The sequence below is a fragment of the Heterodontus francisci genome, chromosome 8, assembly GCF_036365525.1.
Source record: "Heterodontus francisci isolate sHetFra1 chromosome 8, sHetFra1.hap1, whole genome shotgun sequence".
Taxonomy (NCBI): domain Eukaryota; kingdom Metazoa; phylum Chordata; class Chondrichthyes; order Heterodontiformes; family Heterodontidae; genus Heterodontus; species Heterodontus francisci.
The window spans coordinates 117,552,188-117,624,276 of NC_090378.1; the positions used below are offsets into that span (position 1 = coordinate 117,552,188).

At 46.1% G+C, this 72,089-nt stretch overlaps 2 protein-coding genes across 3 annotated transcripts; one reads left to right on the forward strand and one right to left on the reverse strand.

Moving 5' to 3' along the window:
* Window positions 1-19,295: 19,295 nt before the first annotated feature.
* Window positions 19,296-43,637, reverse strand: LOC137373247 (immunoglobulin kappa light chain-like). Its single transcript, XM_068038098.1, has 7 exons — window positions 43,537-43,637; window positions 42,232-42,322; window positions 40,700-40,860; window positions 40,166-40,281; window positions 39,701-40,002; window positions 24,266-24,311; window positions 19,296-20,241 (listed from the first exon to the last, which is right to left on the reverse strand). Exons 1-7 carry the CDS (start codon window positions 43,635-43,637, stop codon window positions 19,913-19,915), a joined length of 1,146 nt encoding a protein of 381 aa, XP_067894199.1. The 3' UTR covers window positions 19,296-19,912.
* LOC137373096 (uncharacterized) lies at window positions 23,889-52,833 on the forward strand. 2 transcript variants are annotated; one of them, XM_068037968.1, is made up of 2 exons: window positions 23,889-24,059; window positions 49,232-52,833. In XM_068037968.1, exon 2 carries the CDS (start codon window positions 50,418-50,420, stop codon window positions 52,734-52,736), a length of 2,319 nt encoding a protein of 772 aa, XP_067894069.1. In that variant the 5' UTR covers window positions 23,889-24,059; window positions 49,232-50,417; the 3' UTR covers window positions 52,737-52,833. The 2 variants fall into 2 exon arrangements, with proteins under 2 accessions (XP_067894069.1, XP_067894070.1); XM_068037969.1 differs by lacking the exon at window positions 23,889-24,059 and adding an exon at window positions 47,234-47,338.
* Window positions 52,834-72,089: the final 19,256 nt, after the last annotated feature.

A 72,089-nucleotide genomic window follows, 5' to 3' on the forward strand; every position in this document is an offset into this window, starting at 1 on the left:
ATTGGCTGAAGACTGGCATCTATGGTGTTCAGGACCTCAGGAAGAGGCCAAGATGAATCATTGACTTCTAGCTGAAGATGGATGCAAATGTTTCAGCCTTGTCTTGCACACAGAGATGCTGGGCTCCCCCATAGTTGAGGATGGGGATATTTGTGGAGCCTGTCACAGACCTTTAATTATTTTTCTTCTCAGATTAAAAACAGTGTGCGTGCCTTTAAGACGCTGTTAACAACAGTGCACCTCCAAGGGAGAGAATGTTTTAGAATTCCTGGAGACACAGTGCACCAGCTGCATTTTTGTTAAAATGGGCAACAGCAGGAGAGAGAAAGGTCACATGGTAATGTTTCCATTTTAACTGTGTGTGAAACTGGCAGAAACCGGCTGAGACCAGTTAGTTTTTGAGAGACTTTCCAGTGAGGCGATCTGAAGAAAAGGAGCTGTATTATTTTCTCTCAGAAAAATTCTACAAGGTGCTACAAGCCACGTTCATTCCTGAGTAAAGAAGAAAAGCTTTTCTTCCTCAATAAATTATTTGTATTGCTGTGCTCATCGTTCAAAGAACTGTTTAATGCGTGCTACAGCCGAAGAGTTGAATGCCTATCTTCTGAAGGACTGTTTTCACCAGATCCATGTGAAGACCGCAAATGACCTTTGACTATTTTCACTTTGGAAGACCTCATCCACCAGGAACATAATCCACAAACACTTTCTTATTTTATTTATACTTAAGAGACAGCTAATTTTTAAAAATTCCACTTTAATAAAAAAAACAGTTAACTATTGTTACTTCTGAGTACATGTGTGTGAATGTGGGAGTTAGATTAATATAAGTTATAAGGTCTTTAGAATAGGTTTATCTTAATAGTGTTTAAGATTGCATTTTAATAAATAGTTAATTTATTGTTGTCTAAACATGTCTGGTTTGGTCTGTTTCATTCTGGGGTTACTGTTTAATTTGGCAGTTTTCCGATTGGGTGTGAAAGCTTAATAATATGCTGCAACCTGCAGAGTGACGGGACTGAATTAACAGTGTGTTGCTCCCACTACAGTTGTAACAAGCCTCCTCGCCCAGTTAGTTGTTTAATTGTCCACCGTCATTCACGAGTAGATATGGCAGCACTGCAGAGCTTAGATCTGATCCTTTGCTTGTGGGATCATTTATCTCTATCACATGCTGCTTCTGCTGTTCGACACGCCTGAACTCCTGGCTCCATAGCATTGGACGGGCTGCAGTCTCAGCAGTGGCCACCACTCCCAGTGGAGCTGCTGGGACTAAGAGCTGCCGGCCCACTGATTGGTCGGCAAGTTACTGAGGCAGGATCTCCTCCCTCAAGTGGGTGGAAGTCCTGCCTCGGAACAATTAAATCCCAGGGACCCGTAAAATGCAGGTCGGTTCCCCGGGCTATGCGTAAAAGTCAGTGGTGAAGTCTCGTCCGCCTACGGTAAAATCCAGCCCATTGAGTGAATCTCGCACACTACTGCTTTGTTGAGCCACGTTAAATCCACACATATTCGCAGAGTTTCATTTGGCTTCAGGACAGGAACCATGGCTAATCACCAGTTCATTGGTTGCCTTACCAGAGAGATAATGCCCATTCTTGTCACCTCCTCCAATTGTTTTTGGGCTTTGTTTAATAAGGGATGAGGTATTCCTCTTTGTGTGAAGATACACACTGATTTGTCCCCTTCCTTCAGAGTGATCCTGTACTCCGTCTTTAGTTTTCTGAGCCCTTTGAACAGCTTCAGGAATTCTGTTTGAAAGGAATTGTTCGCCTTTGTTTGCTTGACTTTGGCTACATTTTTAATCAACTGCAGTTGTAAGCAGACATTCCTGCTTAGTAAAGAAAATGCTTGATTGTGCAAGAAATGCAAGTTCTCTACCAGTTGTCTGCCGCTGTGCTGAAGAGTTTCTTGGAGTTTGCCTTTTACTCACAGTTATGTCCTGCCAGGACCGTGCAATTGTATATCTGTCAGTTGCAGGTAATGTCTCTTCACCCAAGGATCTTGGTCAGACAATACCATGACACTCGCCCCTGTGTCAAGCTTAAAATTCATGAGGCGTCCATTCACAGAGATGTCTGCTGTCCAGAAATTTTGGTCTGTATTATTGATTTCTCCCAAGAGCTCTCCTGGTACTTGCCCTTGTGGATATTGCTGTACTTGATTCACTGCTGTTTGAGTGAAGGTTTTCTGCTTTGTACTTTTAAGTGCAGAGATTTTGCTGTGGCACATCTTCCCATAATTAAAACACTCAGCTTTACTTGCTGGGCACTGCTCTCGTCTGTGGGTCTTCTTGGCTCCACAATATTGACAAGGTTTTCCTGTGTCATGCATCTTCTCACCTGGATGTTTTTTTCTGTTCCTCAAAGTTTTTCCCTGGCTTTGGCTTCACCAGTTGGTTGGGAATTGGACTCCTTCTCATCCACAGCTTGTCTTCAGCTCGTAGAATGTCCCTATTCTGTTTGTGAACCTCAGCTTGTCTTATAATTTGAATGGCCTTTTCCAGTGTAAGGTCTTCCTTGGATTGCAACAGGTCTGACAAGGATTCATCCGCTGTGCCGATGACTATCCTGTCTCTGATTAGTTCTGCTTTTCATTCACTGTGTTCACAACCTTCTGACAATTTATACAGGTCATTAATATAAGAATCTACAGACTCTCCAATCATCTGCACCCACTTATTAAATTTGGCTCTTTTCAAAATTTCATTGGTAGGCAGATTAAAATATTTATCAAAAGCTTGGAGTACTTTTTGAATTTATCAGAAGCCTCATTGATCCCTTGTCGGACAGTTACATTGTCTGCTATTGCACCTACTGAATACAGGAGGGTGTTCACTTGCTCCATTTCAGATTTGGTCTGGAGTTGAGAAGCAATTCTGAATATTAAGAACCTTATTCTCCATATTAGCCAATTTTGGACCTGATTGAGACCTTCTTGGTTCTGGAAACTCTCAGGCATTCCCAATTTTGGATCCATATTGCTTCCTTTCGTTTTTTAGACTTTGCTAAGGTGGTCCTTGGCTCGAGGTGTTTGCGTTCTGTTTGGGGCTTTCCCACGCTCTCCGACCTTTCACGCACTTTCTGACAAATACCAAGCTTTTTCCCTCGGTGAGGCTGAGCAATGGCTGCCACTGTACTCACCTCTCGTCGCCGATTCGACTGAGATCTCTTTCTGCACCTGATTTTTTTCCCAGTGCACCGTTTAAACAAATGGCCAATTTCACTGTCCCACCGATCCTGGATCGTCGTCTGGCATGAAGACTCAGACCCAACCGCTGGATGTGCTGGATGTACTGACGCAGAGCCTCCCATTGCTGTGGTGTGGTCTCCAGAGCCTCTTCACAGCCTCTTCTGCCAGTAAGTCATTTTCTTACTGTACTGGACCAGTATTTATCTTTACATTTCTCTGCTTTACCCCTGGTGTTCCTTCCAAAGGTAAGGAGATCTTCAAATTCTCCTATAATAATAGCAAAATACTGCAGATGCTGGAAATCTGAAATAAAAACAAGAAATGCTGCAACCACTCAGCAGGTCTGGCAGCATCTGTGGAAAGAGAAGCAGAGGTAACGTTTCGGGTCACTGACCCTTCTTCAAATTCTCCTGATCCCTTTCACAGCAGCCACCATATTGCGTTGTCGTGTTTGTATTAGTAGTGTTTAAGGGCGTTCTACAGAAAGTCTTCAATTCCGGTAAAGGTTAACAATAACTCTTTATTATTCACAGTTACTATATACACTCTCCACAAGCCACTTAAACTAGTATCCTTCGTGCTGCTATACCTTCTCCTTCTCAAGTCTATCTCATGTGACTGTTACATCATCACTTGCACAGTGGGAGGGGTCTCATTGTCTTTGGTATTAACTCTTTACATCCTTATACTACACCTCGGTTGATGCTGGAGGTCTGTCCAGTTTCATTCCTTTTAGACTTTTTTCTTGTGATTTGGTACAACTGAATGGCTTGCCAGGCCATTTCAGAGGGCATTTAAGAGTCAACCACATTGCTGTGGGTCTGGAGTCATACATAGGCCAGACCAGATAAGGACAGCAGATTTCCTTCCCTAAAGGACATTAGTGAACCAGATGGGTTTTTATGACAATCTACAATGGTTTCATAGTCACCATTACCGAGAACATACGGACATACAAATTCAGAGCAGGAGTAGACCACTCGACCCCTCGAACCTGCTCCGCCATTCAATAAGTTCATGGCTGAACTGATTACTCCACATTTCCACCTACCCCCGATAACCTTCCACCCCCTTGCTTATCAAGAATCTATCTACCTCTTCCGTAAAAATATTCAAAGACTCTGCTTCCACTGCCTTTTGAGGAAGAGAATTCCAAAGACTCACGATCCTCTGAGAGAAAAGATTTCTCCTCATCTCTGTCTTAAATGGGCGATACCTTATTTTTAAACAGTGACCCCTAGTTCGAGATTCTTCCACAAGGGGAAACATCCTTTCCACATCCACCCTGTCAAGACCCCCCAGGATCTTATATGTTTCAATCAAGACGCCTCTTACTTTTCTAAATTCCAGCGGATACAACCTAGCCTGTCCAATCTTTCCTCGGAAGACAGGCCACCCATTCCAGGTATCAGTCTAGTAAACCTTCTCTGTACTGCCTCCAAAGCATTTACATCCTTCCTTAAATAAGGAGACCAGTACTGTACACAGTACTCCAGATGTGGTTTCACCAATGCCCTGTATAGCTGAAGCATAACCTCCCTACTTTTGTATTCAATTCCCCTTGTGATAAATGATAACATTCTATTAGCTTTCCTAATTACGTGCTGTATCTGCATACTAACTTTTGCGATTCATTGACTCATGCACTAGGACACCCAGATTCCTCTGCATCTCAGAGCTCTGCAATCTCTCACAATTTAGATAATATGCTTCTGTTTTATTCTTCCTGCCAAAGTGGACAATTTCCCACTTTCCCACTTTCCCACATTATCCTCCATTTCCCAGGTCTTTGCCCACTCACTTAACCGATCTGTATTCCTTTGTAGCCTCCTTATGTCCTTTTCACAAGTTACTTTCCTACCTATCTTTCTGTCCTCAGCAAATTTAGCGACCATACCTTCATCTAAGTCATTTATATAAATTGTAAAAAGTTGAGGCCCCCAGCACAGATCCCTGTGGCACACCACCTGTTACGTCTTGCCAACCAGAAAATGACCCATTTATGCCGACTGTCTGTTTGCTGTTAGCTAACCAATCTTCGATCCATGCCAATATGTTACCCTCTACACTATGAGCTTTTATTTTCTGCAATAACCTTTGATGTAGCACCTTATCAAATGCCTTCTGGGAATCCAAGTACAATACATCCACTGGTTCCCCTTTATCCACAGCACATGTAACTCCCTCAAAGAACTCCAATAACTTGGTTAAACATGATTTCCCTTTCACAAAACCATGTTGAGTCTTCCTGATTACCTTGAATTTTTCTAAATACCCTGCTCAAACATTTTCCCTGAGACAGATGTTAAGCTAACTGGCCTGTAGTTTCCTGCTTTCTGTCTCCCTCCCTTTTTGAATAAAGGAGTTACATTTGCTATTTTCCAATCTAAAGGAACCTTCCCTGGATCTTGGGAATTTTGGAAAATTAAAACTAACGCATCAACTATCTCACTAGCCACTTCTTCTAACACCCGAAGATGAAGTCCATCAGGACCTGGGGACGTGTCATCCCGCAGCTCCAACAATTTGTTCAGTACCACGTCCCTGATGATTGTAATTTTCTTGAGTTCCTCCCTCCCTTCCATTTCCTGACTTACAGCTAATACTAGGATGTTACGTGTTTACTCAGTAGTGAAGACTGATACAAAATATCTTTTCAATTCATCAGCCATCTCCTTTTTATCCATCAATAATTCCCTAGACTCACTTTTTATAGGAGCAATGCTCACTTTGTTAACTTTTTTCTTTTTAATATATTTATAGATGCTCTTGCTATCTATCTTTATATTTCTAGCTAGCTTTCTCTTGTACTCTAACTTTACCTTCCTTCTCAATCTTTTAGTCCTTCTTTGCTGTTTTTTATGTTCCGTCCAATCTTCTGGCCTGCCTCCCACCTTTGCACAATTATAGGCTTTTCCTTTAAGTTTTATATATCTTTAACTGTTTTACTTAACCACGAATGGCGGGTCCCACCCTTGGAAATTTTCTTTCTCGTTGAAATGTACCTATTCTGTATATTCTGAAATATCCCCTTAAAAGTCTGCCACTGCATCTCTATTGACCTATCCCTAAACCTGCTTTGCCAGTTCACTTCAGCTCGCTCTGCTTTCATTCCCTCATAATTGCTCTTATTTAAGTTTAAAATACTAGTCTCGAACCCACTCTTCTCTCCTTCAAACTGAATGTAAAATTCAATCATATTCTGATCGCTGCTACCTAGGGACACTTTAACTATGAGGTCATTAATTATTCCTATCTCATTCCACAATACCAGGTCTAGTATAGCCTGCTCTCTGGTTGGATCCAGAACGTATTGTTCCAAGAAATTATCCCAAAATCATTCCATGTACTCATCTAGGCTACCTCTGCCCATCTGATTTTTCCAGTCTATATGTAGGTTAAAATCCCCCACAATTATCACTATACCTTTCTGACAAGCTGCCATTATTTCTTCCTTTATACCCCTTCCCACAGTGTAGTTAATGTTAGGTAGCCTGTGCACCACTCCCACATGTGACTTCTTGTCTTTATGATTTCTCATCTCTACCCAAACTGCTTCATCATCCTGGTCTCCTGAACTTAGGTCATCCCTCTCTATTGCGCTAATGCCATCATTAATTAACAGAGCTACCCCTCCACCGTTTCCTAGCTTCCTGTCCTTCCTAAATGCCAGATATCCTTCAATATTCAGGTCCCAATCAATGTCGTCCTGTAACCTGTAATGGCTATCTTCTTTGGCCTCCTTGTCTCGGGAGATAATGGGTAAGCACTTGGAGGTGGTCAGTGGTTTGTAAAGCAGCGCCTGGAGTAGCTATAAAGACCAATTCTCGAGTGACAGACTCTTCCACAGGTGCTGCAGAAAAAATTGGTTGCCGAGGCTGTTACACAATTGGCTCTCCCCTTGCGCTTCTGTCTTTTTTCCTGCCAACTGCTAAGTCTCTTTGACTCGCCACACTTCAGCCCCGCCTTTATGGCTGCCCATCAGCTCTGGCGATCGCTGGCAACTGACTCCCATGACTTGTGATCAATGTCACAGGACTTCATGTCGCGTTTGCAGACGTCTTTAAAGCGGAGACATGGACGGCTGGTAGGTCTGATACCAGTGGCGAGCTCGCTGCACAATGAGTCCTTGGGGATCCTGCCATCTTCCATGCGGCTCACATGGCCAAGCCATCTCAAGCGCCGCTGATTCAGTCGTGTGTATAAGCTGGGGATGTTGGCTGCCTCGAGGACTTCTGTGTTGGAGATGCGGTCCTGTCACCTGATGGCAAGGATTCTCTGGAGGCAGCGAAGATGGAATGAATTGAGACGTCGCTCTTGGCTGACATACGTTGTCCAGGCCTCGCTGCCGTCGAGCAAGGTACTGAGGACACAGGCTTGATACACTCGGATTTTTGTGTTCCGTGTCAGTGCGCCATTTTCCCACACTCTCTTGGCCAGTCTGGACATCTCAGTGGAAGCCTTTCCCATGCGCTTGTTGATTTCTGCATCGAGAGACAGCTTACTGGTGATAGTTGAGCCTAGGTAGGTGAACTCTTGAACCACTTCCAGAGTGTGGTCACCGATATTGATGGATGGAGCATTTCTGACGTCCAGTCCCATGATGTTCATTTTCTTGAGGCTGATGGTTAGGACAAATTCATTGCAGGCAGCCGCAAACCTGTCGAGGAGACTCTGCAGACACTCTTCAGTGTGAGATCTTAATGCAGCATCGTCAGCAAAGAGGAGTTCCCTGTTGTGGACTTTCCATACTTTGGTCTTCGCTCTTAGACGGGCAAGGTTGAACAACCTGCCACCTGATCTTGTGTGCAGCAAAATTCCTTCTTCTGAAGACTTGAACGCGTGTGAGAGCAGCAGAGAGAAGAAAATCCCAAACAGTGTAGGTGCGAGAACACAGCCCTGTTTCATGCCACACAGGATAGGAAATGGGTCTGATGAGGTGCCGCTATGCTCAATTGTGCCTTTCATATTGTCATGGAATGAGGTGATGATACTTAGTAGTTTTGGTGGACATCCGATCTTTGTTAGTAGTCTGAAGAGACCACGTCTGCTGCCGAGGTCAAAGGCTTTGGTGAGATCAATGAAAGCAATGTCGAGGGGCATCTGTTGTTTGCGGTATTTCTCCTGTAGCTGACGAAGGGAGAACAGCATGTCAACGGTCGATCTCTCTGCTCGAAAGCCACACTGTGCCTCAGGGTAGATGCGCTCAGCCAGCTTCTGGAGCCTGTTTAAAGCGACTCGAGCAAAGACTTTTCCCACTATGCTGAGCAGGGAGATTCCACGGTAGTTGTTGCAGTCACCACGGTCACCTTTGTTCTTATAGAGGGTGTTGATATTGGCATTGCGCATGTCCTGTGGTACTGCTCCCTCATCCCAGCACAGGCAAAGCAGTTCGTAGAGTGCTGAAAGTATAGCAGGCTTGGCACTCTTGATTATTTCAGGGGTAATGCTGTCCTTTCCAGGGGCTTTTCCGCTGGCTAGAGAATCAGTGGCATCACTGAGTTCTGATTTTGTTGGCTGTATGTCCAGCTCATCCATGACTGGCAGAGACTGGGCTGCATTGAGGGCGGTGTCAGTGACAACATTTTCCCTGGAGTACAGTTCTAGGTAGTGCTCAACCCAGCGGTCCATTTGCTTGCTTTGGTCAGTGATTGTGTCCCCTGATTTAGATTTGAGGGGGGCGATCTTCTTGATGGTTGGCCCAAAAGCTCTCTTAATGCCATCATACATTCCAATGATGTTTCCGGTGTCAGAGGCCAGCTGAATATGACTGCATAGGTGTTGCCAGTAGTCATTTGCGCAGCGCCTGGCTGTTCTTTGTGCAGCGCTTCTGGCTGTTTTAAGTGCTACGGATGTTAACTCGCTGGGGGCTTTTTTGTAGTTCAGCAGTGCAATGCGCTTAGTGGCTATGACAGCTTCCAGATCTTCAAAGTGAGATTGAAACCAGTCTGCAGTCCGCTTCACACGTTTGCCATAGGTGGTCATAGGCTGACTCATAGATGGCGTCTCTGATGTGGGCCCACTTGGTCTCTGCATCCCCTGCGGGAGTGTTTTGAAGAGCTTTTCCAAGTCAATTTAGAAATTTTTGTAACAGCTGTGGAAAAGAAATTCTGCTCGTGTTGATGCACGGGTGGCCCTTCTGCTTGGAGTGATGCAGCTTCTTTGGTTTGAGGCTAACGTTGCTGCACACCAGGGAGTGGTCGGTGTCGCAGTCCGCACTGTGGAAGCTGCGTGTGATTTGAACACAGTTTAAGGAGGCTCGCCTTGTGATGATGAGGTCCAGCTGGTGCCAACGACGTGATCTTGGGTGCCTCCAAGAAACCTGGTGACAGGGTTTAGTGTGAAAGAATGAGTTGGTGATGCAGAGGTTATGATAGGTACACAACTCAAGCGGTCTCTGTCCATTCTCATTCATCCTTCCAATGCCATAGCGCCCAAGGCAGGAGGGCAATGAGTCATGGTCGGCCCCAACCCTGGCATTAAATTGCCCCCAGCAGGAACAGATGTTCGGTATTTGGGATGCTACCAATGATATTATGGAGTTCCTCGTAGAACTGGTCTTTATCTTCAGGTGGGGAGCAGAGTGTTGGAGCATAGGTGCTGAGTAGGTGTACTGGACCAGAGGTGGTGAGCAGTCGGATGGACAGTATGCGTTCCGAGCCATTTGAAGGTGGCTCTATCATGCTGAGCAAAGAGTTTCTGATGGCGAAGCCCACTCCATGCTGTCTTAGTTCTTCAGGAACCCTTCCCTGCCAGAAGAAGGTGTAGTCTTGCTCTGTTAGAGATCTGCTCGCTGGGAGGCGTGCCTCCTGAAGTGCTGCAATGTCCACATTGAGTCTACTGAGCTCGTTGTTAATGATGGCGGTCTTCCGAGAATCGTTGATTTGTGTAAGGTCTTCCGACAGGCCAGGACACATAGTTCTGACGTTCCAGCTTGCAAAACGAAGGGCTGGTACCTTCTTTCCTTTTTTCGTGCTGTTTGGTGTGGTGTTGCAGTCCACTTTTCGGGCAATAACCCTGAGCTCCAAGCACCCATTGAAGCAGGTGGACTGTGGGGGGACAGAACCTTATTGACTGGGGGTTTCCCGGTTTGAGGCGGGCGGTAGATGTCCAGTGAGACGCAATGACCTCTCCCACCGACAAAGGCAGCCCGTGGCGCCCAATCTCTACGCCAATTGAGCTGGACTTATAACCTGTAACTGCTGCCTTCCGTGTTGTTTCGGTTGCTGTGAGGCGACTTTGGAGTGACCTCTCCAGGGCCCTTGCCAGGGCCCTTGCCTGGGTGAATGTATGGAGGTTGTGAGTTGCCCAAGCGTCAACACCCCCCTCTCGGCCTTCTGGTGGGGTCCAAAGGAGTGCAGAGCACGATATTTGGCACCGGTATGGCTGAAGGAACTGCCGGAAACATGCCTAAAGTGACACATGACCGCCTACGGGGTTCCGCTCCGGATTGTCTGTTAGGGTTTACTGCCTTAGCCTTGGACTCCCCCAAGACGCCAACAAGGCAGTGGGGTTGTTAGGGCCCCTGCTCAGGGCTAGGTGGATGCCGGTGGGAGGAGGGGGTGCGAGGGGGAGGGGTGGAGGGAAGGGGGTGCGAGGGGGAGCTGGGAAGGGGGCTGTAGAGGGGTGGGGGGGTTCAGGGGAAGGGGGTGCAGGAGGAAGATGGTGTAAGGGGGGAGCTGGGAAGGGGTTGCGAGGGGGGAGGGGGTGGGGTAAGAGGGTGCGGGGGGGGTTGAGCTGGGAGGGGGGAGCTGGGAAGGGGAAGCGGGGGGGGGGTGAAGGGGATGCAGGGAATAAAACATTTCATCAGTTCCCACCATCCATGCCGGGAAAGCTCAACCGCGTCCTCCGGGAGGTGGGTGACAGCCTCGGGCGCCAGTACCAGCAGGAATTCGTAGACATTGAGCTGACAGTATTGGAGGCTGCAGGGAGCTGGCAGTATTGGAGGGTACAGGGAGTGGCAGTATTGGAGGGTACAGGGAGTGGCAGTATTGGGGGGGGGAGCAGGGCGCTGGCAGTATTGGAGGGTACAGGGAGTGGCAGTATTGGGGGGGGGAGCAGGGAGCTGGCAGTATTGGGGGAACAGGGTCTAACAGTCCTGTGAGTCCAGGTATTTTGGATTTAAATATCCTGTTTCATCCACTTTCAAACCTCCTGTTTCCAATTTCTACTGTCTTCCCACCATCAGCGTTTGTCTGTCTCTGTTCAGGAGGTGATTGACTGCAAAACAATGAATTTCCAGTATACAATGTTTTCTATCCAATGAAACAGAATAAAATCTATTATTTTACACCATTGCTGTCTCTCGGTGTTGTTTGCCAGAATGAGTTCCACATTCTAACCTCTCTCTGGTTAAAAAAGTTGCTCCTGAATTCCCTATTGGATTTAATGTTGATTATTGTATGTTCTGATCTCACCCACAATTGGAAGAATCTTCTCAACGTCTACTCTCTCAAACCTCTTCATATCCTTAAAGACATTCATGAGGTCACCAAAGAGCCCCAGCCTGTTTAGCCTTTCCTGATAAGTTTATCCTCTCAGTTCTGGTAAATCTATTTTGCACCTTCTCCACTGGCTCGAGATCCTTTTCTGAATATGGAGGCTCGAACCGTTCAGTGTACGTCGAGTGTGGCCTCAACAAGATTGTACAGCAGTTCAACAGAAATTCACTGCTTTTCAATTCTAACCCTCTGGAAATAAATCCAGCTGCTTGATTTGCTTTGTTTAAGTCTTTATTCACCTGTGTCACTACTTTTAGTGATTTTTCATATTTTTGCCTCATTGTTCCTATTATCCACAAATCTTCATTGAATTTCTCCAATCAGGTTATCAGCCCTGTCACATCACCATAACGGCTGGAACCAGTGACACATGGACTCATCTGTGACTTCAACCCTGGAGCATTATCCGTCTTCAACACACCCAGACAGTACTGGGTAACGCACCCACATTCAGAGACACACACCTCCAGACAGTACTGGGTGACACATCCACACTCAAAGACACACACCTACAGACAGTACTGGGTGACACACCCACACTCAGAGACACACACCTACAGACAATACTGGGGAACGCACCCACTCTCAGAGACACACACCTACAGACAGTACTGGGTAACACATCCACACTCAGACACACACCTACAGACAGTACTGGGTAACACACCCACACTCAGAGACACACACCTACAGACAGTACTGGGTAATACACCCACACTCAGAGACACACACCTACAGACAGTACTGGGTAACGCACCCACATTCAGAGACACTCACCTACAGACAGTACTGGGGAACGCACCCACACTCAGAGACACACACCTACAGACAGTACTGGGTAATGCACCCACATTCAGACACACACCTACAGACAGTACTGGGTGACACACCCACACTCAGAGACACACGCCTACAGACAATACTGGGGAACGCACCCACTCTCAGAGACACACACCTACAGACAGTACTGGGTAACACACCCACACTCAGAGACACACACCTACAGACAGTACTGGGGAACGCACCCACTCTCAGAGACACACACCTACAGACAGTACTGGGTAACACACCCACACTCAGAGACACACACCTACAGACAGTACTGGGTAACACACCCACACTCAGAGACACACACCTACAGACAGTACTGGGTAACGCACCCACATTCAGAGACACTCACCTACAGACAGTACTGGGTAATACACCCACACTCAGAGACACACACCGACAGACAGTACTGGGTAACACACCCACACTCAGATACACACACCTACAGACAGTACTGGGTAACACACCCACACTCAGAGACACACACCGACAGACAGTACTGGGTAACACACCCACACTCAGAGACACACACCTACAGACAGTACTGGGTAACGCACCCACATTCAGAGACACTCACCTACAGACAGTACTGGGTAATACACCCACACTCAGAGACACACACCGACAGACAGTACTGGGTAACACACCCACACTCAGAGACACACACCTACAGACAGTACTGGGGAACGCACCCACTCTCAGAGACACACACCTACAGACAGTACTGGGTAACACACCCACACTCAGAGACACACACCTACAGACAGTACTGGGTAATACACCCACACTCAGAGACACACACCTACAGACAGTACTGGGTAACGCACCCACATTCAGAGACACTCACCTACAGACAGTACTGGGTAATACAACCACACTCAGAGACACACACCGACAGACAGTACTGGGTGACACACCTACACTCAGAGACACGCACCTACAGACAGTACTGGGGAACGCACCCACACTCAGAGACACACACCTACAGACAGCACTGGGGAACGCACCCACTCTCAGAGACACACACCTACAGACAGTACTGGGTAACACACCCACACTCAGAGACACACACCTACAGACAGTACTGGGTAACACACCCACACTCAGAGACACACACCTACAGACAGTACTGGGTAACGCACCCACATTCAGAGACACTCACCTACAGACAGTACTGGGTAATACACCCACACTCAGAGACACACACCGACAGACAGTACTGGGTAACACACCCACACTCAGATACACACACCTACAGACAGTACTGGGTAACACACCCACACTCAGAGACACACACCGACAGACAGTACTGGGTAACACACCCACACTCAGAGACACACACCTACAGAAAGTACTGGGTAACGCACCCACATTCAGAGACACTCACCTACAGACAGTACTGGGTAATACACCCACACTCAGAGACACACACCGACAGACAGTACTGGGTAACACACCCACACTCAGAGACACACACCTACAGACAGTACTGGGTAATACACCCACACTCAGAGACACACACCTACAGACAGTACTGGGTAACGCACCCACATTCAGAGACACTCACCTACAGACAGTACTGGGTAATACAACCACACTCAGAGACACACACCGACAGACAGTACTGGGTGACACACCTACACTCAGAGACACGCACCTACAGACAGTACTGGGGAACGCACCCACTCTCAGAGACACTCACCTACAGACAGTACTGGGTAACACATCCACACTCAGAGTCACACACCTACAGACAGTACTGGGGAACGCACCCACTCTCAGAGACACACACCTGCAGACAGTCCTGGGTAACACACCCACACTCAGAGACACTCACCTACAGACAGTACTGGGTAATACACCCACATTCAGAGACACACACCTACAGACAGCACTGGGGAACGCACCCACTCTCAGAGACACACACCTACAGACAGTACTGGGTAACACACCCACACTCAGAGACACACACCTACAGACAGTACTGGGTAACACACCCACACTCAGAGACACACACCTACAGACAGTACTGGGTAACGCACCCACATTCAGAGACACTCACCTACAGACAGTACTGGGTAATACACCCACACTCAGAGACACACACCGACAGACAGTACTGGGTAACACACCCACACTCAGATACACACACCTACAGACAGTACTGGGTAACACACCCACACTCAGAGACACACACCGACAGACAGTACTGGGTAACACACCCACACTCAGAGACACACACCTACAGAAAGTACTGGGTAACGCACCCACATTCAGAGACACTCACCTACAGACAGTACTGGGTAATACACCCACACTCAGAGACACACACCGACAGACAGTACTGGGTAACACACCCACACTCAGAGACACACACCTACAGACAGTACTGGGTAACACACCCACACTCAGAGACACACACCTACAGACAGTACTGGGTAATACACCCACACTCAGAGACACACACCTACAGACAGTACTGGGGAACGCACCCACTCTCAGAGACACACACCTACAGACAGTACTGGGTAACACACCCACACTCAGAGACACACACCTACAGACAGTACTGGGTAATACACCCACACTCAGAGACACACACCTACAGACAGTACTGGGTAACGCACCCACATTCAGAGACACTCACCTACAGACAGTACTGGGTAATACAACCACACTCAGAGACACACACCGACAGACAGTACTGGGTGACACACCTACACTCAGAGACACGCACCTACAGACAGTACTGGGGAACGCACCCACTCTCAGAGACACTCACCTACAGACAGTACTGGGTAACACATCCACACTCAGAGTCACACACCTACAGACAGTACTGGGGAACGCACCCACTCTCAGAGACACACACCTGCAGACAGTCCTGGGTAACACACCCACACTCAGAGACACTCACCTACAGACAGTACTGGGTAATACACCCACATTCAGAGACACACACCTACAGACAGTACTGGGTAACACACCCACACTCAGAGACACACACCTACAGACAGCACTGGGGAACGCACCCACTCTCAGAGACACACACCTACAGACAGTACTGGGTAACACACCCACACTCAGAGACACACACCTACAGACAGTACTGGGTAACACACCCACACTCAGAGACACACACCTGCAGACAGTACTGGGTAACACACCCACACTCAGAGACACACACCTACAGACAGTACTGGGTAACACACCCACACTCAGAGACACACACCTACAGACAGTACTGGGTAACAGACCCACACTCAGAGACACACACCTACAGACAGTACTGGGTAATGCACCCACACTCAGAGACACACACCTACAGACAGTACTGGGGAACGCACCCACTCTCAGAGACACACACCTACAGACAGTCCTGGGTAATACACCCACATTCAGAGACACTCACCTACAGACAGTACTGGGTAACACACCCACACTCAGAGACACACACTGACAGACAGTACTGGGTAACACACCCACATTCAGAGACACTCACTGACAGACAGTACTGGGTAACACACCCACACTCAGAGACACACACCTACAGACAGTACTGGGTAACACATCCACACTCAGAGACACTCACTGACAGACAGTACTGGGTAACACATCCACACTCAGAGACACGCACCTACAGACAGTACTGGGTAACACACCCACACTCAGAGACACACACCTACAGACAGTACTGGGTAATACACTCACACTCAGAGACACACACCTACAGACAGTACTGGGGAACGCACCCACTCTCAGAGACACACACCTGCAGACAGTCCTGGGTAACACACCCACACTCAGAGACACTCACCTACAGACAGTACTGGGTAATACACCCACATTCAGAGACACACACCTACAGACAGTACTGGGTAACACACCCACACTCAGAGACACACACCTACAGACAGCACTGGGGAACGCACCCACTCTCAGAGACACACACCTACAGACAGTACTGGGTAACACACCCACACTCAGAGACACACACCTACAGACAGTACTGGGTAACACACCCACACTCAGAGACACACACCTGCAGACAGTACTGGGTAACACACCCACACTCAGAGACACACACCTACAGACAGTACTGGGTAACACACCCACACTCAGAGACACACACCTACAGACAGTACTGGGTAACAGACCCACACTCAGAGACACACACCTACAGACAGTACTGGGTAATACACCCACACTCAGAGACACACACCTACAGACAGTACTGGGTAATGCACCCACACTCAGAGACACACACCTACAGACAGTACTGGGGAACGCACCCACTCTCAGAGACACACACCTACAGACAGTCCTGGGTAATACACCCACATTCAGAGACACTCACCTACAGACAGTACTGGGTAACACACCCACACTCAGAGACACACACTGACAGACAGTACTGGGTAACACACCCACATTCAGAGACACTCACTGACAGACAGTACTGGGTAACACACCCACACTCAGAGACACACACCTACAGACAGTACTGGGTAACACATCCACACTCAGAGACACTCACTGACAGACAGTACTGGGTAACACATCCACACTCAGAGACACGCACCTACAGACAGTACTGGGTAACACACCCACACTCAGAGACACACACCTACAGACAGTACTGGGTAATACACTCACACTCAGAGACACACACCTACAGACAGTACTGGGGAACGCACCCACTCTCAGAGACACACACCTGCAGACAGTCCTGGGTAACACACCCACACTCAGAGACACACACTGACAGACAGTACTGGGTAACACATCCACACTCAGAGACACGCACCTACAGACAGTACTGGGTAACACACCCACATTCAGAGACACTCACTGACAGACAGTACTGGGTAACACATCCACACTCAGAGACATGCACCTACAGACAGTACTGGGTAACACACCCACATTCAGAGACACTCACTGACAGACAGTACTGGGTAACACATCCACACTCAGAGACACGCACCTACAGACAGTACTGGGTAACACACCCACACTCAGAGACACACACCTACAGACAGTACTGGGTAACACACCCACACTCAGAGACACGCACCTACAGACAGTACTGGGTGACATACCCACACTCAGAGACACACACCTACAGACAGTACTGGGTGACACACCCACTCTCAGAGACACACACCTACAGACAGTCCTGGGTAATACACCCACATTCAGAGACACTCACCTACAGACAGTACTGGGTAACACACCCACACTCAGAGACACACACTGACAGACAGTACTGGGTAACACACCCACATTCAGAGACACTCACTGACAGACAGTACTGGGTAACACACCCACACTCAGAGACACACACCTACAGACAGTACTGGGTAACACACCCACATTCAGAGACACTCACTGACAGACAGTACTGGGTAACACATCCACACTCAGAGACACGCACCTACAGACAGTACTGGGTAACACACCCACACTCAGAGACACACACCTACAGACAGTACTGGGTAATACACCCACACTCAGAGACACACACCTACAGACAGTACTGGGGAACGCACCCACTCTCAGAGACACACACCTGCAGACAGTCCTGGGTAACACACCCACACTCAGAGACACACACTGACAGACAGTACTGGGTAACACATCCACACTCAGAGACACGCACCTACAGACAGTACTGGGTAACACACCCACATTCAGAGACACTCACTGACAGACAGTACTGGGTAACACATCCACACTCAGAGACACGCACCTACAGACAGTACTGGGTAACACACCCACATTCAGAGACACTCACTGACAGACAGTACTGGGTAACACACCCACACTCAGAGACACACACCTACAGACAGTACTGGGTGACACACCCACACTCAGAGACACACACCTACAGACAGTACTGGGTGACACACCCATACTCAGAGACACACACCTACAGACAGCACTGGGTGACACACCCACACTCAGAGACACACACCTACAGACAGTACTGGGTGACACACCCACACTCAGAGACACACACCTACAGACAGTACTGGGTGACACACCCACACTCAGAGACACTCACCTACAGACAGTACTGGGTAACACACCCACACTCAGAGACACACACCTACAGACAGTACTGGGTAACACACCCACACTCAGAGACACACACCTACAGACAGTACTGGGTAACACACCCACACTCAGAGACACACACCTACAGACAGTACTGGGTAACACCCCCACACTCAGAGACACTCACCTACAGACAGTACTGGGTAACAGTCACACCCACACTCAGGGTCATGTACACAATGATACCCTGACTGCTCCTCTCTCTAAACTGAGACCTCACTTGGTTCAGTTTTGTACTGTTACCATGAGGCATTGGTTAAGGTGGGAGAAATGAACATTGTGAGTGTGGCCTCCAGCCCTGAGATTGTCCCAGGCTCATTTCAGGTATTACTCAGCAGTCAGCACAGAGTGCACAGTGCGATCCCACCAGCTGGGGCTACACCAACACCTCCAGTGTGAAGAGTGAAGTGTGAATGCTGGGATTGTGATGATTTAATTCCAGCTGCTTTCAGTTTCTGTTTTTAATCTTGTAATCTCAAGGGATTTGAGATAAAACTGATCATTTTAATATGATTTACAATTGGCTATGAATCAATTCTGCTTCTGACATGTTATTGATTGACAGGTCAACCAGCCAATCATCAGATTCACTTGCTGAAATGCAGCCAATCAGCTGACAGGAAGGTGGGACATTTCCAAAGCACTCCCAAGACATTTACTGAATATTCTTAATGTTTATTACCTTTTACTGATTTACATTTACAGAAAAAAGACTTGAATAAACAGCCCAGCGAGAGGTAGCTGGAGAAATTCACAGGGAGAATGGAGGTTTATTAAAACAGTTGTGGAGATTTTCTCAATAACATGAGAATCCTGTCGCTTTAAACAGAGACTAAACTTTAAATTGTAACTGCAGAGTGAGCAGGAAGGAGGTCTGGTTTACTGAGCGGCGAATTCTGAGGTTCACATTATTTTAGCTCAGCTGACAGTCTTCAGCATCTTAGAGAGGTTTTACTTGGCATCACGAGTCTACATTGTCCAATCAAACACTCCCAGGGCAGGTACAGTACGGGTTAGATACAGAGTAAAGCTCCGTCTACATTGTCCAATCAAATACTCCCAGGGCAGGTACAGTACGGGTTAGATACAGAGTAAAGCTCCCTCTACACTGTCCCAATTTCGAGCCTTAACCCCTGATCCTCAGAAGTGTCTCAGACCCAGTCACGAGAAGGAAGAGAGTTGAAATTCCGTGTTGAAAATGACCTTTATCCTCCCAGCTCACCCCTGTTATATTTAAAGTTGTGTCTCCTCTGCGGACTGTCTCTAACACTCTACACACATTCTGATCTGCTCACACTCTTACTGAGGGGAGAGGAGAGGGTCTCATGGATCAGGGCACAGGAGAAGCGGGCGTTGGACTCCCAGTCAGAGCCAGAGAGGGTCAGCAGGCTGCTGACACTGTAGGTGCTATCCGAAGCTCGCAGGTAGTTGCTGGTCTGAACCCCGGCCGAAATGACTGCACCGTCCTTCTTCCACTCTACCCCCACTTCATCGGGATAGAAGTGATCGGCAAGGCACACCAGGGTGGCAGTGCCCTTGGCCTTGACCTCCTCCTCCGAGGGGGGCAGCAGGGTCAGTGTGGGTTGAGACTTCTCTCGGCCTGAAAGAGAAGAGAAAAACTGTTAATCACTGCATGTTTGTGTGCTCGGTGTATATATTTGTGTGTTGTGGGTATATGTGTTCTTTGTGCATTTTTGCATATTCTGTGTATATCTGTGTTTCCTGTGTGTATATTTGTGTGTTCTGTGTGTGTATTTATGTGTTCTATATATATTTGTGTGTTCTATAAATATTTATGTATTCTGAGTATATATTTATTTGTTCTGTGTATATGTGTGTGTTCTGTATATTGTTACAAGAGATTTATTTTTGTACTAAAATCTTAGAATTCTATGTGTTTTTAAAAATTGAAAACAGGATTTCCAGTGGACATGGACACCTGCAACTAGCTGAAATTTTTGGATGTTGACTTTGTATACAAGAATAGGAAAAGCAAACCGTTTCAAGGAAGCCTGCCAAGGGGTTTTTGACCTCCTCAGAGCATCACTTTGAATGACAGTGGATACTCTATGTCTGGTCATGTGATTGGCTCAGGAAGGTTTACTGTCACTTCAGACCCTTTTAAAATCCAATGAGTTAGACAAAAAGCAGGCATTTGAAATTTGGTTGCTGATCTGCCTTGAGATCAAAGTTGAAGACCAAAAAAGACCTCTCTCTGTAAAGGAAACTTGCATCTCTTGAAAAGAAACCCTGCATTTGAAAGGTGGCAGATTCCGATTGCCTCCTGTCTCTGAAGAATTCCTGCATCCAGCATGGTTCCTGTTGCCTGCTGTGTTTTGGGAAATCCTGGAACCTGAAGAAAGCTTCTACTGCAATACTGCTGCTGTGAGCCCTCAGCAGACCTGTTGCTACACCCCTGCCAAAAGTCCTGTGTGACGCCTACTGTAGCCGAATTGCCCTGAACGCCGACCCATCACAGACTGTTCATCAACTTCTCCTGGAGAGACTTTGAGTGGCATCCGACTATTCAACTCTGGGACACCTCATTCAACTGAAGAACTTCATATCAAGAACGTGACAAACTGATTTATTTTATTATTCCTTCTATTCCTAAGAAACAGCTGTGACCCGTGAAGAAGTGGGACTGAATTAATATTTATTTCTTCCACCTTGGTCGGAACAATATATATTATTTTGTTCTTCGTGTATTTGTGTGCTCTTTGTGTATTTATGTGTTTCAGTGTATATTTGCATTATCTGTGCATTTTTGTGTTCTATGTCTATGCTTCTGTGTTCTCTATATATTTTTGTAAATTCTGTGTTCATATTTGTGTGTTCTGTGTGTTTATATTTCTGTGCTGTGTGTTTGTGTATTCTGTGTTTATTTGTATGTTTTGAGTCGCTTTGAGTGGTCTATGTGTATATTCGTCTGTGTCTCTCTGTGGGTGTTTCTACATTGGAATTCACATTGGATAACAGACAGCTGGGTTGATGAACTCCTGTTTGTGTTTAACCATTAGAGGTGAGAACCATTAATTCTTGATTTCCTTCTGTTTTGCCTAGCTTGCTAAGGTTAGCCTAAATATAAATACATTGAATCGTTTGATGTTCAGATGGTTAAATGGTGTTGGACAGTTTTTTAAATCTGTAATGAAGGGTTACCACCAATTCAGCACTGAAATGGTTATAGTAAGAGTGTTTGAAGACTCAATGTCCCTTTAAGACACTGTTAACCTGACAGGAAGCTCGAACTATAGATCAGTCTATCTGGAGGAAACAGGCTCAGTGTTAACAAATCTCAGATCACACATACACATCGGGAGAACTTTCTCCGGAACACTGGAACAGACTTGTCTCAACACACTTCAGAAATAACAACAACCAAAACAGTAACTTGTATTTATATGTTCAGTAATTGCTTTTAAGAATAATGTACCTTTAAGATCTTCGTATGCTAATGAGGTGAGCACCACTATTTTGAGATCTTCAACAGCCAGATCTCCACATACCTCAATAATGTTGCATCAGACAACATAAAAAGCTTCTCATTACATGGTGGCAGCTGTGGTGTATAGCGCCTTTAATCTCATTAAGCCCTTAAAACCTCTCAATGTGCTTCACAGGAGCATTATAAAACAGAAATATGACACTGAGCCACAAATGGAGATAAAGGAGGAAAGTGAGGTAGATGATGAGCAGATGAGCTGAGCAGGGACACAGTCGTGTGATGTTACTGCGGTGGAAATAGGGGGTCTTAGTGATGGCCGGAACATGAGGTCAGAAATATGACACCAAGGCTGTGAACAGTCTGGTTTAGTCTCAGACGGGGGGAAGGATGGAGGGATGGAGAAGGGTTGGATGACGTGGGGGAGGATGGAGGGATGGAGAAGGGTTGGGTGTCAGTGTAGAAGGTTCTAGATGTCATTTAAAACCTTCCTGCCCAGCACTGGGGTGAGGTCAAGGGTGAGGCTATAATTAGTCTCAGTGCACTGGGGTCAGGCAGGGTCACTGCTCCGAATGATCCCATGACCCCTGGAAGGTGAGAGTGTGCGGACAATGGGCGAGGGTCAGGATCAGGAGCCTCCAACCTCAAAGAAAGACTTGCATTTCTATAGCGCCTGTCACCACCTCAGCATATCTTCAAGTATTTTACAGCCAACTGTTCACAGTAAGATCCCAGACAGCTGAGTGATACTGAGCAGATAATCTGATTTTCAATGATGTTGGTTGAATGATAAACATTGTCCAGGACACCGAGGAGAATTCCCCTGCTCTTCTAATAGTGCAGTGGGATCCTTTACATCCACCTGAGAGGGCAGACGTCAGTTTGTCTCATCTGAAAGACAGCACCTCTGACAATGCAGCACTCCCTCAATACTGCACTGCAGTGTCAGCCTGGATTATGTGCTCCAGTCTCTGGAGTGGGACCTGAAGCCACAACATTCTGACTCAGAAGTGAGAGTGTTACCCACTGAGACAACACTAACACCTCACAGTCGAATAGCCTGCCATTCTCAACCTCCCGGCTCACACTTGGAGGAATGAGGTCACTTGGGGAGGGTGGAGCTGTGCCCCAGCCAGAGATAGTGCCTTCAGGAGAGAGATGGAGAGCAGATTGTGGGAGACCTGTAGTCTAGAGGGGTGACATTTAACCAGTCGATGGCAGATGCTGAGCCCTTTCCCTGTAAGTATTATGTAAGTCGATGGGGAAAGTGGGAGGGGCACTAGAGTGACACCTTTGTTGCTGCTGAAACTCTTGCTATCTGCTCAGTCATGTCTAATAAACACACAGACAAATCAGACAAACATTAGTCAGTTTTCTGTGGATTTTCTGCTGGGTTCAGCTTTAATCAACAGGGTATTGTGGGAGCTCCCGGTTAATAAAAAGAAAAGAAAGACTTGTATTTATATCGAGTATTTCACACCTCAGGACCTCCCAAAGTCATTTACAGACAATGAAGGACTTGTTTAAAGAGCAGTCACTGTTGGAATGTAGGAAATGTGGCAGACAATTTGTGCACAGCAAGATCCCACAAACAGCAATGAGGTAAATGAGCATTTTTAGCAATGTCGGTTCAGAGATAAATTTTGGCCTGAACTTCACCCAAAGAGAAAGCAACTGAGAGTCTCCCCAAAACCCTGGAACACTGAAGCCACTGGATTGGGAGCCCTGCTGTCACTGTTTGTCATCAGAACTTTGACAAGAGATAAGCAGGGAGTGGACAGAACAGAGTTAAAGCTGGGGGAGGTGGGACCTCGGTGTCTCACTGTGCTGGTGCTGAGATCAGTTATATCAGAGACTGTGACAGAGACCCAGAGCTCACACTGAGACTGGCAGGAGTCTAGTGAGGGATTTCAGTCCATGGAGCAGGAATGTGACCACAGTCTGCAAACGTCCAGATCTCCTCTACACACTCGGTAAAAGTTGGTTACTTATATCTTGTTGGTTAAAGGGGGAATGTAACTAAAGAAATACAGCTGGGCACCCTGTTATACACAGTGCTCTTCAATGAACCATTTCATTGACTGCAGCTCCTTACTAACACCTTCCACTATTCAGCATTTGTGTTTTAGAATGTTTCAGTATTTAAAGGATTAGTAACGGAGGATTGAGGTTTACTTACTCAGTCTGAGCTTGGTTCCTTTACCAAACGTTAACCACACTGACAGCTTCCAGTGCAGGGGCTGTACAATATCCTCTGCTCTGTGTTTCACTCACTCACTCTCACACTCTCTCTGTCTTTCACTGTCACTGTGTCTCTCTCTCTCTGTCTGTATTTGTGTGTGTGTGTGTGTCTCTCTTTCTCTCTCTCTGTGTTTCCTTCCCTGTGTGTGCCTCTGTGTGTGTGTCTGTCTCTCTGTCTGTATTTGTGTGTGTGTCTCTCTCTGTGTTTCCTTCTCGGTGTGTGCCTCTGTGTGTGTGTCTCTCTCTGTCTGTATTTGTGTGTGTGTCTCTCTCTGTGTTTCCTTCTCGGTGTGTGCCTCTGTGTGTGTGTCTCTCTCTGTCTGTATTTGTGTGTGTGTCTCTCTCTGTGTTTCTTTCTCGGTGTGTGCCTCTGTGTGTGTGTCTGTCTCTCCGTCTGTATTTGTGTGTGTGTCTCTCTCTGTGTTTACTTCCCGGTGTGTGCCTCTGTGTGTGTGTCTGTCTCTCCGTCTGTATTTGTGTGTGTGTCTCTCTCTGTGTTTCCTTCCCTGTGTGTGCCTCTGTGTGTGTGTCTCTCTCTGTCTGTATTTGTGTGTGTATGTGTGTGTGTGTGTCTCTCTTTCTCTCTCTCTGTGTTTCCTTCCCTGTGTGTGCCTCTGTGTGTGTGTCTCTCTCTGTCTGTATTTGTGTGTGTGTCTCTCTCTGTGTTTCCTTCCCTGTGTGTGCCTCTCTCTGTCTGTATTTGTGTGTGTGTCTCTCTCTGTGTTTCCTTCTCGGTGTGTGCCTCTGTGTGTGTGTCTGTCTCTCCGTCTGTATTTGTGTGTGTCTCTCTCTGTGTTTACTTCCCGGTGTGTGCCCCTGTGTCTCTCTCTCTCTTCGGGTAAGAATGGATCTGACCCAGATAAATTGGAGAACTGTAACTGAACAATGGGCTGCTTTTAAAGAAGAGATAGTTCGGGCAAAACCAAGGTGTATTTCCACGAAGGGGAAACGTGGGGCAAACAAATCCAGAGCTCCCTGGATGACAAAAGAGACAGAGGTTAAGATAAAGAAGAAAAAGTCTGCTTATGATAAATGTCAGGTGGATTTTCTTTTGTTATTTGATCATGGGATATGGGCGTCACTGGCTAGGCCAGCATTTATTGCCCATCCCTAATTGCCCACTGAAGGCATTTAAGAGTCAACCACATTGCTGTGGGTCTGGAGTCACATGAAGACCAGACCAGGTAAGGCCTGCAGATTTCCTTCCCTGAAGGACATTAGTGAACCAGATGGGTTTTTACAACAATCGACAATGGTTTCATGGTCACCATTCCACCAGCTTTTAATTCCAGATTTATTAATTGAATTCAAATTTCACTATCTGCCATGGTGGGATTCAAACACATGTCCCCAGAACGGCACAGTGGCGCAGTGGTTAGCACCGCAGCCTCACAGCTCCAGCGACCCGGGTTCAATTCTGGGTACTGCCTGTGTGGAGTTTGCAAGTTCTCTCTGTGTCTGCGTGGGTTTCCTCCGGGTGCTCCGGTTTCCTCAAACATGCCAAAGACTTGCAGATTGATAGGTAAATTGGCCATTAGCAATTGCCCCTAGTATAGGTAGGTGGTAGGGAAATTTGGGTACAGGTGAGGATGTGGTAGGAATATGGAATTAGTGTAGGATTAGTATAAATGGGTGGTTGATGGTCGGCACAGACTCGGTGGGCCGAAGGGCCTGTTTCAATGCTGTATCTCTAAAAAAAAAATTAGCCTGGGCCTCTGGATTACTGGTCAAGTGACATTACCACTACACCATCACCTCCCCCTACAATCGAGAACTAGGCTGAATGTAGAAGGCTCAGAGGGGAATTTAAAAGGCAAAGGGAAGAAAAGAGAGAGTATGAAAAGAGACTGGCAGCTAATACAATAGTGGATCTAATAGTCTTGTATCGGCATGTATATAGTAAAAGAGTGGTAAAAGGAGTAGTGGGGCGATTAGGGACCAAAAAGGGGATTTACACATGGAGGTAGGAGCATGGCTGAGGTATGAAATGAATACTTTCCATCTGTCTTTATCAAGGGAGAAGATGCTGCACAGGTCATAGTGAAAGAGAAGGTAATTCAGACACCAGATGGGTTTAAAATTGATAAAGAGGAGTTATTGGATAGGCTGTCTGTACTTAAAGTGGATTAAACACCAGGACTGGATGAGATGCACCCAAGGATACTGAGGGAGTGAGAGTGGAAATTGCAGAGCCACTGCCATAATTTTACAGTCTTCGTTAAACTCAGGGATGGTGGCAGAGAATTGGAGAATTGTAAATGTGACACCCTTGTTCAAAAAAAGGGTGTAAAGATAAGCCCAGCAATGTCAAGCCAGTCAGTTTAACCTCAGTGGTGGGGAAACTTCTAGAAAGAATAATTCAGGACAAGATTAATAGTCACATGGACAAGTGCAAGTTAGTTAAGGAAAGCCAGCAATGATTTGTTCAGGGCAAATCATGTTTAACTAACTTGTTGGAGTTTTTGATCAGGTAACAGAGAGAGTTGATGAGGGCAATGTTGTTGCTGTTGATGTTGTGTACATGGACTTTCAAAAGGTGTTTGACACAGTGCCACACAACAGACTGGTGAGCAAAGTTATAGCTCATGGAATAAAAGGGACAGAAGCAACATGGATACAAAATTGGCTGAGTGACAGGAAAAAGAGAGTAGTTAATGGATATTTTTCAGGCTGGAGGAAGATTTGTAGTGGAGTTCCTCAGGGATCAGTGTTGGGATCCTTGCTTTTCCTAATATATATTAATGACCTAAACCTTGGTGTGCAGGGCACAATTTCAAAATTTGCAGAAGATACAAAACTTGGAAGTATTGTGAACTGTGAGGAAGACAGTGTAGAACTTCAAAAGGATACAGACAGGTTGGTGGAATGGGCTGACAAGTGGCAGATGAAATTTAAATGCAGAGAAGTGTGATGTGGTAGAGAGAATGCGGAGAGACAATATAAAATAAAGGGTATAATTCTAAAGGAGGTACAGGAGCAGAGGGACCTAAGTGTATATGTGCGGAAGTCATTGAAGGTGGCAGGACAGGTTGAGAGAGAGGTTAATAAAGCATACAGTATCCTGGGCTTTATTAATAGGGGCACAGAGTACAAGAGCAAGGAGGTTATGTTAAACTTGTATAAAACACTAGTTCAGCCTCAACTGGAGGACTGTGTCCAGTTCTGGGTGCCACAATTTAGGAAGGAAGTGAAGGCATTAGAGAGGGTGCAGAAAGGATTCACAAGAATCGGTCCAGGGATAGTTATGTGGATAAATTGGAGAAGCTGGGACTGTTTCCTTGGAGATGAGAAGGTTGAGAGGGGATTTGATAGGGGTATTCAAAATCATTAGGGCTCTGGACAGAGTAGATAGGGAGAAACTATTACCATTGGTGGAAGGATCGAGAACCAGAGGGCACAGATGTAAGGTAATTGGCAAAAGATGCAATGGTGACATGAGGAGAAACTTTTTCACACAGCGAGTAGTTCGGATCTGGAAGACACTGCCTGAGAGTGTGGTGGAGGCAGGTTCAATTGATGCATTCAAAAGGGAATTGGATTATTCTCCTAAAAGGAAGGATATGCAGGATGACGGGGAGAAGGTGCCGGAGTGTCACGAGGTGAATTGCTCTTTCAGAGATCCAGCACAGAAATGATGGCCTGAATGGCCTTCTTCTGTGCTGTAACCATTCTATAATTCTATCATTGTTTTTCAAAGTCTGTATTTGTCTCTCATTGCCTGCGTGTCTCCCGTTGTGTGTGTGTGGATGTGTCTCTTTCCTTCTGTCTCTCAATGTCTGCGTGCATGTCTCTGTGCCTCTACGCATATCTCCCTGTCCCTCTCCCACCTTCTCTCACTCATTCTGTCTCTCCCTTGGTCTGTATCTCTCTCACACTCTGCCTCTCACTGTTTCTGTGTCTCGCTGTGTCTAAGCTGCATGCAGCAGTGCTCGGGAGAGTTGGAATCCCAATTCGATGAAAACATTTTCAGCATCTCTTCATAAGTGCACATGGAGTGTTCGAGGAACAACTTAAGCCTTCAATGAGCAGTGGGCACCACAGGGGCAGGGGGGTGTAGTGGACAGTGAACATAATGTCATGGTTTAATTTGATCAGTTTACGTTCTTCATTAATTATATTACATATATAACTGTGAGATGTGTCAGTACAGGAGGTGGGACTGTGTGTCCATTATTATATATTATATATAACTGTGGGATGTGTCAGTGCCGGAGGTGGGACTGTGTGTCCATTATTATATATTATATATAACTGTGGGATGTGTCAGTGCCGGAGGTGGGACTGTGTGTCCATTATTATATATTATATATAACTGTGGGATGTGTCAGTGCAGGAGGTGGGACTGTGTGTCCATTATTATATATTATATATAACTGTGGGATGTGTCAGTGCCGGAGGTGGGACTGTGTGTCCATTATTATATATTATATATAACTGTGGGATGTGTCAGTGCAGGAGGTGGGACTGTGTGTCCATTATTATATATTATATATAACTGTGGGATGTGTCAGTTCAGGAGGTGGGACCGTGTGTCCATTATTATATATTATATATAACTGTGGGATGTGTCAGTGCAGGAGGTGGGACTGTGTGTCCATTATTATATATTATATATAACTGTGGGATGTGTCAGTCCAGGAGGTGGGACTGTGTGTCCATTATTATATATTATTTATAACTGTGGGATGTGTCAGTCCAGGAGGTGGGACTGTGTGTCCATTATTATATATCATATACAACTGTGGGATGTGTCAGTCCAGGAGGTGGGACTGTGTGTCCATTATTATATATTATATATAACTGTGGGATGTGTCAGTCCAGGAGGTGGGACTGTGTGTCCATTATTATATATTATTTATAACTGTGGGATGTGTCAGTCCAGGAGGTGGGACTGTGTGTCCATTATTATATATTATATATAACTGTGGGATGTGTCAGTCCAGGAGGTGGGGCTGTGTGTCCATTATTATATATTATATATAACAGTGGGATGTGTCAGTCCAGGAGGTGGGACTGTGTGTCCATTATTATATATTATATATAACTGTGGGATGTGTCAGTCCAGGAGGTGGGACTGTGTGTTCATTATTATATATTATATATAACTGTGGGATGTGTCAGTCCAGGAGGTGGGACTGTGTGTCCATTATTATATATTATATATAACTGTGGGATGTGTCAGTATGCAGGAGGTGGGACTGTGTGTCCATTATTATATATTATATATAGCTGTGGGATGTGTCAGTACAGGAGGTGAGACTGTGTGTCCATTATTATATATTATATATAACTGTGGGATGTGTCAGTATACAGGAGGTGGGACTGTGTGTCCATTATTATATATTATATATAGCTGTGGGATGTGTCAGTACAGGAGGTGAGACTGTGTGTCCATTATTATATATTATATATAACTGTGGGATGTGTCAGTGCAGGAGGTGGGACTGTGTGTCCATTATTATATATTATATATAACTGTGGGATGTGTCAGTCCAGGAGGTGGGACTGTGTGTCCATTATTATATATTATTTATAACTGTGGGATGTGTCAGTCCAGGAGGTGGGACTGTGTGTCCATTATTATATATCATATACAACTGTGGGATGTGTCAGTCCAGGAGGTGGGACTGTGTGTCCATTATTATATATTATATATAACAGTGGGATGTGTCAGTCCAGGAGGTGGGGCTGTGTGTCCATTATTATATATTATATATAACAGTGGGATGTGTCAGTCCAGGAGGTGGGACTGTGTGTCCATTATTATATATTATATATAACTGTGGGATGTGTCAGTCCAGGAGGTGGGGCTGTGTGTCCATTATTATATATTATATATAACAGTGGGATGTGTCAGTCCAGGAGGTGGGGCTGTGTGTCCATTATTATATATTATATATAACAGTGGGATGTGTCAGTCCAGGAGGTGGGACTGTGTGTCCATTATTATATATTATATATAACTGTGGGATGTGTCAGTATGCAGGAGGTGGGACTGTGTGTCCATTATTATATATTATAGATAGCTGTGGGATGTGTCAGTACAGGAGGTGAGACTGTGTGTCCATTATTATATATTATATATAACTGTGGGATGTGTCAGTCCAGGAGGTGGGACTGTGTGTCCATTATTATATATTATATATAACTGTGGGATGTGTCAGTATGCAGGAGGTGGGACTGTGTGTCCATTATTATATATTATAGATAGCTGTGGGATGTGTCAGTACAGGAGGTGAGACTGTGTGTCCATTATTATATATTATATATAACTGTGGGATGTGTCAGTATACAGGAGGTGGGACTGTGTGTCCATTATTATATATTATATATAGCTGTGGGATGTGTCAGTACAGGAGGTGAGACTGTGTGTCCATTATTATGTATTATATATAACTGTGGGATGTGTCAGTCCAGAAGGTGAGACTGTGTGTCCATTATTATATATTATATATAACTGTGGGATGTGTCAGTGCAGGAGGTGGGACCGTGTGTCCATTATTATATATTATATATAACTGTGGGATGTGTCAGTCCAGGAGGTGGGACTGTGTGTCCATTATTTTATATTGTATATAACTGTGGGACGTGTCAGTACAGGAGGTGGGACTGTGTGTCCATTATTATATATTATATATAAATGTGGGATGTGTCAGTCCAGGAGGTGGGACTGTGTGTCCATTATTATGTATTATATATAACTGTGGGATGTGTCAGTATACAGGAGGTAGGACTGTGTGTCCACTATTATATATTATATATAGCTGTGGGATGTGTCAGTACAGGAGGTGAGACTGTGTTTCCATTATTATGTATTATATATAACTGTGGGATGTGTCAGTCCAGAAGGTGAGACTGTGTGTCCATTATTATATATTATATATAACTGTGGGATGTGTCAGTGCAGGAGGTGGGACCGTGTGTCCATTATTATATATTATATATAACTGTGGGATGTGTCAGTCCAGGAGGTGGGACAGTGTGTCCATTATTATATATTGTATATAACTGTGGGACGTGTCAGTACAGGAGGTGGGACTGTGTGTCCATTATTATATATTATATATAACTGTGGGATGTGTCAGTACAGGAGGTGGGACTGTGTGTCCATTATTATAAATGATATATAACTGTGGAATGTGTCAGTACAGGAGGTGGGACTGTGTGTCCATTATTATACATTATATATAACTGTGGGACGTGTCAGTACAGGAGCTGGGACTGTGTGTCCATTATTATATATTATATATAACTGTGGGACGTGTCAGTACAGGAGGTGGGACTGTGTGTCCATTATTATATATTATATATAACTGTGGGACGTGTCAGTACAGGAGGTGGGACTGTGTGTCCATTATTATATTATATAACTGTGGGACGTGTCAGTACAGGAGGTGGGACTGTGTTTCCATTATTATATATTATATATAACTGTGGGATGTGTCAGTACAGGAGGTGGGATCCTGTGTTCATTATTATATATTATATATAACTGTGGGATGTGTCAGTGAGGGAGGTGGGACTGTGTGTCCATTATTATATATTATATATAACTGTGGGACATGTCAGGACAGGAGGTGGGACTGTGTTTCCATTATTATATATTATATATCACTGTGGGATGTGTCAGTACAGGAGGTGGGATCCTGTGTTCATTATTATATATTATATATAACTGTGGGATGTGTCAGTGAGGGAGGTGGGACTGTGTGTCCATTATGATATATTATATATAACTGTGGGATGTGTCAGTTCGGGAGGTGGGACTGTGTGTCCATTATTATATATTATATATAACTGTGGGATGTGTCAGTTCGGGAGGTGGGACTGTGTGTCCATTGTTATATATTATATATAACTGTGGGATGTGTCAGTGCAGGAGGTGGGACTGTGTGTCCATTATTATATATTATATATAACTGTGGGATGTGTCAGTACAGGAGGTGGGACTGTGTGTCCATTATTATATATTATATATAACTGTGGGATGTGTCAGTCCAGGAGGTGGGACTGTGTGTCCATTATTATATATTATATATCACTGTGGGATGTGTCAGTGCAGGAGGTGGGACTGTGTGTCCATTATTATATATTATATATAACTGTGGGATGTGTCAGTACAGGAGGTGGGACTGTGTGTCCATTATTATATATTATATATAACTGTGGGATGTGTCAGTCCAGGAGGTGGGACTGTGTGTCCATTATTATATATTATATATCACTGTGGGATGTGTCAGTGCAGGAGGTGGGACTGTGTGTCCATTATTATATATTATATATAACTGTGGGATGTGTCAGTGCAGGAGGTGGGACTGTGTGTCCATTATTATATATTATATATAACTGTGGGATGTGTCAGTACAGGAGGTGGGACTGTGTGTCCATTATTATATATTATATATAACTGTGGGATGTGTCAGTACAGGAGGTGGGACTGTGTGTCCATTATTATATATTATATATAACTGTGGAATGTGTCAGTACAGGAGGTGGGACTGTGTGTCCATTATTATATATTATATATAACTGTGGGATGTGTCAGTACAGGAGGTGGGACTGTGTGTCCATTATTATATATTATATATAACTGTGGAATGTGTCAGTACAGGAGGTGGGACTGTGTGTCCATTATTATATATTATATATAACTGTGGGATGTGTCAGTACAGGAGGTGGGACTGTGTGTCCATTATTATATATTATATATAACTGTGGGATGTGTCAGTACAGGAGGTGGGACTGTGTGTCCATTATTATATATTATATATAACTGTGGGATGTGTCAGTACAGGAGGTGGGACTGTGTGTCCATTATTATATATTATATATAACTGTGGGATGTGTCAGTACAGGAGGTGGGACTGTGTGTCCATTATTATATATTATATATAACTGTGGGATGTGTCAGTCCAGGAGGTGGGACTGTGTGTCCATTATTATATATTATATATAACTGTGGGATGTGTCAGTATGCAGGAGGTGGGACTGTGTGTCCATTATTATATATTATATATAGCTGTGGGATGTGTCAGTACAGGAGGTGAGACTGTGTGTCCATTATTATATATTATATATAACTGTGGGATGTGTCAGTATACAGGAGGTGGGACTGTGTGTCCATTATTATATATTATATATAGCTGTGGGATGTGTCAGTACAGGAGGTGAGACTGTGTGTCCATTATTATATATTATATATAACTGTGGGATGTGTCAGTGCAGGAGGTGGGACTGTGTGTCCATTATTATATATTATATATAACTGTGGGATGTGTCAGTCCAGGAGGTGGGACTGTGTGTCCATTATTATATATTATTTATAACTGTGGGATGTGTCAGTCCAGGAGGTGGGACTGTGTGTCCATTATTATATATCATATACAACTGTGGGATGTGTCAGTCCAGGAGGTGGGACTGTGTGTCCATTATTATATATTATATATAACAGTGGGATGTGTCAGTCCAGGAGGTGGGGCTGTGTGTCCATTATTATATATCATATACAACTGTGGGATGTGTCAGTCCAGGAGGTGGGGCTGTGTGTCCATTATTATATATTATATATAACTGTGGGATGTGTCAGTCCAGGAGGTGGGGCTGTGTGTCCATTATTATATATTATATATAACTGTGGGATGTGTCAGTCCAGGAGGTGGGGCTGTGTGTCCATTATTATATATTATATATAACAGTGGGATGTGTCAGTCCAGGAGGTGGGACTGTGTGTCCATTATTATATATTATATATAACTGTGGGATGTGTCAGTATGCAGGAGGTGGGACTGTGTGTCCATTATTATATATTATAGATAGCTGTGGGATGTGTCAGTACAGGAGGTGAGACTGTGTGTCCATTATTATATATTATATATAACTGTGGGATGTGTCAGTCCAGGAGGTGGGACTGTGTGTCCATTATTATATATTATATATAACTGTGGGATGTGTCAGTATGCAGGAGGTGGGACTGTGTGTCCATTATTATATATTATAGATAGCTGTGGGATGTGTCAGTACAGGAGGTGAGACTGTGTGTCCATTATTATATATTATATATAACTGTGGGATGTGTCAGTATACAGGAGGTGGGACTGTGTGTCCATTATTATATATTATATATAGCTGTGGGATGTGTCAGTACAGGAGGTGAGACTGTGTGTCCATTATTATGTATTATATATAACTGTGGGATGTGTCAGTCCAGAAGGTGAGACTGTGTGTCCATTATTATATATTATATATAACTGTGGGATGTGTCAGTGCAGGAGGTGGGACCGTGTGTCCATTATTATATATTATATATAACTGTGGGATGTGTCAGTCCAGGAGGTGGGACTGTGTGTCCATTATTTTATATTGTATATAACTGTGGGACGTGTCAGTACAGGAGGTGGGACTGTGTGTCCATTATTATATATTATATATAAATGTGGGATGTGTCAGTCCAGGAGGTGGGACTGTGTGTCCATTATTATGTATTATATATAACTGTGGGATGTGTCAGTATACAGGAGGTAGGACTGTGTGTCCACTATTATATATTATATATAGCTGTGGGATGTGTCAGTACAGGAGGTGAGACTGTGTTTCCATTATTATGTATTATATATAACTGTGGGATGTGTCAGTCCAGAAGGTGAGACTGTGTGTCCATTATTATATATTATATATAACTGTGGGATGTGTCAGTGCAGGAGGTGGGACCGTGTGTCCATTATTATATATTATATATAACTGTGGGATGTGTCAGTCCAGGAGGTGGGACAGTGTGTCCATTATTATATATTGTATATAACTGTGGGACGTGTCAGTACAGGAGGTGGGACTGTGTGTCCATTATTATATATTATATATAACTGTGGGATGTGTCAGTACAGGAGGTGGGACTGTGTGTCCATTATTATAAATGATATATAACTGTGGAATGTGTCAGTACAGGAGGTGGGACTGTGTGTCCATTATTATACATTATATATAACTGTGGGACGTGTCAGTACAGGAGCTGGGACTGTGTGTCCATTATTATATATTATATATAACTGTGGGACGTGTCAGTACAGGAGGTGGGACTGTGTGTCCATTATTATATATTATATATAACTGTGGGACGTGTCAGTACAGGAGGTGGGATTGTGTGTCCATTATTATATTATATAACTGTGGGACGTGTCAGTACAGGAGGTGGGACTGTGTTTCCATTATTATATATTATATATAACTGTGGGATGTGTCAGTACAGGAGGTGGGATCCTGTGTTCATTATTATATATTATATATAACTGTGGGATGTGTCAGTGAGGGAGGTGGGACTGTGTGTCCATTATTATATATTATATATAACTGTGGGACATGTCAGGACAGGAGGTGGGACTGTGTTTCCATTATTATATATTATATATCACTGTGGGATGTGTCAGTACAGGAGGTGGGATCCTGTGTTCATTATTATATATTATATATAACTGTGGGATGTGTCAGTGAGGGAGGTGGGACTGTGTGTCCATTATGATATATTATATATAACTGTGGGATGTGTCAGTTCGGGAGGTGGGACTGTGTGTCCATTATTATATATTATATATAACTGTGGGATGTGTCAGTTCGGGAGGTGGGACTGTGTGTCCATTGTTATATATTATATATAACTGTGGGATGTGTCAGTGCAGGAGGTGGGACTGTGTGTCCATTATTATATATTATATATAACTGTGGGATGTGTCAGTACAGGAGGTGGGACTGTGTGTCCATTATTATATATTATATATAACTGTGGGATGTGTCAGTCCAGGAGGTGGGACTGTGTGTCCATTATTATATATTATATATCACTGTGGGATGTGTCAGTGCAGGAGGTGGGACTGTGTGTCCATTATTATATATTATATATAACTGTGGGATGTGTCAGTACAGGAGGTGGGACTGTGTGTCCATTATTATATATTATATATAACTGTGGGATGTGTCAGTCCAGGAGGTGGGACTGTGTGTCCATTATTATATATTATATATCACTGTGGGATGTGTCAGTGCAGGAGGTGGGACTGTGTGTCCATTATTATATATTATATATAACTGTGGGATGTGTCAGTGCAGGAGGTGGGACTGTGTGTCCATTATTATATATTATATATAACTGTGGGATGTGTCAGTACAGGAGGTGGGACTGTGTGTCCATTATTATATATTATATATAACTGTGGGATGTGTCAGTACAGGAGGTGGGACTGTGTGTCCATTATTATATATTATATATAACTGTGGAATGTGTCAGTACAGGAGGTGGGACTGTGTGTCCATTATTATATATTATATATAACTGTGGGATGTGTCAGTACAGGAGGTGGGACTGTGTGTCCATTATTATATATTATATATAACTGTGGAATGTGTCAGTACAGGAGGTGGGACTGTGTGTCCATTATTATATATTATATATAACTGTGGGATGTGTCAGTACAGGAGGTGGGACTGTGTGTCCATTATTATATATTATATATAACTGTGGGATGTGTCAGTACAGGAGGTGGGACTGTGTGTCCATTATTATATATTATATATAACTGTGGGATGTGTCAGTACAGGAGGTGGGACTGTGTGTCCATTATTATATATTATATATAACTGTGGGATGTGTCAGTACAGGAGGTGGGACTGTGTGTCCATTATTATATATTATATATAACTGTGGGATGTGTCAGTACAGGAGGTGGGACTGTGTGTCCATTATTATATATTATATATAACTGTGGAATGTGTCAGTACAGGAGGTGGGACTGTGTGTCCATTATTATATATTATATATAACTGTGGGATGTGTCAGTACAGGAGGTGGGACTGTGTGTCCATTATTTTATATTGTATATAACTGTGGGACGTGTCAGTACAGGAGGTGGGACTGTGTGTCCATTATTATATATTATATATAAATGTGGGATGTGTCAGTCCAGGAGGTGGGACTGTGTGTCCATTATTATGTATTATATATAACTGTGGGATGTGTCAGTATACAGGAGGTAGGACTGTGTGTCCACTATTATATATTATATATAGCTGTGGGATGTGTCAGTACAGGAGGTGAGACTGTGTTTCCATTATTATGTATTATATATAACTGTGGGATGTGTCAGTCCAGAAGGTGAGACTGTGTGTCCATTATTATATATTATATATAACTGTGGGATGTGTCAGTGCAGGAGGTGGGACCGTGTGTCCATTATTATATATTATATATAACTGTGGGATGTGTCAGTCCAGGAGGTGGGACAGTGTGTCCATTATTATATATTGTATATAACTGTGGGACGTGTCAGTACAGGAGGTGGGACTGTGTGTCCATTATTATATATTATATATAACTGTGGGATGTGTCAGTACAGGAGGTGGGACTGTGTGTCCATTATTATAAATGATATATAACTGTGGAATGTGTCAGTACAGGAGGTGGGACTGTGTGTCCATTATTATACATTATATATAACTGTGGGACGTGTCAGTACAGGAGCTGGGACTGTGTGTCCATTATTATATATTATATATAACTGTGGGACGTGTCAGTACAGGAGGTGGGACTGTGTGTCCATTATTATATATTATATATAACTGTGGGACGTGTCAGTACAGGAGGTGGGACTGTGTGTCCATTATTATATTATATAACTGTGGGACGTGTCAGTACAGGAGGTGGGACTGTGTTTCCATTATTATATATTATATATAACTGTGGGATGTGTCAGTACAGGAGGTGGGATCCTGTGTTCATTATTATATATTATATATAACTGTGGGATGTGTCAGTGAGGGAGGTGGGACTGTGTGTCCATTATTATATATTATATATAACTGTGGGACATGTCAGGACAGGAGGTGGGACTGTGTTTCCATTATTATATATTATATATCACTGTGGGATGTGTCAGTACAGGAGGTGGGATCCTGTGTTCATTATTATATATTATATATAACTGTGGGATGTGTCAGTGAGGGAGGTGGGACTGTGTGTCCATTATGATATATTATATATAACTGTGGGATGTGTCAGTTCGGGAGGTGGGACTGTGTGTCCATTATTATATATTATATATAACTGTGGGATGTGTCAGTACAGGAGGTGGGACTGTGTGTCCATTATTATATATTATATATAACTGTGGGATGTGTCAGTCCAGGAGGTGGGACTGTGTGTCCATTATTATATATTATATATCACTGTGGGATGTGTCAGTGCAGGAGGTGGGACTGTGTGTCCATTATTATATATTATATATAACTGTGGGATGTGTCAGTACAGGAGGTGGGACTGTGTGTCCATTATTATATATTATATATAACTGTGGGATGTGTCAGTCCAGGAGGTGGGACTGTGTGTCCATTATTATATATTATATATCACTGTGGGATGTGTCAGTGCAGGAGGTGGGACTGTGTGTCCATTATTATATATTATATATAACTGTGGGATGTGTCAGTGCAGGAGGTGGGACTGTGTGTCCATTATTATATATTATATATAACTGTGGGATGTGTCAGTACAGGAGGTGGGACTGTGTGTCCATTATTATATATTATATATAACTGTGGGATGTGTCAGTACAGGAGGTGGGACTGTGTGTCCATTATTATATATTATATATAACTGTGGAATGTGTCAGTACAGGAGGTGGGACTGTGTGTCCATTATTATATATTATATATAACTGTGGGATGTGTCAGTACAGGAGGTGGGACTGTGTGTCCATTATTATATATTATATATAACTGTGGAATGTGTCAGTACAGGAGGTGGGACTGTGTGTCCATTATTATATATTATATATAACTGTGGGATGTGTCAGTACAGGAGGTGGGACTGTGTGTCCATTATTATATATTATATATAACTGTGGGATGTGTCAGTACAGGAGGTGGGACTGTGTGTCCATTATTATATATTATATATAACTGTGGGATGTGTCAGTACAGGAGGTGGGACTGTGTGTCCATTATTATATATTATATATAACTGTGGGATGTGTCAGTACAGGAGGTGGGACTGTGTGTCCATTATTATATATTATATATAACTGTGGGATGTGTCAGTACAGGAGGTGGGACTGTGTGTCCATTATTATATATTATATATAACTGTGGAATGTGTCAGTACAGGAGGTGGGACTGTGTGTCCATTATTATATATTATATATAACTGTGGGATGTGTCAGTACAGGAGGTGGGACTGTGTGTCCATTATTATATATTATATATAACTGTGGGATGTGTCAGTACAGGAGGTGGGACTGTGTGTCCATTATTATATATTATATATAACTGTGGGATGTGTCAGTACAGGCTTTGGGACTGTGTGTATTGAGGTTTTTGTACGGCTCTGTCTCACTGTGTAGGGGCTGCTGCTATATTGCTGACAGTAATAATCTGCGACATCCTCATTCTGTACATTACTGATTGTCAGAGTGAATTTGAGGTTCTGTTGACTGCCGGTGAACCGTTCCGATATTCCTGTGTATCGAGTTGTTGCACCATAGATCAGGAGAGTGGGTTTCTGACCGTCTCGCTGCTGATACCAAGCTGCATACTTGCTCACGGACTGGCTGGCCGTACAGGTGATCGTTGCGGTCTGTCCCAGTGTCACTGACAGTGCCGGTGGAGACTGGGTCATGATGATGTCTCCACTGATACCTGAGGGGTAATAGAGAAACAGAGTGAAGTAAGAACTGTCACAGAAAGACCCTGTAAAATGAGATATTATTGGAGACAGTGACCGCTCCTCTTGTTTCAGCATTTTCCCTCCAATCACAAGTCAGCAGAATTGGACTGAAATAAACAGCAGGAAAATATTAACCGTGGAAGGAGAGAGATTTGTATCTGCCACGCAGAATGCCAGAGGCCAGATCAGCTGGATGGGTGAAATCATGGTGTCTGCTCCTGTCTCTGTGCCTGGTTACTGATAAACTCTCCCTTCACTGGGCTCTGCTTTATAAAGCTGCAGCCTGTGAGAGTCTGACTGCCTGTTTCTCAGTATGTAAATGGTATCACCCAGAGAAAGGCACGTCAGCAACTCTCACTTCCTCTTCTCTCTCCCTCTTCCCCCCTCTCTCACTCTCCCTCTCCTCCCTCCCTCTTTCCCTCTTCCTCTGTCTCCCTCTCTTCCTCTCCCTCTCCTCCCTCCCTCTTCCTCACTCTCCCTCTCCTCCCTCTCTTCCTCTTCCTCACTCTCCCTCTCCTCCTTCTCTTCCACTTCCTCTGTCTCCCTCTCTCACTATCCCTCTCCCTCACTCACTCTCTTTCTCTCCCCTTCTGTCTATCCTTGTCTCTGTTTTGCTCTTTTGTACTCTTTCTTTGTCATCCTCTCTTAATGCCTCTCTCTCTCTGTTACTCTGTCTCACTGGCCTGGATTTTAAGGCTCCCTCGACATTGTGATCCCAGGTGGGAGATCCTGAAGTTGGCTCCGGATGAGGCCACCACGGACCTTGACGCCGGCAGAGCCACTCCCAATCCTCCCGGTGACGGGGAGGCTCTGTGCCGACCACCCGGCCGCTGGGCGACAGGACCACAATTTAAACATTTAAATCAATAATATTAATGAATTTAAATCTACTCACCCGTGATCTTGAGGGTCCGTCACAGTGTCGCACCTTCAGAACCCTGTCTGGGGAAACAAGGCACCACACTGGTGGGGAGGTGGGAGCAGGTCAGTTTCTCAGTGCAGGAGTTGGGGGGGAAACGGGGTCAAATAAACAGCAGGATGTAGGGGATGGTGGGAAGGGTGTACTTTAAACTTTGTGCAGTTTGGTGTGGGGAGGTCATATGTTAAATGTAACTGTTTTGGGGGGAAAGGGAATATAGTTGATGTAATTGTTATGGAGTTGGGTGAGAAAGGGGAATTGGAACTTTATTGATGTAATTCTGGGAGGAAATCTCTTTAAAAAATGTCAATATCCCGGCAGGACTGACTGCCCTTTAAAAATGGTGTCATTGCCGGCACACAGGCAGTTGACGCCATTGCCGGGGACGGACAGCCCATCCCCTCCACATGACTGAGGGAGGGGGAGATGTGGCCCACCCCAGCTGGTTCAATGAGCCTCCGCACTTCAGATCACGATGGCTCTTTGGTGTGCGGCCCACACGGGCAGGCTGTCATTTTGTGAGCTCGCCGACGAGCTCATAGAATCCAGCACATTGTTTCTCCTCTCTCTGTCTGTCTCTGTCTGTCTGTCTCTGTCTGTCTGTCTCTCTGTCTCTGTCTCTCTCTCTCTGTCTCTCTGTCTCTCTGTCTCTCTATCTCTGTCTCTCTGTCTCTGTCTGTCTGTCTCTGTCTCTGTGTGTGTGTGTGTGTCTCTCTCTCTGTCTGTCTCTCTCTGTCTGTCTCTGTCTCTCTCTCTCTGTCTCTCTCTCTCCCTCTTTTTCTGTCTCCCTCTCTCTCTGTCTCTCTCTCTCTGTCTGTCTCTGTCTCTCTCTGTCTGTCTCTGTCTCTCTCTCTGTCTCTCTCTCTCTCTGTCTCTCTCTCTCCCTCTTTTTCTGTCTCCCTCTCTGTCTGTCTCTCTCTCTCTCTCTCTGTCTGTCTGTCTCTCTGTCTCTCTCTCTCTCGGTCTCTCTCTCTCTCTGTCTCTCTCTCTCTCTGTCTCTCATTCTCTCTCTCTCTCTTTTTCTATCTCCCTCTCCCTCTCTCTGTCTCAGTTTTCGACCCTCTGGGCTGAATTTTACCAGCCCCTCCACTCGCGGGTCACAGCGCTGGGGCAGGTAAAATTATGTGGGGAGTCGCCCGCCTCGACCCCCCGTGTTGTGGAGAAGGGCTCGCCGCATATTACCAGTGGCGAGGGGACATTGGTGCCACCGCCCACTGCCACTGGTGGCGGGACCTTCATCTCCATATTAAAATGAACCTTAATGATATGTAAATAAACTTACCTGCAGGTGCGGCTGTCCCACACCGATTTTACCACCACCGTTCATACCTCGCGCACCTTCGGAACTCCGTACGGAATTCCGAGGCGGGAACCTGGTGGAGAGCGGGGAGGAATAAAACTTTCAGGGCGGGAGGGGTGGGGGAGCCGGGGAGCGGGGAAAACAATTTTGATTGGATGTGGGGATGGTGGGAAGAGGTTGAAGGGTAAAAGATTGAAGGTTGGGGTGAAAGTTCAGGTATTTGAAAAAGCCAGTTGTTGATCATTTCGGGCAATGAAATGACCATTGGGGAGTTGGGGAAGGGCTTCCATCACAAAGATTTTTATTTAATAAAGTTTTACAATAATACACCTTTATTTAAATGAGCCCCTATGTGTAATTTCGCAGGGGCTCCGGGACGACACATCTGCACAGTCTCCATCCCGACAACACTCATAAAATTCATCCTTGGATTTCTATCACCCTGTTCGTCCACCTCTCTGTATCTCTCTCAGTTATACTTTCACCCTCCTCTCCCTCATTGCATATCTGTCTTTCACATTCTTCCCATCTCCCTCTCCCTGTTTTGCTTTCCTCCCTGTCGCTCTGTCTCTTTCTCATTCTCCCTCATTTCTGGTCTCTCTCTCCCACTGTGTTTCTCTCTCCCTCTTTCCCTGTCTCTATCTCTCTGTCTTTGATCCTCTGCCTACTCATCTCTCTCTCCCACCCTCCATTGTTCTGTAATTCTGTAACTGATCTCTATAACAGGAGTCATTACTGGAGACTGGGACACTTTGAGACCTGGTGCAGCAGTTAAATGTCTCCCCCTCTCTCTTTCTCTCACTCTGTCTCACAGCCTCCACCTCGCTCTCTCTTTCCCACAGTCTGCCAGGTGGAGCAGTTAAATGAAGGGTAAAACTCCCTCTGCTCTGCCCCATCAATGGATGTTAATTCTTGACCCCAGAAACATGCCTTCTCCTGGAGTAAGGCCCCATTCCCCACAGTGACCATGCTTTGACCTCTCTCAGTAAGACTGGCAGATTATTGTCAAATTTAGGACAGTTCTGTGCTGTTGGTCTATTCTCACTGGGACTGGTTTGGACAGAAAGCTCATTTCGTGAAGGCCCAGCAGAGAGAGGAGATCCTCACCCCATCAGTGTGAGCTGGAGGGACAGGACAGGGTCTGACCCACTGCCCCATCCTGTCAGCTCATAACATGTTCTAATCCCTTCCCGTCTCCATCCCTTTCCATGGTCAGGCTCCTGGTCATGGAGTTTTACTGGGTTGAGGGGCGGACAATCACACATTTACAACATAAAGGAGCTTTACTTCACATCAACCATGGTGACCATGTTCCACTGGACCTCCAATAGGGACCAGTAAACATGGGCCTCCTTCTCACTGGACCTCCAATAGGGAACAGTAAACATGGGCCTCCTTCCCACTGAACCCTCCAATCGGGACCAATAAACATGGGCCTCCTTCCCACTGGACCCTTCAATAGGGACCAGTAAACATGGGCCTCCTTCCCACTGGGCATCCAATAGGGACCAGTAAACATGGGCCTCCTTCCCACTGGGCCTCCAATAGGGACCAGCAAACATGGGCCTCCTTCCCACTGGGCCTCCAATAGGGACCAGCAAACATGGGCCTCCTTCCCACTGGGCCTCCAATAGGGACCAGCAAACATGGGCCTCCTTCCCACTGGGCCTCCAATAGGGACCAGTAATCACGGGCCTCCTTCCCACTGGACCCTCCAATAGGGACCAGTAAACATGGGCCTCCTTCCCACTGGACCCTCCAATAGGGACCAGTAAACATGGGCCTCCTTCCCACTGGGCATCCAATAGGGACCAGTAAACATGGGCCTCCTTCCCACTGGGCCTCCAGTAGGGCTCAGTAAACATGGGCCTCCTTCCCACTGGCCCTCCAGTAGGGACCAGCAAACATGGGCCTCCTTCCCACTGGGCCTAAAGTAGTTGAGCTTCAAACCCCACATCCTCTCCATCATGTGAGCCTCTTATTTCTGTCCCCACAACATTGCCCGTCTCTACACTACATCAGCCCCTTGACCACACAAACCCTTATCCCTGCTCATCTTGTCTCCAAACTTGATTATTCCCATGTCTGCTGCCGGCTTCTTTCATCCACTCTCCATAAACCCCGACTTGTCTGAAATGCAGTGGTCAGTACACTGTCTGACACCAAGTGCCGTTCCAACACTACCCCTGACCTCACTGACCTACTACCCTGACCTCACTGACCTCTGTTTCCCTCCTCCCTACCCTCTGCCTCCTGCTGCAGACTCACATTCCCTCCCTCACTCTTCCATCTTCTAACTCGCCTCTCCTGCCCATCGCTGCTTCCTTCATCCCATCATTGACAGCAGAGCCTTCAGATGCCTCGGCCCTGCTCTCTGAACTCCCGCCATTAATCCCTCCCCCTCTCCAGGTCTCTCTCTGCTCCATCAAACTCCATCCTTTCACCCAAGACTTTGATCACTCTTCCGAAAGACTCCTCACCCCCTACCCCGTTCCTCTTACTGTGGCTCTGTGAAGCATCTTGTGATGTTTTGTACTTTAAAGGTGCTATATAAATGCAAGTTGTGTGTGGATTTCAGGTGGGGACAGAATTGGACACAGTTGTGATGGCCCCTGCAGTCAAATATCCTGCTAACAGGGTTCAGGTTTACACATGTAGGCTGGGATTTAGTTGAGGTCCCGATGTCGGGATCCGTGGCGGGGGATGGTGGCGGGGACGCCGGAAGATCATTCTGACAGCGGCCGGACACGGAGTCCGACGCCAGGAGTGTCGGACCCAATCTTCCTGGTGGTGACGTGGCTCCGGGGCGGTCCCTCCGCTGCTGGGTGACGGGATCCGACTTTACATATTTAAATTAAGTAAATGAATAAATTTAAATAAAATCAACAGCAATCTTCCCGGCTGCCCGCGATCTTCCGAGCGGCGGCCGGCCCTCACACCTTCACTTCCCCGTCCAGGGAAAACTAGCACCACCGAGGTGGGGATGGGGGGAGACTTAGGATCTTTAGTGCAGTGAGAAGGGGATCAGGGTCCAATCAGCATTAATAGTGTCGGGGAGGGTGGGAAGGGGTGACCTCTGAACTTTGATCAGTTTGGGGGGAAAGGTCAAGTCTTGCTGGTAAGTGTTTTGTTGGGGGAGAGGAGGACAACCATTACATTTAATTGTTATTGGGGGGAAGGGGCGAGAGTTTATTTTGCAGTTCATTGGGTGGGGAGGGGTTCGGCCATTAAAAATGTAAATGTAGCAGCAGGACTGGCTGTCCTTTCAAAATGGCACCAGCACCTGTGTAAAGGCAGCTGATGCTGTTGCCAGCGTGGCAGAGCACCCACCCTCCACGTGATTGAGGGGGCAGCACGACCATCGTTTTATGTTGGGCCACCGTGCGGTCGATCGTGGTAGCATGGCGGCACGGGGACCACATGTGTGACCATCATATTGTTCACCCACAGAATGGGGAAGTGGGTGAGGTAGGAATGTGCTGTCGGGGCCCATGGAACTGTTACCCCAGCATGAAGTGTCCCTCAGGAGGGGAGAGGGAATGTTCCGAGTCCTGAGCTCCATTACCCACACCAGGCATTTTGTCTTCCAATGAATGAATGAGATGCCAATTTCGAGTCCGGGTTAGGGACAGCCTCGTGCTGTGGGCCCAGGTCTACAAGAGGGAATTGGAGATAGATCTGAAAAAGAAAGATTTGCTGGGTTATGGGGCTGGAGAGGGGCAGTGGGAGTAATTGGGTAGCTCACAGGCACGATGGGCTGAATGGCCTCCTTCTGTGCTGTAAAATTCTAGATAGTGTGTGCGGTTCACAGTTTTGTCCCGTGTCATTAACAAACGTCCAGCTGCTCCGAGCTCCTTCTTTCACTTCCTCTGTTAGTTAAGTTTCAATCTTCCGATCTGACAGTCTTTGCAGTTATTTTTTACATTGGGGATTTCTGCTGTGGTCGGAGTCTCTAATAATAACCGTCCAATCAGTGAAAATAACAGCAGCTAAGACCAGTCAGCACTGAGGACCCAGTCTCACTGGGGAACACATTGGGAAGATCAAAGCTGATTGTCTTCAGTTCCTGGTACAAACTCCATCCCTCTCCCTGAACACTGTCTGCTGCCGAACCAGACTCTTTACAACCTTAGCCTCATCTTTGACCCTGATCTGACCCCAAATCCTCCACATCTCAATGATTATCCACTTCCCCCTCTGTAACATTGCCCATCTCTGCCCCTCCCTCACTCCTTCCGCTACTGAAACTCTTCTTCATGTCTTTGTCACCTCCAACTTTACTATTCCAGTGCTCTCCTGACCAGACTGCCATCCTCCACTCTCTGTATTCTTCAGCTCATCCGAAGCTCTGCTCTCTATATCCTGTTCCAAACCAAGTCCTGTTCACCATCACCCCCGTCCATGCTGACCTACATTGGGCTTCCATCCCCAGACACCCTCAAATTTCAATGTAAAATTCTACTCTCTGGATTGAAATCCCTCCGTAGTCTGGACCCACCCCCCCATATCTAGAACCTCCTTTAACCTTGGTCTCCTTGAAACACTTCACCCTCCTTAAAACCCACATCTTTAACCAAGCACTTGGTCACCCTTCCTAATCTCTCTGTATTACTTGTGTCTGTTTTCCTGATGTCATGTGAGGTGGCGTGCGATGTTTCTCTACATTAAAGAGGTGACTTGTTGCTGATATATATCGATGATTTGGTCTTGGACAGAGGGAGCACGATCATTGGAATGTGCTGATTACACAGAAGGAGAGGTTTGACAAACAGGGAGGAGAACAGACAAAGACTCGGGGAGAGGGATCAGGGAAGGGACAGATCGGAGACTGACACAATTCAATTTCGAGGGGTTTGAGATGATGGGTTTTGGAAGGAAAAGGAGTGAAAAGCTGATGAAGGAAGTGTAGAAGCAGAGAGATCTCGGGTTCAATTACATCATTCCTTGAAAGTGGAAATGCAGATCGATAAACCCTTGAATTAAAACAATCAACAGCGTTTGGAAACTAAAAACTACAGATAGTAGAAATCTGAAATCAAAACCGAGAATTCACTAAACATTCAGCAGCCTCTCGGGGATTAAACTTCAGGTTTTTATTCAAATTGTACTCAATAAACATGTGAATCTGAGGAGAATACAGGACTATGGGGATAGAGCAGGGTAGTGGGATTGGGAATATAGGAACAGGAGGAGGCTGTTCAGCCCATCGAGCCTGTTCTATCCTCCAGTTTGATCATCTGATCTGTCTCTGATCTCCATCTCCCTGCCTTGGTTGCATAACCCACAATACCCCGACCCAACAAAATCTATCAAGTTCATTGTTAAATGTTTAAATTGATCTTCAGCCTCAACAGCTTTATGAGGGAGAGAGTTCCCGATTTCCACTCGCCTTTATGTGAAGAAATGCCTCCTGACATCACCCCGAGCTCTAATATTAAGATTATGTCCCCTTGTTCTCGACTCCCCCACCAGAGGAAACAGTTTCTCTCCATCTCTCCGAATCATCTTAATCCTTTATTCATCTTAAATACCTCAATGAGATCATCCCTAAATTCTCTAAACTCAAGTGACTACAAGCCTAGTCTATACAGTCTGTCCTGATAATTTAACCCTTTCAGTCCCGGTATCATTCTGGTGAATCGGTGCTGCACCCCCTCCAAGGCCAATCTCTCCTTCCTGAGGTGTGGGGCCCAGAACTGAACACAGTTACTCCAGATGCAGTTAAACCAGAGCTTTATACAACTGGAGTAAAACCCCTTTGTATTCCAGTCCCGTTGATAGAAAGACCAACATTCCATTAGCCTTATTCAATATGTTTTATACCTGTCACTAGATTTTAATGCTTTCTGTACTTGGACCCCTAAATCTCTCTGTTCCTCCACAGTTCCCAGCTTCTCACCATTTAGAAATTACTCTGATTTATCTTTCTCAGGTCCAAACTGGATGACCTCACACTGTCCACATTGAACTCCATCTGCCATTGTCTTCGGTCCCCGTCACAAACTCCATTCCCGAGCCACTGATTCCATCCCTCTCCCAGGGACTGTCTGAGACTGAACCAGGCAGTTCACAGCCATGGTGTTGTATTTGACCCTGAGATGTGTTACTGACCACATAAACCACATCATCATTAAAACCACCTATTTCCACCTCCGTAACCTCGTCCGAGTCCTCCCTGCCTCAGCTCATCTACTGCTGAAACACTCATCCATGCCTTTGTTACCTCTAGACTTGACTATTCCAATGTTCTCCTGTTCGCATCACAGTTACCATCCTCTGTAAACTAGAGCTGATCCAAAACTCTGCTGCCCATGTCTGAACCCAGACCATGTCACATTCCCCCATCACTGTGATCACTGACCTACATTGGCTCCTGTTCCAGCAAAACCTCGATGTTGCCTCATCTTGCCTCACATTATCCCGACTCTCTGTCTCCTACCTCCTAACCAATTCCTTACCCATGTCAAAAGGTTTCCTCACATTCCATATGCTTCTATTTTGCGAACAGTCTCTTGTGTGGAACCTTCTCAAATGCCTTCTGGAAATCCAAATAAATAACATCCATAGACATTCCCTTATCTACCACATTAGTGACCTCTTCAAAAAATACAACTCAATTAGTTAAACATGTTTCACCCTTTTTAAATCCGTGCTGACTCTCTCTGATCAGTTTATATTTGTCAGTCATTCTGTCCCTAATAACAGATTCAAATAACTTCCCCACAACAGATATTAAACTGAGATGTTAGTCGTGAATTACTCGAGCAAACAGCTGAAAGAGAGACGAGGGGCTGAACGGCCTCCTCCTGTGCTGTAGAATTATACTGCTCTTTGGCTGAAACATGTGGACTGGAACAGGAGGTGTGCTGGAGTTTAAACAATGAGTTAAATGTGGACGTAGTGTCATTAGTGGGTAATGCAAAGTCTGCATTGTGTCCATTGACCGTCTCTAAAAGATGTCTTTCTCTTTTTCCCTTTTCAGGTCCAGGGCTGTAATTAAGGAGCTGAAAGAATATTTAGTGAAGAAGTTTCCGGACTGTGCGGTGTGTGTGAAGGTGTTCGGCAGTGACTGACGATTACAGCTCCTTGTTCAGTCTGCTCCGCCCTCACCACTGATCAAGCAATGTAACCTCCTGTCACACCGAGTGAAATTACAATCGATATCATAGTGTCAGTCCCAGAAAACAACAGCATCACAGTCTGAGTCACTAGGACAGACATCACTGCCTCACATCAAAGAACAGATCCCTTATCCCCTCTCACCATGTTCATAAATCATACGGCAGTGAAAATATACTGACAAACACCACCTTATATTAAACACTCACACCCATAGAACACCTTCAGAGGTAGAAGACGGGACAGAGATTGAGAGAGAGAAAAAGAGAGAGTGAGATGGAGAGAGAGAGAGAGGGAGTGAGAGGGACTGAGATGGAGAGAGAGAGAGAGGGAGTGAGAGGGAGTGAGATGGAGACAGAGACTCTGTGTCAGCTCCTGTACATGGAAGAGTGAAGAAGTCTTATTGCAGTTGGATCGGACCTTGCTGAGACCACACCTGGAGAACTGTGGACAGTTTTGGTCTCTTTACCAAAGGAAGGATATTCTGACCTTGGAAGGAGAGCAGCAAAGATTCACCAGACTGATTCCTGGGATGAGGGGATTGTCCTATGAGGAGAGATTGAGTAGACTGGGATATTATTCCCTGAAATGTAGAAGAATGAGAGGTGATCTGATTGAAAGATATACAATTTTTAATGTGACTGACAGGGTAGATACTGGGAGGATGTTTTCCCCTGGCTGGGGAATCTAGAACAAGGGGTCACAGTCTCAGAATAAGGGGTCGGCCATTTCGGATTGAGATCAGGAGAAAGTTCTTCACGCAAGGGGTTGTGAATCTTTGGAATTCTGTTTCCCAGAGAGCAGTGGATGCTCAGTCATTGAAGACAGGAGTCTATAGATCTGGATTGCGCCTGTTCCTGCCCAATTTCTAATACAATAGTGGAATTACACTCGAACCCTTGCTGCATGTAAAGTATCAGCCATGGCTCAGTGTTTGCAGTAACGTTTATACTCATCAGTCTCCAGACAGAGCAAAATTCATCCAGTGCAGTCTCCAACCGGGGCTCCATTCATCCAGTGCAGACGCCAGCCAGGGCTCCATTCATCCAATGCAGTCTCCATCCGGGCTCCATTCATCCAGTGCAGTCTCCAGCCAGGGATCCATTCATCCAGTGCAGTCTCCAGCCAGAGCACAATTCATCCAGTGCAGTCTCCAGCCGGGGCTCCATTCATCCAGTGCAGTCTCCAGTCAGGGCTCCGTTCATCCAGTGCCGTCTCCAGCCAGGGCTCCATTCATCCAGTGCAGTCTCCAGTCAGGGCTCCATTCATCCAGTGCAGTCTCCAGTAAGGGCTCCGTTGATCCAGTGCCGTCTCCAGCCAGGGCTCCATTCATCCAGTGCAGTCTCCAGTCAGGGCTCCGTTCATCCAGTGCCGTCTCCAGTCAGGGTTCCATTCATCCAGTTTTGTCTTCAGCCAGGACTCCATTCATCCAGTGCAATCTCCGGTCAAGGCTCCAAACATCCAGTGCAGTCTCTAGCCATGGCTCCATTCATCCAGTGCAGTCTCCAGTCAGGGCTCCGTTCATCCAGTGCCGTCTCCAGTCAGGGCTCCATTCATCCAGTTCAGTCTTCAGCCAGGGCTCGATTCATCCAGTGCCGTCTCCAGTCAGGGCTCCATTCATCCAGTGCAGTCTCGAGCCAGGGCTCCATTCATCCAGTGCAGTCTCCAGCCAGGGCTCCATTCATCCAGTGCAGTCTCCAGCCAGGGCCCCATTCATCCAGTGCCATCTCCAGCCAAGGCACCATTCATTCAGTGCAGTCTCTAGCCAGGGCTCCATTCATGCAGTGCAGTCTCCAGCCAGGGCTCAATTCATCCAGTGCAGTCTCCAGTCAGGGCTCCATTCATCCAGTGCAGTCTCCAGCCAGGGCTCCATTCATCCAGTGCCATTTCCAGCCAGGGCCCCATTCATCCAGTGCCGTCTTCAGCCAGGGCTCAATTCATCCAGTGCCGTCTGCAGCCAGGGCTCCATTCATCCAGTGCAGTCTCCAGCCAGCCCTCCATTCATCCAGTGCAGTCTCCAGCCAGGGCTCCATTCATCCAGTGCAGCCTCCAGCCAGGGCTCCATTCATCCAGTTAAGTCTTCAGCCAGGGCTCCATTCATCCAGTGCGGTCTCCAGCCAGGGCTCCAATCATCAAGTTCAGTCTTCAGCCAGGGCTCGATTCATCCAGTGCCATCTCAAGTCAGGTCTCCAGTCATCCAGTTCGGTCTTCAGCGAGGGCTCCATTCATCCAGTGCAGCCTCCAGCCAGGGCTCCATTCATCCAGTGCAGCCTCCAGCCAGGGCTCCATTCATCCAGTTAAGTCTTCAGCCAGGGCTCCATTCATCCAGTGCGGTCTCCAGCCAGGGCTCCAATCATCAAGTGCAGTCTCCAGTCAGGGCTCCATTCATCCAGTGCAGTCTCCGGTCAAGGCTCCATTCATCCAGTGCAGTCTCCAGTCAGGGCTCCATTCATCCAGTGCCGTCTCATGTCAGGGCTCCATTCATCCAGTTCAGTCTTCAGCCAGGGCTCAATTCATCCAGTGCCGTCTCCAGTCAGGGCTCCATTCATCCAGTGCAGTCTCGAGCCAGGGCTCCATTCATCCAGTGCAGTCTCCGGTCAAGGCTCCATTCATCCAGTGCAGTCTCAAGCCAGGGCTCCATTCATCCAGTGCAGTCTCCAGTCAGGGCTCCGTTCATCCAGTGGCGTCTCCAGTCAGGGCTCCATTCATCCAGTTCAGTCTCCAGCCAGGGCTCCATTCATCCAGTGCCGTCTCCGGTCAAGGCTCCATTTATCCAGTGCAGTCTCCAGCCAGGGCTCCATTCATCCAGTGCAGTCTCCAGTCAGGGCTCCGTTCGTCCAGTGCCGTCTCAAGTCAGGGCTCCATTCATCCAGTTCAGTTTTCAGCCAGGGCTCGATTCATCCAGTGCCGTCTCCAGTCAGGGCTCCATTCATCCAGTGCAGTCTCGAGCCAGGGCTCCATTCATCCAGTGCAGTCTCCAGCCAGGGCTCCATTCATCCAGTGCAGTCTCGAGCCAGGGCTCCATTCATTCAGTGCAGTCTCCAGCCAGGGCTCCATTCATCCAGTGCAGTCTCCAGCCAGGGCTCCATTCATCCAGTGCCGTCTCCAGCCAAGGCTCCATTCATTCAGTGCAGTCTCTAGCCAGGGCTCCATTCATGCAGTCAGTCTCCAGCCAGGGCTCAATTCATCCAGTGCAGTCTCCAGTCAGGGCTCCATTCATCCAGTGCAGTCTCCAGCCAGGGCTCCATTCATCCAGTGCCATCTCCAGCCAGGGCTCCATTCATCCAGTGCCGTCTACAGCCAGGGCTCAATTCATCCAGTGCCGTCTGCAGCCAGGGCTCCATTCATCCAGTGCAGTCTCCAGCTAGCCCTCCATTCATCCAGTGCAGTCTCCAGCCAGGGCTCCGATCATCCAGTGCCGTCTCCAGCCAGGGCTCCAATCATCAAGTTCAGTCTTCAGCCAGGGCTCGATACATCCAGTGCCGTCTCAAGTCAGCTCTCCATTCATCCAGTTCGGTCTTCAGCGAGGGCTCCATTCCTCCAGTGCAGTCTCCAGTCAGGGCTCCATTTATCCAGTGCAGTCTCTGGTCAAGGCTCCATTCATCCAGTGCAGTCTCCAGTCAGGGCTCCATTCATCCAGTGCCGTCTCATGTCAGGGCTCCATTCACCCAGTTCAGTCGTCAGCCAGGGCTCGATTCATCCAGTGCCGTCTCCAGTCAGGGCTCCATTCATCCAGTGCAGTCTCCAGCCAGGGCTCCATTCATCCAGTGCAGTCTCCGGTCAAGGCTCCATTCATCCAGTGCAGTCTCCAGCCAGGGCTCCATTCATCCAGTGCAGTCTCCACTCAGGGCTCCGTTCATCCAGTGGCATCTCCAGTCAGGGCTCCATTCATCCCGTTCAGTCTCCAACCAGGGCTCCATTCATCCAGTGCCGTCTCTGGTCAAGGCTCCATTCATCCAGTGCAGTCTCCAGCCAGGGCTCCATTCATCCAGTGCAGTCTCCAGTCAGGGCTCCGTTCGTCCAGTGCCGTCTCCAGTCAGGGCTCCATTCATCCAGTGCAGTCTCGAGCCAGGGCTCCATTCATCCAGTGCAGTCTCCAGCCAGGGCTCCATTCATCCAGTGCAGTCTCCAGCCTGGGCTCCACTCATCCAGTGCTGTCTCCAGCCAAGGCTCCATTCATTCAGTGCAGTCTCTAGCCAGGGCTCCATTCATGCAGTGCAGTCTCCAGCCAGGGCTCATTTCATCGAGTGCAGTCTCTAGCCAGGGCTCCATTCATCCAGTGCAGTCTCCAGCCAGGGCTCCATTCATCCATTGCAGTCTCCAGACAGGGCTCCATTCATCCTGTGCAGTCTCCAGCCAGGGCTCCATTCATCCATTGCAGTCTTCAGCCAGAGCTCCATTCATCCAGTGCAGTCTCCAGCCAGTGCTCCATTCATCCAGTGCCGTCTCCAGCCAAGGCTCCATTCATCCAGTGCAGTCTCCAGCCAGGGCTCCATTCATCCAGTGCAGTCTCCAGCCAGGGCTCCATTCATCCAGTGCAGTCTCTAGCCAGGGCTCCATTCATCCAATGCAGTCTCCAGCCAGGGCTCCATTCATCCAGTGCAGTCTCCAGCCAGGGCTCCATTCATCCAGTGCAGTCTCTAGCCAGGGCTCCATTCATCCAGTGCAGTCTCCAGCCAGGGCTCCATTCATCCAGTGCAGTCTCTAGCCAGGGCTCCATTCATCCAGTGCCGTCACCTGCCAAGGCTCCATTCATCCAGTGCAGTCTCCAGCCAGAGCTCCATTCATCCAGTGCAGTCTCTAGCCAGGGCTCCATTCATCCAGTGCAGTCTCCAGCCAGGGCTCCATTCATCCAGTGCAGTCTCTAGCCAGGGCTCCATTCATCCAGTGCAGTCTCTAGCCAGGGCTCCATTCATCCAGTACAGTCTCCAGCCAGGGCTCCGTTCATCCATCATATCAGTAAAAAGTACAAGGTGAAAACCATCAAAATGTAATCGTGGAGTCCGACCTCAGGATGGGGGAGCAGGGAGCTGCATGGATTGGTGAAGAGATACACACCTCCCTGACCTCCATCCCTCCCTCTATCTGACCTCCATCCCTCTCTCTATCTGATCTCCATCCCTGCCTCTATCTGACCTCCATGCCTCCCTCTATCTGACCTCCATCCCTCCCTCTATCTGACCTCCATCCCTCCCTCTATCTGACCTCCATCCCTCCCTCTATCTGAGCTCCATCCCTCCCTCTATCTAATCTCCATCCCTCCCTCTATCTGAGCTCCATCCCTCCCTCTTTCTGAGCTCCATCCCTCCCTCTATCTGATCTCCATCCCTCCCTCTATCTGATCTCCATCCCTCCCTCTATCTGATCTCCATCCCTCCCTCTATCTGAGCTCCATCCCTCCCTCTATCTGATCTCCATCCCTCCCTCTGTCTGAGCTCCATCCCTCCCTCTATCTGATCTCCATCCCTCCCTCTATCTGATCTCCATCCCTCCCTCTGTCTGAGCTCCATCCCTCCCTCTATCTGATCTCCATCCCTCCCTCTATCTGATCTCCATCCCTCCCTCTATCTGAGCTCCATCCCTCCCTCTATCTGAGCTCCATCACTCCCTCTATCTGATCTCCATCTCTCCCTCCAGAGCTTTCTGCAAATAAACACAGAATGGATGAAAGATACAATAAAAGAATTATGAAGATGATTATCAGAGATGTGTCATTATTATAGTTAAAAAGGTCTCCTTCTCAGTGAAGATATATCCTGCTGAGTAATATATACAGACAGGCTGTGCTAAAGTTGGACAATGTTGAGATGTAGATTTTATATTTTACCAAAAAGCAGAATTGAGTAAACAAGATGTGAACAAGATGATTAGAAATTGTTTACAGACACTGATGACAGTCTCTGTGTTCCTCAGGCGGTCCCAGTCGTGTTGTTCACAAACCATGGGGGGAGTTTTATTCCCTCCCCCATGACGGGTTTGGAGGTGGGAGAGCCGATAATCAGGTGGGATGGTGACGGGGGAGGGACCACCGCCAATTAAGGCCCTTCAGAGGGTAATTAATTCCCAATTACCTCATTGCACTGCCACCACAATTAGCCCAGCTGTGGGTGGGGCCTGTCGCCACACGGGGAGCATGACAAGAAAAACCGTGCGAGTTGCTTCCTGGCTCCGTTTGGGGAGGGGAGAGTCCCTTGTTACAAGACACTTCGTGCCTGAACACGGAACCCAGTATCGGGAATGGGGGCCCGCTGAGAGTCAACCCCCCTTCCCTTGATGCTGACCCCCCCTACACACCTCTCCCATATGACCCCCACCCCGCGGAACCACTCCTGCCCTGACCTACCTGTGACCTGGTTCCTGCACCGCTCCGAGGCCTCGGGTTGGTTCTCCACTGTCAGCAGCCACTGCCTCCACTGTCAGCAGCCACTGCCTCCACTGTGGCGTTGCTCAGTTCCTCTGATTGGCCGGCAGTTCTCAGAGGGCGGGACTTCAGTGTGGTCCTTGATCCCAGGAAAGGTCCACTGCTGTCCAGTTACGTGCCTAATTGGTACTTTATTTGGTGAGCCTCCCACAGAAGGAGAAACGTGGGGCTCTTGGTGGGTCTTTTGCTGGAGTCGGGACCCTGTCACCTGGATAAACTCCTGACCCATGTTTTGCAGTCAGCCTGCTCTTCTTAACGGCAGGCTGTCCCTTTTAAAGGAAATCTGAACTGAATAATATTAATGCAATTGAAATGGTTTCAAACTGAATGCTGGCATGATGGATGTGATGCTGGAGGCGTCAGCGGTGAAGGTGGTTAGGAAGAAAGACATTATGGATCCTCGGAGTGGGGGGAGGGTGGGGTGTGTGCGGGGTGGTCAGGAGGCATTGCTGGGAGTGTGAGGATGAGGTGGAGAATCTGACTGCCATGAGTGAGTCCTGAGTGCCAGGGATTGTTACTGGGTGAGTGATGGGGGTTTGGTACAATGAGCAGCAGGAGAGGTTGGTGCTGTGCTTGGTGGGAGATGTCCTGTGAAGATACATTCACTGACCTTGACCACCCCTGTGAGGTCACTGAACTTCCCACGACATTACTGTCAGGTCCTCAGGTCCAGACTGCAGGAATTGACCTCCCTGGTCATCGCTCCCATTCTCTTCTCAGCATTTTGCTTTGAGGGCCGCCTGGCTCCTTGTGCAAACATTGATTCTCTACTCCTTTGTACCTCCTCTATTAATGTCTCCAGTGTCACAATGGGAACACTGAGAGCCCTCTCTCTGCTCTCCAGTCTGTGTACTCAGGAACATCACACTTCACAATCCAGTCTGTGTACTCAGATACAACACACTTCACAATCCACTCTGTGTACTCAGGTGCATCACACTTCACTATCCAGTCTGTGTACTCAGGTACATCACACTTCACAACCCAGTCTGTGTACTCAGATACATCACACTTCACAATCCGGTCTGTGTACTCAGGTACATCACACTTCATAATCCAGTCTGTGTACTCAGATACATCACAATTCACAATCCAGTCTGTGTACTCAGAAACATCACACTTCACAATCCGGTCTGTGTCCTCAGGTACATCACACATCACAATCCGGTCTGTGTACTCAGGTACATCACACTTCACATTCCGGTCTGTGTACTCAGGTACATCACACGACACATTCCACTCTGTGTACTCAGGTACATCGCACTTCACAATCCAGTCTGTGTACTCAGATACATCACACTTCACAATCCAGTCTGTGTACACTGATGCATCACACTGCACAATTCAGTCTGTGTATTCAGATACATCACAATTCACAATCCAGTCTGTGTACTCAGATACATCACACTTCACAATCCGGTCTGTGTACTCAGGTACATCACACTTCATAATCCAGTCTGTGTACTCTGATACATCACACTTCACAATCCAGTCTGTGTACTCAGGTACATCACACTTCACAATCCAGTCTGTGTACTCAGATACATCACACTTCACAATCCAGTCTGTATATTCAGATACATCACACTTCACAATCCAGTCTGTGTACTCAGATACATCACACTTCACAATCCAGTCTGTATATTCAGATACATCACACTTCACAATCCAGTCTGTATACTCAGGTACATCACACTTCGCAATCCAGTCTGTGTACTCAGGTACATCACATTTCACAATCCAGTCTGTGTACTCAGATACATCACACTTCACAATCCTATCTGTGCACTCAGGTACATCACAATTCACAATCCATTCTGTGTACTCAGGTACATCACACTTCACAATGCAATCTGTGCACTCAGGTACATCACACTTCACAATCCAGTTGTGTACTCAGGTATATCACACTTCACAATCCAGACTGTGTACTCAGGTATATCACACTTCACAATCCAGTCTCTGTACTCAGGTACATCACACTTCACAAACCAGTCTGTGTACTCAGGTACATCACACTTCACAATCCAGTCTGTGTACTCAGAGACATCACCGTTCACAATCCAATCTGTGTACTCAGGTACATCACACTTCACAATCCAGTCTGTGTACTCAGGTATATCACACTTCACAATACGGACTGTGTACTCAGAGACATCACTGTTCACAATCCAATCTGTATACTCAGGTATATCACACTTCACAATCCAGTCTCTGTACTCAGGTACATCACACTTCACAAACCAGTCTGTGTACTCAGGTACATCACACTTCACAATCCAGTCTGTGTACTCAGGTACATCACAATTCACAATCCATTCTGTGTACTCAGGTACATCACACTTCACAATGCAATCTGTGTACTCAGGTATATAACACTTCACAATCCAGACTGTGTACTCAGGTACATCACACTTCGCAATCCAGTCCGTGTACTCAGGTACATCACATTTCACAATCCAGTCTGTGTACTCAGGTACATCACACTTCATAATCCTGTCTGTGTACTCAGGTACATCACACTTCACAATCCAGTCTGTGTACTCAGGTACATCACAATTCACAATCCATTCTGTGTACTCAGGTACATCACACTTCACAATCCAATCTGTGCACTCAGGTACATCACACTTCACAATCCAGTCCGTGTACTCAGGTACATCACAATTCACAATCCATTCTGTGTACTCAGGTACATCACACTTCACAATCCAGACTGTGTACTCAGGTACATCACACTTTACAATCCAGTCTGTGTCCTCAGGTACATCACACTTCACAAACCAGTCTGTGTACTCAGGTACATCACAATTCACAATCCATTCTGTGTACTCAGGTACATCACACTTCACAATCCAGACTGTGTACTCAGGTACATCACACTTTACAATCCAGTCTGTGTACTCAGGTATATCACACTTCACAATCCACTCTGTGTACTCAGGTACATCACACTTCACAATCCAGTCTGTGTACTCAGGTACATCACAATTCACAATCCATTCTGTGTACTCAGGTACATCACACTTCACAATCCAGACTGTGTACTCAGGTACATCACACTTTACAATCCAGTCTGTGTACTCAGGTACATCACACTTCACAAACCAGTCTGTGTACTCAGGTACATCACACTTCACAATCCAGTCTGTGTACTCAGGTACATCACACTTCACAATCCACTCTGTGTACTCAGGTACATCACACTTCACAATCCATTCTGTGTACTCAGGTACATCACACTTCACAATGCAATCTGTGTACTCAGGTATGTAACACTTCACAATCCAGACTGTGTACTCAGGTACATCACACTTCGCAATCCAGTCCGTGTACTCAGGTACATCACATTTCACAATCCAGTCTGTGTACTCAGAACATCACACTTCACAATCCTATCTGGGCACTCAGGTACATCACACTTCACAATTCACTCTGTGTACTCAGGTACATCACAATTCACAATCCATTCTGTGTACTCAGGTACATCACACTTCACAATGCAATCTGTGCACTCAGGTACATCACACTTCACAATCCAGTCCGTGTACTCAGGTACATCACAATTCACAATCCATTCTGTGTACTCAGGTACATCACACTTCACAATGCAATCTGTGCACTCAGGTACATCACACTTCACAATCCAGTCTCTGTACTCAGGTACAACAGACTTCACAATCCAGTCTGTGAACTCAGGTGCATCACACTTCACAATCCGGTCTGTGTACTCAGGTACATCAGACTTCACAATCCGGTCTGTGTACTCAGGTACATCAAACTTCACAATCCGGTCTGTGCACTCAGGTACATCACACCTCACAATCCAGTCTGTGTACTCAGGTACATCACACTTCACAATCCATTCTGTGTACTCTGAACATCACACTTCACAATCCAGTCTGTGTATTCAGGTACATCACACTTTACAATCCAGTCTGTGTACTAAGATACATCACCCTTCACAATCCAATCTGTGTACTCAGGTACATCACACTTCACAATCCAATCTGTGTACTCAGGTACATCACACTTCACAATCCAGTCTGTGTACTCAGGAACATCACACTTCACAATCCAGTCTGTGTACTCAGGAACATCACACTTCACAATCCAGTCTGTGTACTCAGGTACATCACACTTCATAATCCAGTCTGTGTACTCAGGAACATCACACTTCACAATCCAGTCTGTGTACTCAGGAACATCACACTTCACAATCCAGTCTGTGTACACAGGTACAGCACACTTCACAATCCGGTCTGTGTACTCAGGTACATCACACTTCACAATCCAGTCTGTGTACACAGGTACATCACACTTCACAGTCCAGTCAGTGTACTCAGGTACATCACACTTCACAATCCAGTCCGTGTTCTCAGGTACATCACACTTCACAATCCAGTCTCTGTACTCAGGGACATCACACTTCGCCATCCAGTACGTGTACTCAGGTACATCACACTTCACAATCCATTCTGTGTACTCAGGTACATCACACTTCACAATCCAGTCTGTGTTCTCAGGTACATCACACTTCACAATCCGTTCTGTGTACTCAGGTACATCACACTTCACAATCCGGTCTGTGTACTCAGGTACATCACACTTCACAATCCAGTCTGTGTACTCAGGTACATCACTCTTCACAATCCGGGCTGTGCACTCAGGTACATCACACTTCACAATCCAGTCTGTGTACTCAGGTACATTACACTTCACAATCCAGTCTGTGTACTCGGGTACATCACACTTCACAATCCAGTCTGTGTACTCAGGTACATTACACTTCACAATCCAGTCTGTGTACTCAGGTACATTACACTTCACAATCCAGTCTGTGTACTCAGGGACATCACACTTCACAATCCAGTCTGTATACTCAGGTTCATCACACTTCACAATCCAGTCTGTGTACTCAGGTGCATCACACTTCACAGTCCAGTCTGTGTACTCAGATACATCACACTTCACAATCCAGTCTGTGTACACAGGTACATCACACTTCGCAAACCAGACTCTGTACTCAGGTACATCACACTTCACAATCCAGTCTGTGTACTCAGGTACATCACACTTCACAGTCCAGTCTGTGTGCTCAGATACATCACACTTCACAATCCAATCTGTGAACTCAGATACATCACACTTCGCAATCCGGTCTGTGTACTCAGATACATCACATTTCACAATCCAGTCTGTGTACTCAGGTACATCACACTTCACAATCCAGTCTGCGTACTCAGGAACATCACACTTCACAATCCAGTCTGTGTAATCAGGTATATTACACTTCTCAATCCATTCGGTGTACTCAGGAACATCATACTTCACAATCCAGTCTGTGCACTCAGGTACATCACACTTCACAATCCAGTCTGTGTACTCAGGTACATCACACTTCACAATCCAGTCTGTGTGCTCAGGAACATCACACTTCAAAATCCAGTCTGTGTACTCAGGTACATCACACTTCTCAATCCAGTCTGTGTACTCAGGTACATCACACTTCACAATCCAGTCTGTGTACTCAGGTACATCACACTTCACAACCCAGTCCGTGTTCTCAGGTACATCACACTTCACAATCCACTCCGTGTACTCAGGTACATCACACTTCACAATCCAGTCTATGTACTCAGGTATATCACACTTCACAATCCAGTCTGTGTAATCAGGTATATCACACTTCTCAATCTAGTCTGTGTACTCAGGAACATCACACTTCACAATCCAGTCTGTGTACTCCGGTACATCACACTTCACAATCCAGTCGGTGTACTCAGGTACATCACACTTCACAATCCAGTCTGTGTACTCAGGTACATCACACTTCACAATCCAGTCTGTGTACTCAGGTACATCACTCTTCACAATCCGGGCTGTGCACTCAGGTACATCACACTTCACAATCCAGTCTGTCTGCTCAGGTACGTTACACTTCACAATCCAGTCTGTGTACTCGGGTACATCACACTTCACAATCCAGTCTGTGTACTCAGGTACATCACACTTCACAAATCTGTCTGAGTACTCAGGTACATCACACTTCACAATCCAGTCTGTGTACTCACGTACATCACACTTCACAATCCAGTCTGTGTACTCAGGAGCATCACACTTCACAGTCCAGTCTGTGTACTCAGATACATCACACTTCACAATCCAGTCTGTGTACACAGGTACATCACACTTCGCAAACCAGACTCTGTACTCAGGTACATCACACTTCACAATCCATTCTGTGTGCTCAGATACATCACACTTCACAATCCAATCTGTGTACTCAGATACATCACACTTCACAATCCGGTCTGTGTCCTCAGGTACATCACACTTCACAATCCAGTCTGTGTACTCAGGTACATCACACTTCACAATCCAGTCTGTGTACTCAGATACATCACACTTCACAATCCGGTCTGTGTCCTCAGGTACATCACACTTCACAATCCAGTCTGTGTACTCAGGTACATCACACTTCAGAATCCAGTCTGTGTACTCAGGAACATCACACTTCACAATCCAGTCTGTGTACTCAGGTGCATCACACTTCACAATCCAGTCTGTGTACTCAGGAACATCACACTTCACAATCCAGTCTGTGTACTCAGGAACATCACACTTCACAATCCAGTCTGTGTACTCAGGTACATCACACTTCACAATCCAGTCTGTGTACTCAGGAACATCACACTTCACAATCCAGTCTGTGTACTCAGGAACATCACACTTCACAATCCAGTCTGTGTACACAGGTACAGCACACTTCACAATACGGTCTGTGTACTCAGGTACATCACACTTCACAATCCAGTCTGTGTACACAGGTACATCACACTTCACAGTCCAGTCAGTGTACTCAGGTACATCACACTTCACAATCCAGTCCGTGTTCTCAGGTACATCACACTTCACAATCCAGTCTGTGTACACAGGTACCGCACACTTCACAATCCGGTCTGTGTACTCAGGTACATCACACTTCACAATCCAGTCTGTGTACACAGGTACATCACACTTCACAGTCCAGTCAGTGTACTCAGGTACATCACACTACACAATCCAGTCTGTGTACTCAGGTACATTACACTTCACAATCCAGTCTGTGTACTCAGGTACATTACACTTCACAATCCAGTCTGTGTACTCAGGGACATCACACTTCACAATCCAGTCTGTATACTCAGGTACATCACACTTCACAATCCAGTCTGTGTACTCAGGTGCATCACACTTCACAGTCCAGTCTGTGTACTCAGATACATCACACTTCACAATCCAGTCTGTGTACACAGGTACATCACACTTCGCAAACCAGACTCTGTACTCAGGTACATCACACTTCACAATCCAGTCTGTGTACTCAGGTACATCACACTTCACAGTCCAGTCTGTGTGCTCAGATACATCACACTTCACAATCCAATCTGTGAACTCAGATACATCACACTTCGCAATCCGGTCTGTGTACTCAGATACATCACATTTCACAATCCAGTCTGTGTACTCAGGTACATCACACTTCACAATACAGTCTGCGTACTCAGGAACATCACACTTCACAATCCAGTCTGTGTAATCAGGTATATTACACTTCTCAATCCATTCGGTGTACTCAGGAACATCACACTTCACAATCCAGTCTGTGCACTCAGGTACATCACACTTCACAATCCAGTCTGTGTACTCAGGTACATCACACTTCACAATCCAGTCTGTGTGCTCAGGAACATCACACTTCAAAATCCAGTCTGTGTACTCAGGTACATCACACTTCTCAATCCAGTCTGTGTACTCAGGTACATCACACTTCACAATCCAGTCTGTGTACTCAGGTACATCACACTTCACAACCCAGTCCGTGTTCTCAGGTACATCACACTTCACAATCCACTCTGTGTACTCAGGTACATCACACTTCACAATCCAGTCTATGTACTCAGGTATATCACACTTCACAATCCAGTCTGTGTAATCAGGTATATCACACTTCTCAATCTAGTCTGTGTACTCAGGAACATCACACTTCACAATCCAGTCTGTGTACTCCGGTACATCACACTTCACAATCCAGTCGGTGTACTCAGGTACATCACACTTCACAATCCAGTCTGTGTACTCAGGTACATCACACTTCACAATCCAGTCTGTGTACTCAGGTACATCACTCTTCACAATCCGGGCTGTGCACTCAGGTACATCACACTTCACAATCCAGTCTGTCTGCTCAGGTACGTTACACTTCACAATCCAGTCTGTGTACTCGGGTACATCACACTTCACAATCCAGTCTGTGTACTCAGGTACATCACACTTCACAAATCTGTCTGAGTACTCAGGTACATCACACTTCACAATCCAGTCTGTGTACCCACGTACATCACACTTCACAATCCAGTCTGTGTACTCAGGAGCATCACACTTCACAGTCCAGTCTGTGTACTCAGATACATCACACTTCACAATCCAGTCTGTGTACACAGGTACATCACACTTCGCAAACCAGACTCTGTACTCAGGTACATCACACTTCACAATCCATTCTGTGTGCTCAGATACATCACACTTCACAATCCAATCTGTGTACTCAGATACATCACACTTCACAATCCGGTCTGTGTCCTCAGGTACATCACACTTCACAATCCAGTCTGTGTACTCAGGTACATCACACTTCACAATCCAGTCTGTGTACTCAGATACATCACACTTCACAATCCGGTCTGTGTCCTCAGGTACATCACACTTCACAATCCAGTCTGTGTACTCAGGTACATCACACTTCAGAATCCAGTCTGTGTACTCAGGAACATCACACTTCACAATCCAGTCTGTGTACTCAGGTGCATCACACTTCACAATCCAGTCTGTGTACTCAGGAACATCACACTTCACAATCCAGTCTGTGTACTCAGGAACATCACACTTCACAATCCAGTCTGTGTACTCAGGTACATCACACTTCACAATCCAGTCTGTGTACTCAGGAACATCACACTTCACAATCCAGTCTGTGTACTCAGGAACATCACACTTCACAATCCAGTCTGTGTACACAGGTACAGCACACTTCACAATCCGGTCTGTGTACTCAGGTACATCACACTTCACAATCCAGTCTGTGTACACAGGTACATCACACTTCACAGTCCAGTCAGTGTACTCAGGTACATCACACTTCACAATCCAGTCCGTGTTCTCAGGTACATCACACTTCACAATCCAGTCTCTGTACTCAGGGACATCACACTTCGCCATCCAGTACGTGTACTCAGGTACATCACACTTCACAATCCATTCTGTGTACTCAGGTACATCACACTTCACAATCCAGTCCGTGTTCTCAGGTACATCACACTTCACAATCCGTTCTGTGTACTCAGGTACATCACACTTCACAATCCGGTCTGTGTACTCAGGTACATCACACTTCACAATCCAGTCTGTGTACTCAGGTACATCACTCTTCACAATCCGGGCTGTGCACTCAGGTACATCACACTTCACAATCCAGTCTGTGTACTCAGGTACATTACACTTCACAATCCAGTCTGTGTACTCGGGTACATCACACTACACAATCCAGTCTGTGTACTCAGGTACATTACACTTCACAATCCAGTCTGTGTACTCAGGTACATTACACTTCACAATCCAGTCTGTGTACTCAGGGACATCACACTTCACAATCCAGTCTGTATACTCAGGTACATCACACTTCACAATCCAGTCTGTGTACTCAGGTGCATCACACTTCACAGTCCAGTCTGTGTACTCAGATACATCACACTTCACAATCCAGTCTGTGTACACAGGTACATCACACTTCGCAAACCAGACTCTGTACTCAGGTACATCACACTTCACAATCCAGTCTGTGTACTCAGGTACATCACACTTCACAGTCCAGTCTGTGTGCTCAGATACATCACACTTCACAATCCAATCTGTGAACTCAGATACATCACACTTCGCAATCCGGTCTGTGTACTCAGATACATCACATTTCACAATCCAGTCTGTGTACTCAGGTACATCACACTTCACAATCCAGTCTGCGTACTCAGGAACATCACACTTCACAATCCAGTCTGTGTAATCAGGTATATTACACTTCTCAATCCATTCGGTGTACTCAGGAACATCACACTTCACAATCCAGTCTGTGCACTCAGGTACATCACACTTCACAATCCAGTCTGTGTACTCAGGTACATCACACTTCACAATCCAGTCTGTGTGCTCAGGAACATCACACTTCAAAATCCAGTCTGTGTACTCAGGTACATCACACTTCTCAATCCAGTCTGTGTACTCAGGTACATCACACTTCACAATCCAGTCTGTGTACTCAGGTACATCACACTTCACAACCCAGTCCGTGTTCTCAGGTACATCACACTTCACAATCCACTCTGTGTACTCAGGTACATCACACTTCACAATCCAGTCTGTGTAATCAGGTATATCACACTTCTCAATCTAGTCTGTGTACTCAGGAACATCACACTTCACAATCCAGTCTGTGTACTCCGGTACATCACACTTCACAATCCAGTCGGTGTACTCAGGTACATCACACTTCACAATCCAGTCTGTGTACTCAGGTACATCACACTTCACAATCCAGTCTGTGTACTCAGGTACATCACTCTTCACAATCCGGGCTGTGCACTCAGGTACATCACACTTCACAATCCAGTCTGTGTGCTCAGGTACATTACACTTCACAATCCAGTCTGTGTACTCGGGTACATCACACTTCACAATCCAGTCTGTGTACTCAGGTACATCACACTTCACAAATCTGTCTGAGTACTCAGGTACATCACACTTCACAATCCAGTCTGTGTACCCACGTACATCACACTTCACAATCCAGTCTGTGTACTCAGGAGCATCACACTTCACAGTCCAGTCTGTGTACTCAGATACATCACACTTCACAATCCAGTCTGTGTACACAGGTACATCACACTTCGCAAACCAGACTCTGTACTCAGGTACATCACACTTCACAATCCATTCTGTGTGCTCAGATCCATCACACTTCACAATCCAATCTGTGTACTCAGATACATCACACTTCACAATCCGGTCTGTGTCCTCAGGTACATCACACTTCACAATCCAGTCTGTGTACTCAGGTACATCACACTTCACAATCCAGTCTGTGTACTCAGATACATCACACTTCACAATCCGGTCTGTGTCCTCAGGTACATCACACTTCACAATCCAGTCTGTGTACTCAGGTACATCACACTTCAGAATCCAGTCTGTGTACTCAGGAACATCACACTTCACAATCCAGTCTGTGTACTCAGGTGCATCACACTTCACAATCCAGTCTGTGTACTCAGGAACATCACACTTCACAATCCAGTCTGTGTACTCAGGAACATCACACTTCACAATCCAGTCTGTGTACTCAGGTACATCACACTTCACAATCCAGTCTGTGTACTCAGGAACATCACACTTCACAATCCAGTCTGTGTACTCAGGAACATCACACTTCACAATCCAGTCTGTGTACACAGGTACAGCACACTTCACAATCCGGTCTGTGTACTCAGGTACATCACACTTCACAATCCAGTCTGTGTACACAGGTACATCACACTTCACAGTCCAGTCAGTGTACTCAGGTACATCACACTTCACAATCCAGTCCGTGTTCTCAGGTACATCACACTTCACAATCCAGTCTGTGTACTCAGGTACATCACACTTCACAATCCAGTCTGTGTACTCAGGAACATCACACTTCACAATCCAGTCTGTGTACACAGGTACAGCACACTTCACAATCCGGTCTGTGTACTCAGGTACATCACACTTCACAATCCAGTCTGTGTACACAGGTACATCACACTTCACAGTCCAGTCAGTGTACTCAGGTACATCACACTTCACAATCCAGTCCGTGTTCTCAGGTACATCACACTTCACAATCCGTTCTGTGTACTCAGGTACATCACACTTCACAATCCGGTCTGTGTACTCAGGTACATCACACTTCACAATCCAGTCTGTGTACTCAGGTACATCACTCTTCACAATCCGGGCTGTGCACTCAGGTACATCACACTTCACAATCCAGTCTGTGTACTCAGGTACATTACACTTCACAATCCAGTCTGTGTACTCGGGTACATCACACTACACAATCCAGTCTGTGTACTCAGGTACATTACACTTCACAATCCAGTCTGTGTACTCAGGTACATTACACTTCACAATCCAGTCTGTGTACTCAGGGACATCACACTTCACAATCCAGTCTGTATACTCAGGTACATCACACTTCACAATCCAGTCTGTGTACTCAGGTGCATCACACTTCACAGTCCAGTCTGTGTACTCAGATACATCACACTTCACAATCCAGTCTGTGTACACAGGTACATCACACTTCGCAAACCAGACTCTGTACTCAGGTACATCACACTTCACAATCCAGTCTGTGTACTCAGGTACATCACACTTCACAGTCCAGTCTGTGTGCTCAGATACATCACACTTCACAATCCAATCTGTGAACTCAGATACATCACACTTCGCAATCCGGTCTGTGTACTCAGATACATCACATTTCACAATCCAGTCTGTGTACTCAGGTACATCACACTTCACAATCCAGTCTGCGTACTCAGGAACATCACACTTCACAATCCAGTCTGTGTAATCAGGTATATTACACTTCTCAATCCATTCGGTGTACTCAGGAACATCACACTTCACAATCCAGTCTGTGCACTCAGGTACATCACACTTCACAATCCAGTCTGTGTACTCAGGTACATCACACTTCACAATCCAGTCTGTGTGCTCAGGAACATCACACTTCAAAATCCAGTCTGTGTACTCAGGTACATCACACTTCTCAATCCAGTCTGTGTACTCAGGTACATCACACTTCACAATCCAGTCTGTGTACTCAGGTACATCACACTTCACAACCCAGTCCGTGTTCTCAGGTACATCACACTTCACAATCCACTCTGTGTACTCAGGTACATCACACTTCACAATCCAGTCTGTGTAATCAGGTATATCACACTTCTCAATCTAGTCTGTGTACTCAGGAACATCACACTTCACAATCCAGTCTGTGTACTCCGGTACATCACACTTCACAATCCAGTCGGTGTACTCAGGTACATCACACTTCACAATCCAGTCTGTGTACTCAGGTACATCACACTTCACAATCCAGTCTGTGTACTCAGGTACATCACTCTTCACAATCCGGGCTGTGCACTCAGGTACATCACACTTCACAATCCAGTCTGTGTGCTCAGGTACATTACACTTCACAATCCAGTCTGTGTACTCGGGTACATCACACTTCACAATCCAGTCTGTGTACTCAGGTACATCACACTTCACAAATCTGTCTGAGTACTCAGGTACATCACACTTCACAATCCAGTCTGTGTACCCACGTACATCACACTTCACAATCCAGTCTGTGTACTCAGGAGCATCACACTTCACAGTCCAGTCTGTGTACTCAGATACATCACACTTCACAATCCAGTCTGTGTACACAGGTACATCACACTTCGCAAACCAGACTCTGTACTCAGGTACATCACACTTCACAATCCATTCTGTGTGCTCAGATACATCACACTTCACAATCCAATCTGTGTACTCAGATACATCACACTTCACAATCCGGTCTGTGTCCTCAGGTACATCACACTTCACAATCCAGTCTGTGTACTCAGGTACATCACACTTCACAATCCAGTCTGTGTACTCAGATACATCACACTTCACAATCCGGTCTGTGTCCTCAGGTACATCACACTTCACAATCCAGTCTGTGTACTCAGGTACATCACACTTCAGAATCCAGTCTGTGTACTCAGGAACATCACACTTCACAATCCAGTCTGTGTACTCAGGTGCATCACACTTCACAATCCAGTCTGTGTACTCAGGTACATCACACTTCACAATCCAGTCTGTGTACTCAGGTACATCACACTTTACAATCCAGTCTGTGTACTCAGGAACATCACACTTCACAATCCGGTCTGTGTACTCAGGTACATCACACTTCACAATCCAGTCTGTGTACTCAGGAACATCACACTTCTCAATCCAGTCTGTGTACTCAGGAACATCACACTTCACAATCCAGTCTGTGTCCTCAGGTACATCACACTTCACAATCCAGTCTGTGTACTCGGGTACATCACACTTCACAATCCAGTCTGTGTACTCAGGTACATCACACTTCACAAATCTGTCTGAGTACTCAGGTACATCACACTTCACAATCCAGTCTGTGTACTCACGTACATCACACTTCACAATCCAGTCTGTGTACTCAGGAGCATCACACTTCACAGTCCAGTCTGTGTACTCAGATACATCACACTTCACAATCCAGTCTGTGTACACAGGGACATCACACTTCGCAAACCAGACTCTGTACTCAGGTACATCACACTTCACAATCCATTCTGTGTGCTCAGATACATCACACTTCACAATCCAATCTGTGTACTCAGATACATCACACTTCACAATCCGGTCTGTGTCCTCAGGTACATCACACTTCACAATCCAGTCTGTGTACTCAGGTACATCACACTTCACAATCCAGTCTGTGTACTCAGATACATCACACTTCACAATCCGGTCTGTGTCCTCAGGTACATCACACTTCACAATCCAGTCTGTGTACTCAGGTACATCACACTTCAGAATCCAGTCTGTGTACTCAGGAACATCACACTTCACAATCCAGTCTGTGTACTCAGGTGCATCACACTTCACAATCCAGTCTGTGTACTCAGGTACATCACACTTCACAATCCAGTCTGTGTACTCAGGTACATCACACTTTACAATCCAGTCTGTGTACTCAGGAACATCACACTTCACAATCCGGTCTGTGTACTCAGGTACATCACACTTCACAATCCAGTCTGTGTACTCAGGAATATCACACTTCTCAATCCAGTCTGTGTACTCAGGAACATCACACTTCACAATCCAGTCTGTGTCCTCAGGTACATCACACTTCACAATCCAGTCTGTGTACTCAGGAACATCACACTTCTCAATCCAGTCTGTGTACTCAGGAACATCACACTTCTCAATCCAGTCGGTGTACTCAGGAACATCACACTTCTCAATCCGGTCTGTGTACTCAGGTACATCACACTTCACAATCCAGTCTGTGTACTCAGGTACATCTCACTTCACAATCCAGTCTGTGTACTCAGGAACATCACACTTCAAAATCCAGTCTGTGTACTCAGTTACATCACACTTCTCAATCCAGTCTGTGTACTCAGGTACATCACACTTCTCAATCCAGTCTGTGTACTCAGGTACATCTCACTTCACAATCCAGTCTGTGTACTCAGGAACATCACACTTCAAAATCCGGTCTGTGTACTCAGGTACATCACACTTCTCAATCCAGTCTGTGTACTCAGGTACATCACACTTCTCAATCCAGTCTGTGTACTCAGGTACATCTCACTTCACAATCCAGTCTGTGTACTCAGGAACATCACACTTCACAATCCAGTCTGTGTACTCAGGTATATCACACTTCTCAATCCAGTCGGTGTACTCAGGAACATCACACTTCACAATCCAGTATGAATACAACATGCAGTGTTTCACTCACAAGTCATATCCTAATTCTACTTTATCTACATCTACATTCCATTCATACTGCCACTGAATCAGAGCACATCAAAGATACATAAAAGTGATTTCAGAATAACCACATGGAGCCAGCAAAGGCTCTTTATTCCTCTCTATCCCTTCAAATCATCCTGTTTCAATGGTTATATTGCCCTCTGAAGCTCCATGATTATATTGCTGTTACAAATTCCTCTGATGATTTGAATAATATAAACACAAGTGAGCAGATTAACATTTCCAGAGTATCAGCGACATGGATGAGTGAATTGCAGTACAAGTAGAGGCCACCCCAATGTCTGAGTGCTCCAGTCGAAGCTCAGACTGTGGTATTGTAATCTGAGCTTGCTGCCACACAGGCTCAGACTGCTGCCATCATGGCTGTGGATGCCAGTGCTCAAAGGGGCTTGCAGGCTCACCCAGCAGCCCAGCACCAAGTGCAGCTTGATGGAGTACTGCTTCAACAGATACCTAACTCGGAGAATTGGGGATTGAGGGAATTCAGTGCAATGACTGAAGAGATTCTATTCTGATCTTTTGCAAAACACGGAGCAGTCTGAGTGATGAAGCGGGAGACAGCGAGACCTGGTGATCAGCTCTAAGTGTTTCTAGATAC

Coding starts and splice junctions, on each gene's coding strand:
- LOC137373096 (XM_068037968.1), top strand. CDS start 50,418: ATGCAGTCTCCATCCGGGCTCCATTCATCCAGTGCAGTCTCCAGCCAG.
- LOC137373247 (XM_068038098.1), bottom strand. CDS start 43,637: ATGTTTACTGTTCCCTATTGGAGGTCCAGTGAGAAGGAGGCCCATGTT. Junction 24,312..39,700: donor ATAGCAGCAGCCCCTACACA/GTGAGACAGAGC, acceptor CTGCACTGGAAG/CTGTCAGTGTGGTTAACGTT. Junction 20,242..24,265: donor AGGAACCAAGCTCAGACTGA/GTAAGTAAACCT, acceptor CTTCTCTTTCAG/GCCGAGAGAAGTCTCAACCC.